The sequence below is a fragment of the Lepisosteus platostomus genome, chromosome 4 (assembly GCF_059453375.1).
Source record: "Lepisosteus platostomus isolate fLepPlt1 chromosome 4, fLepPlt1.hap1, whole genome shotgun sequence".
In the NCBI taxonomy this organism is placed as follows: Eukaryota; Metazoa; Chordata; class Actinopteri; order Semionotiformes; family Lepisosteidae; genus Lepisosteus; species Lepisosteus platostomus.
The window spans coordinates 16,437,760-16,505,656 of record NC_142614.1 but is presented as its reverse complement, the minus strand read 5'-3'; the positions used below and the strand labels follow the sequence as shown (position 1 = coordinate 16,505,656).

At 36.8% G+C, this 67,897-nt stretch overlaps 1 protein-coding gene across 1 annotated transcript; it reads left to right on the top strand.

The window, feature by feature from the left end:
• Positions 1-29,295: 29,295 nt before the first annotated feature.
• Positions 29,296-67,683, top strand: fgf10a (fibroblast growth factor 10a). Its single transcript, XM_088628766.1, has 3 exons — positions 29,296-30,156; positions 63,628-63,731; positions 65,548-67,683. The coding sequence occupies exons 1-3, from the start codon at positions 29,868-29,870 to the stop codon at positions 65,737-65,739; spliced, it is 585 nt and encodes a 194-aa protein (XP_088484892.1). The 5' UTR covers positions 29,296-29,867; the 3' UTR covers positions 65,740-67,683.
• The last annotated feature ends 214 nt before the right edge of the window (positions 67,684-67,897 follow it).

Sequence of the window (67,897 nt, the reverse complement as noted above, 5' to 3'; positions counted from 1 at the left end):
AATAGATGACTAAGAGGAAGCATACAAGGTCCTTACTATCCTAGAGCATTATGAGCACCATAGTTGCGAGTTCATTATTAATAGTTAGTTCTAATCTGGGAGGCTCAAACAAAGAAAAATAATTGACGATTCCAAATGTAAAAAGGAGCATTAGAGAAAACTATTGAGAAACGCAAGTACCTTGCCTAAGCTCTTTTTTTTGCTGAATCAAATGGAATCAACCAAATTGAATGATAAGATTGCATCTGTCAAGAAACACATTTTCACATTTTGTTTCTGCCCCACAGAGTATTTTTCATATGTAAATACTATATACAGTGCACCATTTACAACTCATAGCACTACTCATTACAATTCACTTGGCAAATTTCTTGTGAAGACAGAAGCTTTGCAGCTCTAAAAAAATATAAGGGTTCTTTGTTACATTTAGTAATGTATTTTCTTTTAACCCAGAATTCCCAAAGGGATGGACTCTTGAATTACTTGTAAAATTACAAACATAATTTTGTATAACAAATGTTAATGCTTTCAACTGTTTTTTGTTTTTTAAGCGAGCACTAGTGCAGCTGTTAAATGAATTCCCCAAATCCTAAAATCAAGATTCAAGAGTGACTTTTCTTTCCTAGCAGTCTAAATTGGAAGTTTCTGACATAAGGTATTTTGTCGCTAACTTTTTCGCTGTTATGACAATGATACTCTTCTTTGATCCTGCAAAGCCACAGGGGCATCTGGCTCTCCTTCCACCTTAATGCACAGTTAATTAGCTTAATTAGTCTAAATTACCGATTTTTCCAGGTCTTTAGCCATTGAGGGGTTTGAATTACTCGTAAACCCTGCAGGACTGTGACTCTGACACATGAAGTGTGAGTATCAGTGATGTACATTATTTAAGGACAAAACAAACAACACTCCTGTGCAACCTTACAGTCCAAAGAGAAGCTTGATTTTCTAAAACATGTTCAAGCAAAGTTTTTGATTAACTGCTTAACAGCCAAGTTATATTGCGTTTATGGAAAGCTTGTTTGTTTGTTTTTTTCAAAGCACAAAATCACAAAATATTAATTGAAAGTTAAACATGGAATAATAATAGAGGACATCATGTGTATTCTGTTTATATACAGACTGTCACACATTTACTGTCAAATATGAAATATTTAAAATTGCATAGTACATTTTACTGTAGGTCTTTTTAAAGGTCAAATGAATTCAATAAAGATCTTTGAATGTGGATGTTTACATGTTAGGTTATTTGTGTGTATTGTTTAGCCTTTTCTTTTTCCTAAATGGGACATTTCAGTTTGTAGTTTTGCAGGATTTATAAAATGGTATATGATCAAGGGCTACATTTAAGTGAATTACAACTTAATGTACAAGCACATGGACACATAACATAAAAATACACGTGTAAACTAGCATATACAGTACCTTTGATAGTAATTTGCACTGAGTAGCTACTTGTTCTTTAAGTATTACTCCTCCTCTGTGAGGCCTTTGTACCTATTTTTTCACTACCAAACAATATACTGTAAATGCAATCCAAGAAAAAAATGATTTTTCTATTGAAACCACTGTGCCAAGGGCATTGCACACTTTCTCACAAAATTAAACAATAAAAAAAGCTAAATAGTAAAACACAATGCAGCATACAAACTACTTTAAAATCAGGGAACATGTTAAAAAATTGAATTTGTACATTTAGACCTTAAAGAATCTAGAGTTTCTCCCAACTTGATGCCAACTAGATGGGAACTCTTCCAACTAGATGGCAACTCTTCAGGCATGCAGTACAGCAGCTGAACACTCCAGTCCCAGCTGCCTCATTGGATTCAATGCATTAAACAACCAGCAGGTCGGACTTCAGTGAACTTGTGGAACAGACAGGAATACGGTATATATAAATCCCCCAGAGACACCTAGGCTCTAACCCATAAAGGACTTCAATATAGATGCTTTATAAACCTGTTCAATAAGTCACTGGTAACCAATGCAGGAATGTGAGTACTTGGGTAAATTGTTATGAGAGGCACAGACAGTACTGTATAATTGAATATTTTAGCATCTAGACTCTGTTAAATCTGGAACTTCTTATAGTTTTGGCAAATAGGAGTTACAAAGGTCTTGTCAAGAGGTAATAAGGTGAAGTACACCACTGAGTCCTGTTTGTCAAATGATAACATGCTGTTTAAAATACAGAATAAAAATGTACTATAAATCAGAGGAAATCTCAGGATTCCACAAAGACTCTTCATGTAGACCATACTGGCAGTACAACTGAGTTGCCATAAAAAATAATGATCATAAACAAGTGTTGGATTTTGTTCACTCCAGTCAACCAATCCTCTATTAATGTTCATGTATCATTAATATAGAGTACCTAGCAAAATTATTCCAGCCCTTGCTCGGTTTTCACATTTTGTCATTTTAAAGCACAACACTTCGAAGTAGCAATTAATATTTATTAAATACACAGCCATCTTAACACAAAGAAAAAAATAAAATTCAAATCTTTGCAGTGTCAAACCTAAGTTAATATGCTGTAGATGCACAAAATGACCATAATGACCCACACAATTAGTTGGCTGGTCTCTGTGTGCAATAAAAGTGGTTTACACAATTTCACAATAAATACTGCTATCACTGTAAGGTTCTTCAGTCAGGTAATGATCTTCAAGCTAAGATTTATAATTCTGGAATTTTTGTAATTTCACAAAAGAGTACACCATAGGAAAGTTCTGAATACTTTTGCAAGGGACTGTGTGAGAGAAATGTTATTTTTGTTACCTTTTCTTCAGTACAGTGTTAACACATGGAGACCTAGTAGCTAAAAGCTTAACAATATTTGTTAGAGGTCTCCGTGGTGGTAGGAGCAATAAGTTTTTCCTTTAGTTGACACAGACACTGCCGTTTGTGCTGTTTTGTACACTGCTGGTGGTCAGATTTTGTAAGAAGAGGAGCGTACTTATTGGTATTATAAACATCCTCCAAAGGCTATGCATGTTTGCCATAATCTTATTACCAGAACCACGATTTTTCTTATTTACCCATTAAAAACCATCACTAGATTTGAAAAGCTACCAAATCACCAGTTCCATTCATACAGTAGACCTCTTGAGGAGCCGTGTATAAACAGCCATCTACACATCAACATGTGAGGCACCAAAGTATTTTGTCTTCAAACTTTTATCAGGCATGACTTACCACAGTGCTTACTTTTGGACGTTTCTTTTTTACAGATAGTTCTGATAAGAAAAGAATTCACTGGAGAAGCTATTAAACAATATATGTTGTGCTATATCAAGTGCTTTCTGTAGTTAATGACTACAGAATGTTGTAAATGCAATGTTGATAATATATCTTGATCTATTTTAGTGCTAAGCATTTTTATAGCAGATCTCCTTAAGTTGTTTACAGATCTTTAAAATGATTGCAGTACACATACTGTACAGTGACAAGTGTATTCTGCATATTAAAGGAAATGTCCTGAATTGTAAAGAGATTTATGTAATTGCTCGGAAGCTAATGCGACAGTTTGTTCTGAATGTTCCAAAGCTAAGTATACAGTAATTAGTGGAAAACGGTTGTCACAGCTACCAGTAAATTTCCCATTCTGAAAGGTAGGCTTTTCTTGGTTCTGGTAAACGTATTTCTAGGCCAATTCACAGATTTAATTTCCTGTGTAATAAATCAAAATCATATTCATACCTTTACTTTGCTAAAAATATAATTGAGTTTTAATTAAATAAAAACTTTACCCACTATTCAGTTACAAATTATAAATCTTATGGATAATGATGGCTTTTGGACACAGAAAGCTGCCATCAGGGGAACGGTTGGAATCTGATATTGTTGTGGCTGTAGAGGTTTTTATATAATTCGGACTAAAGCTGATGATCTTGCTCATGATACACAGCCAGCAACCTTACCAAAGTGTGCTTTCTGATAGGAGAATTGTTCCAAACACAATAATGTCAGAAGTGACGATTATTAAGGGGTGTACACAATGAGAAACAAACTCAAACCACTTGACCTTTAACAATGTCTTATAATGGGTTCTGAGATTCAGAACAGGCATCATAGGAGGCTAGGCACTGAGAATTTAATCTCGAACCCAGAGTTTACCACATCCGTTAAGGACACAGACCCCTTCAGACCCCTACAGAAACCAGAATTAGCAATGTCTTAATTGGCACGACCTAAGTGCGTCACTATATACCACTATAACATAACATCAGTTTATTAGCCCTATACAATTTCTTGCATTAGGAATTCATCTTTTCACATACCCCAGCCTGCTCTCCATGAGACACAGACAGGGAGAGAAGCTTGGGGTCAGCGCATAGGGTCAGACATTGTACAGCGCCGCTGGAGCAGTTTGGGTTAAGGGCCTTGCTCAGGGGCCCAATGGAGTAGGATTCCTCTGCCGGCTGCAGGATTTAAACCAGCAACCTTCCAGCCACAGGCGCAGATCCTTAGCCACAGTTATCATGTCTCCCTCCTGCCAGGTTTGCTAATGAATGAACAACTCACCCAAAAGAGGTTCTGCTTTACACATGTTCCACCATAAGATAAGGTTAATTGGAGGAGTGGACATTTTAGAAATAAAAGCTTATCTTTCAAAATAATTTGCGCTTAATGTACGCTTACTGTCTTACTGTCTTACACAGTTCCTTACAGCATTTTCTGCACAGTGTACAGCCTGTGTTCCTATTGCGATGCCCTGTTGTCATCGGGGGCCTTTCAGATCTCCCATATTAGTTAACGGATATAGCAGTCTTGAAGTGCACATCTGCGTGTGGTCTGTTTTTAAATGATTCATTGCGTGTAATTGACTTGCATGAATGCAACAGTATTCAGTAAGACACGAAAAAGTCGTAAATTGCAAAAGTTATAAACCACTTGTCCAAATAGCTAGGGCTAAATTGAGATAGGAAAGTAAAGGGGATTCATGTTATTTTCCAAAGCATTATAATTCAATGTGATTCATCTTATCGACATTATCACTGAACCAAAGGTTTTGCAACTAAACAAAGTGCACAGGAAGCAACAATGCGTTCTGCAAAGGTCAACTTATCTTAGTTGTTTCTTCACCAATGTACAGTATTTTATTCTGGAGTGGAGTTGATCCATAGCTTCATTCTTCATATGTTACCTAAACAATGGACCAGCAAATCACACTGTAAAACACCAGGCCACACTGTATAATCTGACTTCTACTATCATAGTATCAATGATAAAAGTAACCAAATCTGTATGAAACTGAAACAAACAACTAGCTACCTAGACTTTCTGTTTCAAGTAGGTCAAAGTGTCACATCTAACACCCTTTGTGTTGGTGACACTGAAACAATCCACAATGTCATTTGCTCTCATTCATCATCAGAGGTGACATTCATCACCTTGATCAGAATGAACAGGAAATGACACAGTCATATTGCAAAGCTACAGTATGTGCAACAAGAGGGACAAGTCCACTTCCTGAGTAAATTAACATAAGAATTTACATAACATTTACTGATAGTTATTTAATGTTAATATTTTGTTATTATATTACCAGATAACTCTTAAAAGAACTGCTATTTTTTGGTATTATAAAATTATTAGTCCACCCACTTTTGTCGTTGAATTTTCCCCCAGACACACAAACACCATCTAATGACTAGTACTGGTCTAGCTCCTGTGATTTATTCATCTTATCAGATGATGGCCCATTGCAAATGGGTGACCAGCTTTATTACCTTAGCAAAAGAATTGTTTTTCAACCTTTACTGCACAGTTGATTGGTTTTCACACTCAGCAGGCTTGACAGTTGGGGCTGTTCCGAAGCCCTGGGAGAAATACCAGGAGGAACATTTGGAAGTTCAGTGTTGGCCATGTGACCTTGCTCCAAATATCAAGTAGTAAGAACAATGTGTAAGTAGAAAAACAAGCATTGCACACCTCACTTGTCCGTACATTTCTGTTACTGCTTTCTGTAATGCATTGAAACTATCAACTAAATTATCTTTTTAAGTGAAGTGGATAGATTTTAAAACAGGGAAGGCTTGTGTGGGAATGAGTCAGATTGGTGGTTACTGTACTTTTAAGGTTGTATTCTGCCAAACATCTGCTATCTTGGTTCTGAGCTCTTGTTAGAAGAATGAGAGTGTCATTATTGTTGTTTGTGGCAGCTCCAAAATGCTTTAGGGATTATTGTTATTAATTAGTTTGGCTTATGTTAGGTCCCATTTACAGTATACAGTATGGACACGTTACCTTACCAGTCTGAGCAAACTGCCTTGCTTAAGGGTAGCAGCAGTGCCTCACATGGGACTGGAGCCCACAACCTGACAGTGAGTCTAGAGCACTAACATGTCCTCCCAAATTTGAAAACTGGCAGAATGAAGACCTTTCGCGAATGTTAACTATGTACAAAATAGGAGTGATCCATAAAACATAAACCTAATAATCTGTAAGTGTATTTTGGTAACAGAAAGTATGTGTTTTACTACAGGTGCAAGAGAGATTACTTGTACGAACATGGTTTCGGTTGGCACTGCACGAACAATTAAGTTGATATGTACTTTCAGGTGTTATCCAGTTTGTCTAGAATATTATATTGTGACACCTAGCATAAAAGGGTGAATTGGTAAGTGATGTTTTCCTTTGTGTGTATTTCAATGTCAATGTGCCATAGACTGGGGTTTTGGATGGGATCAAGAGTCCCATCATGAGCCTGTGCTTTCAGGACCCAGCCTCTGTCTTAGCCCTTAGTAGGAATAAGCAACAGGGATCTAACCTTAACCAAACATTGAACAACCTCATTGTTTCGAAAAGAACCTTACAGTCACAGAAAACTTCCATACTGTAAGTATTCCATCCATTAAACTTCTAAAAGTATTCCAGCAGTTCCAGGATCGCAATTAAATTATTCTACTTATAATAAATAGCTTTTGGTGTATTTTTTTAAACTCAATATTTTGTTTGTAAGGCATGTGTACACCAATAAAATGTAATATTTTAGCTCTCTAATAACTGGGATGTTGTGCCAAAGTATTAGAATGTTGTTCTTAGTGGGATACAAACTGCAATTACACACAACAATGTGCTAGCTCTTGGCACTCTGCCTGTCCCTTAACAGAGAGAGTCCTTGACCTGAAAAAGGGCCACCTGACAGCAGCAAGTAGTTCACATTATACCTACAAAATTTATAATTACTCATAGGCAGTCTAGCATTCATTTTTCTTTTTAATTAGCTTCCATTTGTCTTTCAATGACAACAGAAGTTGAAATGAGTGACGATCTATTCTTTCAGTTATTAGACTGGTTCATCATTTTCAATGTCGGGCCTTTGGCTTTAATAGGTGATACTGCTGAGTAATTTTTTCCTGCTTTGTTCCTTGGCAGCCATTTAGTTTAAATATTTAATCTAGCCATTGCACATGGGCAGGTTTGTGGTGTTTTATTACCAGGATGCAGCCTCTTTTGTTTCGTGTGAGGTGAGACACTTGTTTGTTGTATAATCTGTCACCACATGACTCTTCTTTCCCTGTTAGATCACATTAAGTGTCACTGTGAAGGTAAGGTTCAACTAGTTAAGGTATTCACACTAGGCACACTACACAGTGTCCTGCCTGAAAAATGTGCCTGCTTAGAAAAATAGTAAAATAATTTCTATTAGCTTTCAGAAATTTATATTTGAATTTAAACTAAGACAACACAAACAGGTGATAACTTCTGTGATTAACAATGGAGTCAGGTGACTTTTGAGTTGCAGCCTGCCTCACATTTTGAACCATTTTGTAATGGCATCTATAGTACTAAAGATCAGGTGTCTGTTGATCATCATAGAGCAAAAGATCTTGAAACCAAGGGAAATTTAGACTTATTAGGTAAATACACAAGTCCAGTTATTTGATTTAGACCTTCTTCTTGATCAGATTGCAGCCTTACAGTCCAGACATTGCTGCTTGGAAACTGGATGATGTCATTAGACGACTGTGACTAGGATTGCTCAGACACTGGGGCAAAATCAGCCATGTTGTCAGAGCTGGGTGGGTCAGATTTGTCAATAGAACCCCAGCTTGCAAAGCTGTGAGTGAGAACTGCACTATCCCTCAGGGAGAAAAACATTTGCAGTCATGTCAAGTGCATGTCTTGTTACACATACAGTATGTAGCATTTCAGAGCAGTATTCAGCTATGAATACTTCTCATGTTTTTTTTTAAATATACGAGAGAGCTGCATAACTAAATGCTGCACTAGTCTGGCAGTAACAACAAACAATGTTTGTTTTGTGAAGGGCTGCATCCCATTTCCTTTCTGTTCTTGCTTATTGTGACTTTGTGTTAGGATTTCAAAGGTAGAAACCAGACTGAACACAAACCGATGTAAAACACACCTGGCTATCAATGGGCCATTTGAAATAATCATACTCACTGTGAATAAAATGCAGTTGGCAGATAATAAACATGCTAATCCCTATCTGTGTTACCAGAGGGGGACCTGCGTGGTATTGAAGCTGAATGAAGTCAATGCTAAATTCTTCTAATAGAAAGACCTGCAGGCCATGTGACCTACATTTCCACTTGATTGTTGCAATGAAATGATTACTTGATGGGCAATTTGCTGATTTAGAATGGAATATTCTGTTTGATTTGAGGTTACATTCATACATCCAAACTATTTTTGAACACTATATGAAGCCTGCTTGGCATTACTGATGAACACATGCTGCTTGCATTACATAAACCAATAGAATACCTAAATGTCTAATTCAATTTGTGTCAACTTAGTTCTGAAGAAGCCTGATACAGACAAGTTAAGTTTAACCATCTCTCTATCTTCCACAATGCAACATTGAATTTCATGGTGCTGTTCTTACTATATCTTTTCCCCTACCATTTCAGTTTTTCCCTTAACAATTTGAGAGCTTAAGAAACAGAACATCAGACCAGTGTTGAAAGTACCTGGTGCAAAGCTTCTGGGGGTCTCTTCTGGTTTATAGAATTCATAGTAGAAACAGCAAAAAAGAGTTACTGTATGCTGAGACAAGTGGATTTTATCAGCTTTGTTTAATTTGACTGACATTTGATTTTGCTTCACTTAGAAAGTCATAATGGCAATTACAGGAAAAATCCACATTCATAATTTTCTGCTCACATTCACATACAGCCCCTGACATATGATTAAGCACACACACACAGTTTTTTCCAAATGAAATCTTGTAACACCAGATTATATTTCAAACAAATCCCACAGTCCGTTGTGTTCACACCACCCTTCTGTTATACTGCGGTACTCATGATAAAAGAAAGGGAGACCTTTTTGTTTTGCTGTACATTGCTTTGCTATGTTGTGTTTTTTTTTTTGAGTGTGCCTTATTGCATGCACCCTGCTTGGGGAGGAGTAGAGGGTGAGCCTGGTACAGTTAAGTTCATTTAATGGTTTGCTAATGGCAGGGAGGCTCAATCCGAGCTGCTACCAAAGGGGATCCCTCTGCTCTTTGATACTAACGAGACCCAGACCTAGAGGCGTGACTGCTGTGATCGTCTTTCTCCACAGGCCCGTGGGGTGAGTATTTTAAAGTGTTTCATAGCTTGAATAAAAAAATCTCAAAGCCTGGAAGATTAACTAGAGTTAGCAAGGTGCAACATTCAGGGTTAGGAGATGCAAGCCCGAAACATTGAATGTTTCTCATCTAAGAAAAAAATCGAATGCCAAAACATACTTTTTATAGCGGGTGCTGAAATATCATGGAGCAAAATGCAAAGGAAAAAAACCTTTATTGAGTATTTAATGACTGCTCTAATTATAGACCTGTTGTGGGTTGTGGCATAAAAGCTAGGGATAATGGTATGTCTGGTTTCTGATGTGGTTAGGTTTCTTTAGCAAAATAATCATAGTCAGGCTTTTTCTTTTTTTTAAGAAAAGCTGCAAACACTGCCACTGAAGCCAGCAAACTTCCAAAGTGGTCTGTCAAAATGGTGTTGTTTTATAACTTTTTTTTCTTTGTGTAATTGAAGAAGTTTTCAGAAAAAAAAAAACATGCTCAATATGTTTTGGCTTCCCTGCGTTCCAAGTACATGTGAAATAATTGTTTCCCGCTTTTCCTGATCATTTCAATATTAAAAATTTCCCTCCAATCCTTACTATCCTTACTGCACAGGATCTAGGTTTCAATTGTTCCTTTGGCCCTAAAACATCGAAGTACAGTATTGGACGACTAACTTTGTCAATTCAAGACCCCCTTCACAGACACATTCTCTTAAGCTATTTTTTACAAATAAAAGTCACATTTGGTATACATCCGACTTTTTCTCCCTTCGATGTGCCAACCACATCAGAAGTCTGAAAGGCTTTTTTGAATTTCATTGAATGTGATCATGAGACATACCTTTGATCCAGTCTGTTTCTAAAATAAGAGTGAAAAAACCTTTGCTTAAACAGGTGAACTTGCTGAAAGGAGTTTCCAGGGTTTCATTTCTGCCATCAGTCCCTCTGTACCCCTCCCCAATAAAAACACACAAAAGTATGGTCATGTGGTTACAGATTTTAAGGGCTTCAAAGGAAAAAAAACAAGTGTTTTTTTTTTTCTGAGTGTTGCATTTAAGAGAAATCCATACTTCAAACTGAAAGGCTCTATTTACTCTGAGTTCTGTTTCATTCATTTTGATCTTAATGAAAGAACCGGAACTACTTTGCTGAATCTATTGTGCTACACCAAGAGACATTAGTCAGAGCTGTAAGACAGAGCTGGAAAACAGCTGTAAGACAGGTTTTGGATGGGAGGCTTTCATGGAAAATGAGGTTACTGTTGGATGACGAGTTAGAAGCACTCTTCTCTCTCAGTCAATGCTGGTGACCTAGCTAAAGATCACAGTCTTGCCAGTCTAAATTTCCCCCCTTAATGCAGGTGGTGAAAAAATTCTACCTTGTCTACCAGATCTAATATGTGGTGAGGATGGTGGTGCTTAAACACTAAATCTGTGATGTAACATAGTGATGTAACACTCTGATAAAAAGTGCTACACAAATAGAAATTATTGTTGTTGTTGTTGTTGTTGTTGTTGTTGTTGTTGTTGTTGTTGTTGTTGTTAACCATTTCTTTAATGTCTCAATGGAGGATTTACCAATTTGAATTTGACGTAAAAGGGCAGATTTCAACTTCAAATAGAAAGATAAATTCCATGCTTAAAAATAAAAAGGAAGGGTAACATCTTGGCTGAAGAGCCTCTTCAGGTGTACAGTAGTGTGCTTTTTTTCTTTCTTTTTTTTAGCCTGGAATTAACCTCACACACTGACTCAGCTCCCAAATCTAATCTACTGTACATAGAGAAAGAGAGATGCTCACTTTTCACTTTTACTATTTTTTGGATTAGGATTCATTACTGAAGGTTTATTTTTTATGTTTTTACAGTACATGGATTGAACTATTTGCTACATTAGGAATCTGTAAAAAAAGCTGTTTTACTATATATAAGGGACCATGCTTTTAGATAAATGCTGTGTCTCATCTCAATGAAGAAGCTATCATGGTTTTGAAGAATCTTTTTTGCACTCATTTGTACTGCTTTTGGCACTGATCTGCCACAAATGACACAGAGAATGCCTTAATAGAGAAGAACCTTTCAACCTGCCACAAGATTAGGAGAGTCATAATTCTCCTGCTTTTTTTGTCAGTACTGTGTGCAAAAACCTTTTCAAACAACCTTGAAAAATGTAAGGTGACTGGCGCAGAGGACTATAGTATGTATACATAAAATTGTTATTCCACTCATGAATCTTGAAAATTGAGTTGATTTGTCTTGTTCTTGCTTAAATGGATCTAAATGTTGCCTGCTGGGTTAAATAATATTAAATTATTAGCATTTTCCCCTTTAATTCAAAAGACATTTAAATGTTTATCAATATTCTAGATTCACCTAAGCAGAACTTGATGCATAATATAGGGTGCCAATTCCAAACCCTTGGGTGGACTGTATATAAAGTAGTTGATTTGAATAATGTTTTTTTTTCTCTTTTTATGCCTGTTAAAGGTTAAATTGGATAAACTTAGTTCTAGGAACTACAGATGGTTCTCATCACTTTATACATGTTTGGATGTAACCTTATTAGTGTGTAAATATTTATAAAATAATTGCATTGTAAGGTTTTCAGCCTATTCAAAGGTTAGTCGTAAAATAAAAAAGTGTATCCTACAGTTTTTAAAGAGGCAATACAAGAGCTCATTTAATTTCATATACATACAGTATATGCGAAATTATGCGCTGTATATACTGATACTGTATACCTCATATGCATATAAAAATGTGTTCATTCTTTTTGCAAATAATGCAGAACAAGGAATAAACAAATTTGTCAAAATAACTTTCATGAATTTTTTTCACGAGGGATAACAACGCTCAAAAATTAAATGTGCTTGAGGATGTTTATTGAATATTTAGATATAATGAGATCTGGTTTAGCCAGCTCCTTGGCCATAGGATAAGGAGGATGGACCCCCCCCCCCTCCCCACAGAGTGAGGAGTGAACCAAGGGGGAACTGTACAGGTGGAAATGGGTTGGAGGAGGAGTGTATGAGAAAAAATGTGAAAGAAAGTATATATACAGTACAGAATATATCTTTTGAGAAATTATGTAGGGATTGACTAAGATTTAGAATAGCTGTAAATGGCTTGGATGTTATCATCCCTCCCAAACCTCAGTTAAGAATTTCCAGGTGTTGTGTAGGAAAAATACTGGTCATTGACCCCTTATTCTTCTCAGTCCCGTCCCTGGTATTGCAGACTCAAACATTACAGTTGGACCCATGTCCATAGTCATCACCTCTGACATTCTCTTTTAGGATTCAGTCTTACAGGTTTATGCATAAATGCAGAATAATCTAGTCAATTCAGAACTTTACTCAGAAATGTACTTATACTGTAATGATGACTATTATGGTGGCAAGATGAATCCACAACATTACATTGATTAAGTCCTGCAACCTGTGATAGTTAAGACAATTAAATCTACCTGTTCTTCTACAGGCTCATCCTGATATAACCACATTCCAACAGGATCATGCATGTCCTCATGCTGCTTGTGTAGCAAGGACTTTCATGTGAGATAAAGTAGGAGTGTTACAGATATGCCATGGATGATCTACCAACCCGATTTGAGCCCCATTGAACATCTGCGGAATGAGATGAGATGACATACTGTATCAAATCTAGGGCTCAGAGACCAGTAAACATGCACATGCCTGTACAGGCTCTACAAGAATAATGGGACAGAAAACACACAAGACACCACCTGCAGCAAAGCACATGGCGCAGATGTACAGCTTGTATTTCTTTTGACCATGATCACACTACCAGCCTGTGATTTTCACATTAGACCCCCTATTGATCAATCCTGTTGATGACAAATGCTAATCAGCATAGTGCATTTACAGTACGTGTATTATGTCTGTTCAATGAAAAATCAGAGCACCTGCTAGAAAAATGATTTTGTCACTCTCCTGATAATAATATTTGAGAATTTGTTGCAGCTGTAAGTGGTATGTTGCTTTTGATGTCTGCTATAGTTACAAGTCAAAAGCCAAATATTTTCCATATTACTACCCATGTCGTCGTTGACCAGACTAGTATCTTCAAGCTTTTGCAAATAATTCTAGAAAAAGGGAGCAGACGTGGTTGAAAATCAACCTGTTCATCCCTTGTTAATCCCTTCCAAATCCCAATTTGGCATTTCAATCCAATTACAGTACTAAACAGAGAGCAAGTACATACAGTACCTACTATTGCAGTTCATTTTCCAATTTAACTTAATATATTATTCTGTAAATTGGGATTGCTGCCAGCATGCCCTGAATTTTTGATTTGTACGATGATTTGCTATTGCTGAAGTATAGCCTCCAGGAAGCTTTCAGGCAGCTATGTTGAATTGGCCATGATTAAATTTGATCCCTGTAATTTAGTTCCTTTGTGTGAGAGCCCTGTAAAAGAACAGAGGTTGGTGGTTTCAGATGGTAGACAGTAATGAGTGAGGCTGCAACTTTGGAAGATGGCAGCAGTTTATCTAATTTCACAGTGTTTTATTTCTGTGTGGATGGGGAGGAGGTGGGGAATGATAGTTTTTCCCATAAAGAGTGTAGTCACGCACTAAATGACTTATTAGTACCTGTTTGATGTATTTTCTAGTAAATTAATTCATCACTTTTTCTTGATATTCCCTGGAAAATTTCAAAGCATAAATCTGACTCATGTGCGTCTTCTTTATTAAACAAGCTACTTTAATTTATATTTAAGTTACAGATAAGGATGGAAGGATCTGTGAGACTCAATATCTGTAGACAAAAGCTTATACAGTATATTTTATTTATTGAGCTTTGCATCTCTTTATTTATTAGATTGCACAGAAATTAGTGACAACCAGGGAAAAGTTAGTAATGCGACCAAGTTCCATGAGGCACCAGCTTATATGATAAAGAAGCAGGTCCATAAATATATAAGCAGGTCCATTGGTTCCTTTACTTATCAAATACAAACCATAAAACATGTACCTGTCTATTCAGCTGCCCACAAATGTGAAGTAAAGATATTTAAGCCTGTAAATGAGAGATAACACATTAATACTATTGTATCTGTCTGTGGTTTTAATTGAAGGAGGCAGACCTAAAGCTGCATTGGACAGACAGATTGAAAATATAAAGTAAATAAGTGGAGGAAAAAAAAAACATGCCCTTCTTTAAATATTTACGAACTTTTATCTCTTTTCCCCCTCAAAGTAATGTAAGCTGTTTAGGCTGAGGAAAAAAAAAGACCACAAAGATACAAAACAAATTCAAACAAACTACTGAGGGATTCATTCTGGAAACCTGATCTCAGAGGTTAAGAGGTGACACTACTGAGAATGACCTTGGTATCCTTTTGTTTGCTTTAGAGGTATCGGATGCTAATAAACTAACAGGGGTACGGACATGCCCTTCCAGACACACTAAAACTGTTTTGATGGAGTCTTCTTAACAGCAGGTAGGCCGCAATACTAGAAAGGTGATGACAGAGCAGGCTGCTTGCCCAGGATAGCAAGGCACCAGGACTTATGTAGCAACACAAGTAAAGCAAAAAAGAGTATAAGAGGCCACCTAGTCTCAAGGGATGTTTTGCCTCCATTCTCTAAACTAGGAAAGGGAAGAAATGCCTAATGTATTATATACAGTACATTAATATATACAGTATATAAATATACATGAAAAGTGCAGCACAAAACGGAAAATGGGATTCCCCAACTAAAACTATAAATATCTACTTAGGAAGGATAGCCCTAATGCTGCTTGTTCTGCTATGAACACTTTATATTTATTAGTTTTGGACATATTGCTACGATGCATGAAGACTTGTAACATTTTTGCATAGCTGTCACAGTAGCCTTCCACAGCTGTGAATAATTCTCTCTTTGACACCATTAACAACACTTTGCATGAAACATATGTTTTGGAAAACATTGAACATTCTACTGTATAAATCAGTAAAATAGAAGAGCAAGCAACTAATTTGACAAGAACCTTAATACTTACATTTCATAAGCAACGTCAGCTAGAGCAGCCCTTATTACTGGTGCAAGATTTGTATATTATTTGCATGCTTTAAGTCATACTTAACATCATCAAAGATTCAAAGACATTACAATCTGTGAAAAAACAGCCTTCGAGCAGATATCTGCACCAGAGTAAAAATATTTCAATATAATGTCTGAGCCTTAGTGCTTGTAGCAACAATGTACTTTTGATTGTGCAGAAATTTTTCTTCTGTGAATTTTTTTTTATAAGTTTTATAAGTCTTTGAACCCCTGGATGTCTTTTAATGTAACTTATTATAGTGATGGGGCTAAAGAAACAACCCTGTTGTCTCTGGATATCTGTCAAAATACAAGCTCTTTCCAAAAGACACCTGGATGTACTGTACTGCGCTATTTAACCTGCCAGAAATCCCTCTCCACTGGGCCAGAGACAGCTTCTGCAAACACCTCCAATCTCCCCCCACTCAGTGCCACCTGCATTTTCTGCAGACACTTTCATTTCTCACACTTCATATCTTTAACAGTAGAATAGGCCTCCTTTACATTCTGATAAAACAGAGTGAATGTCTACACAAAGTAGCTAGGCAGAAAATAAAAGAAAAAATGATAACGGTTTTAGCTGATTTGAGGCCCCACTCTGCCATAATAACTTGGAAGACAAGGATAAGAAAGCTCCTGAAGGACTATTAATATTTGGCTTTTAAATACTTTCATTTTAAACACTCTAAGGAGTTGTGCAAAACCAAAACTTATCTGTAGTCACCATTACACCTGTTTTATCCCTAAATATTCGGGGCTTATTCTCTAAATGCAATTTAGAGCACAAAGGTAAAAAGCTGCTCCAGCTAGTTTTGCTTATGCCCAGTCAACAAATGATGTCAAGGAATTCACAACTAATTTATGAACAATCACATCGCAAATGGCTGCATATACTGTACAGTGCAAATCAATGGCTGAAGCAGATAATATCAGTAGCATTATAATACTAAAGCATTACCTTATGACACCCAATTTATTATGTCAATGTAAGCTTGCAATGCAATCTACAGTATGTTCAGGTTTTCTTCTTTCTGAAATATGTTACACAGATGTCTTTACACATCTGCTTCAGAAAGCAAGGCAAATACTTTTCTCTCACAAGACATCAGAGCTTAACTCCTTTTGAACAAATGTGCACTGTGTAAGTATGCTTTTGGCATATTCTGGGGGTTAGGCATGTATTTTTGCATGAATTTAAACTAAAAAGGTCATAGCAAAGAATAATAAGGGGGAGCAACCCCAAAAGGAACAGAAGAGTCCGTGTTTCTTTTAGATGGATCTCAAATTTTGCTACTAAATTGTCTTAGGAGGGGAATACAAAGAAAATATTTGTAGCAGTCTTTTGCCTAAATCCAGTTTAAAATGTGTGTTTCATGAGTACAGCGTGCTCTTCTGACATTGCTTTCATATCTGCTTTATGAGAAATGAATCATTTCCCTTTACTTGTTTACAAATTGACCACAGTATGCTATTATCAGAGATCTGCAGAAATCGCTGTCTTCTGAAAAAGAATGCCGCAGTCTCCCATGTGGAAAACACCAAATTCCGTGGATATTTCAGAGAAAGTCTCACATTATTTGGTTGAACATGTGAAATTACAATGATCAAAACCTCAAAATTTTAAAAACACAAAAATAATAATCTCAACCACAACTGCTGGATAAAAAGAATATTGTTATTAACAACAATATCAGAAAATGTGATGTTTTCATTGAAATTAGTTCAATGTCAAAATAGTTTGATTATGTGCATGATAATTAAAATAGTGTTAAAAAGCATATACATTACACACCTGAAGTACTGGGAATTAATAATAAATAGCTGGCATTATCATTAATTTATTCACTCAGCTTTCTCTGAAATGCAAACGAATCCAGACATACATTATTAACTAATATGGCACACTTCCTCATTCAATCATTCACAGCAGGATAGTCAGTGTTTTTGTTATAAAGGTTTAGATCGCTTAGCTTTATTGAGTGGGCTTGAAAAGAGTATGAGTGCAGAAGTTCAGCTTTGCCACAACATGAAGTCCATACTAATACTACAGTATACAGTATAAAGTATATACTGTACAATATATCTACATCTACAAACATATATATATGTTTATATATATAGATATATATCTATATATAGATATATATCTATATCTACATCTACAAACCAGCAGCCATATCACCTTGCAACTCACAACTGGCAACCCACTGAAGCTAAGCAGGTGTGAGCCTGGTCAGTACCTGGATGGGAGACCTCCTGGGAAAAACCAAGGTTGCTGCTGGAAGAGGTGTTAGTGGGGCCAGCAGGGGGCGCTCACCCTGTGGTCCATGTGGGTCCTAATGCCCCAGTATAGTGATGGGGACACTATACTGTAAACAGGCGCCGTCCTTCGGATGAGACGTAAAACCGAGGTCCTGACTCTCTGTGGTCATTAAAAATCCCAGGGTGCTTCTCGAAAAGAGTAGGGGTGTAACCCCGGTGTCCTGGCCAAATTTCCAATTGGCCCTTACCAATCATGGCCTCCTAATAATCCCCTTCTATGAATTGGCTACATTACTCTGCTTTCCTCCCCACTGATAGCTGATGTGTGGTGAGCGTTCTGGCGCACTATGGCTGCCGTCGCATCATCCAGGTGGATGCTGCACATTGGTGGAGGGGAGTCCCCATTACCTGTAAAGCGCTTTGAGTGGAGTGTCCAGAAAAGCGCTATATAAGTGTAAGCAATTATTATTATTATTATAAAGCTATTATACAGTTTATCAGATAATATTAGAAAGGAAGGTGTTTGTTGTCTCCTACACTGATAATAAATAATTTGGAAAGATATCAACAGAAATGTTATAAGGCAGTTTTTGAGGACAATTTTCAATATTTTGTGGAGCTGCAATGTTCTGTAATTCTGGACAAACACAAGATGTAATATGTGTAATATGTAATATGTCACTCACAGTATGACAAAAGTACCTTTCACCCTCCAATAATCTGCTTTCTGTCCCTTGTCCTCATGCTATTGTCTTGATTTAAAGAATCAGTTTTAAATTCTTCCTGTGGTTCAGTACGGGGCTACACACTTTGCTTATTTGAGTGTTCCCTTATGGAAGAACATTTTGAATGAACTGTTATAGCCTTTTTGACTAGGGAAACATTTACAGTACCTGTGCAGGATGTTGTCTCTTTAAACAAGAGGTGTCCACACCTGGCTCAGCCCCAACCCAGTAAATCTAGGTACAGTAGGTAACCCTACTGTAAATCATCATTCCCTTGTAAGGTACTGATGCATTTAGCAATGAATTTTTAATAACACATTGTTGAAATTAATTATAGCACACAGTGATAGCTGAATAGAGAGATGGAGATGTGCCTGAAATATTATTTATTAAAAACATTTACTACAATTAGTTTAATATGAGCAATTTGGCATCCAACAATGTGTCATTTGTAAATTCTTCTAAATTAAATGCATTTAAAGCTGACAATAGATTGAAAAGTCAACAAATACAACAATACCTTGAGTATGATTACTATTGCTACACTATGATTTGGCTGCATTAGCTTGAGTTTGATGTTTCAGGACAGCTTTGGTCAATTCAAGTCTTTATTATGAACCTCTTAAGGTGATACAGATGCAGTTCTAATTGTCTTAATGTAAAGTCCTCTTACTTTATTGCATCTTCTATAGTATATTGTATATGCATTTGCTAATTCACCTTTTAATTACAGCTCGTCAGTCACTTATTTTAAGCCCTTGCTCTGTGGGATCCCTGTGTTCTCTAGTTTTTGCTACTGCAAAATTTATAATCACAGCCTAAATTGTTTCAATTCTCTATAACAGGCCTATTTTAAATGAGCTTTTAACGGTGAAGAATTTGAATGGAGTATGTTACTGGTACAAACTCTGCTAACTAATTTAGGGGAGCCAGCAAAAACGTGACCAATTTCTTATAAGTAAAAGGAAAAACCATCACTTACTGTGGGAGGGTATGATACAGCATCATTCCAAGCTGTGTCTGTTCATCATGAACTGGTCACCACTTAAAAGCTTTTTTGTCCAAAACAGGACATAAAATTAGTAAGAGATACTGCATGAAAGAATACTGACATTGTTGAAAATAATATACTTTTAACTAGGCTATTCTGAAAAGAAGGCCTAAGTGCAGAAAACAGTTTAAACCAGCAGGCAGATCAGCTATAGGCACCAATTAAGATAAGATCACTTTATTAGCCATATACAATTTCTTGCATTAGGAATTTGTCTTTTTCACACACCCCAGCTTGCTCTCCATGGGATATAGACACACAGACAGAAAGAAGCTTAGGGTGGAGCGCAGGGTCAGCCATTGTGCAGCACCCCTGGAGCAGCTGGGGGTAGGGGCCTTATTCAGGGGCCCAACGGAGTAGGTTTTCTCTGCCATCCACAGAACTTGAACCAGCAACCTTCCAGCCACACATGCAGATCCTTAGTCACAGAGCCACCGCCCTACCCCAATTATTACTGGAGATTAAAGGTCTGATTGGAACAAAAACCAAAAGACACAGGGGCCCCTAAGGACTAGGACTGAAAACTACTGATTAAGGGTATGAATACATTTGGGGACTACTATAAGGTTAAACATTTACCTAAAAGACTGTATTGTAACATCTTTTACCTTTACTCTGAAGTTGTACAGTATTTAGCAGTTGGTAAATTTAAGCAATAAAAACTAATCAAGATTGCAACAACAATAATAGCAACTAAAACAATAAACATATTTTTGTGACACAAGTAGACTCAGCTTGAAACATGGCAGTTAGACAAGTAAGGTAATTACAGTCTTCGAAAAGCAGCATTCTGAATTACATTTTATATTTTGTACTGTCATTTACTACACTTGCTTTTTACCACCTTACTGAGTGCAGATATTATACTATGTGACATGTATACTGTAAATTAACTTTTAAACAGAAAAAAAACAGTGATTTCAGACAGATACAAAAGGTCTTTCTTCTTCGGGGAAAAGTCAAAGCCTGCTTTCTCTATCCAGAACTTAGGTTTCTCAACATAAGCATCATCTATCACAGCTGACAAATTTATCAATGAGTACATCTTAAATGTTTATAATAATTAAACTTGGCGGTGCCTGAAAAATTGAAGGAGGTACAATCTCTAACCAAGTAAGCTGATACTATGAGAAACATTGGCAACACATGAGGGAACAATCGAAAACTGTCTGAAGCATTATACATTTGACAACCAGATAAATGTGCCATTCTACTTGGGAGCAGAAGCAGTATTCAACCCTCTTGTCATTTCAGTCACTTGGTGGGAAGATTTACAGAACCTGTCTGTAAGCAAGACGTAATAACTGTTGTTTGCAATTAAGGAGCTCCTACTTTTACAAAAGTCTGCATACAGTATGTCAGAGTACTATTACCATTGTTTGTTGGTATCACAGAGGAAATAATTAAAAGTCATGCATTAAAACATGGTTCTTATCTATTCACTGCTCTTCAATAAAACATTAGGATACACCCATCCACATTATACACAATAAATGTTAAATCAAACAATTATGCATCATGCTCCCAGGTCCACTCATGAACAGAATTCTTTCCTTTCTCATCCCTTGTTGCAGCAAATATCTCTAAGAAGGCATGCGCTGACATGTTTGGTAGGCAGCTGTCCAGTGTCTTTGCCTATTCTGTGTGCTTATTTTGTACTGTATATCACAGTATTAGCTAGGACTGAGCATGCAACCAAGCAAAGTGAATGTCATAGCAGGAAACTCCAGGATTCTCAAAGTATGCATGTACTGTGCAGTATGTGCATGCTTGTACCATATGTACTGTATGTGGAAACTAGCACTTACTTGACAAGAAATAAATGAATGCATTCTATGAAGGAGAGGGAGGCATTTTCTAAGCTACTTACTTTACAGTATAGCAATCAGTCCCACTGTATTTTTACTGTACATATACCCCTGTCTCCCCAGCTTTCATGACACTATTCAAGAAGGATTTACAGCACACCAGCCCCTACAACAACATTGCAGCTGATCAGGCAAGCTAAGCTTTAAAAATCTTGCTCAGAAGGCAAGTGGTACATTCAAGGAGGTGGCCTAAAGTCACTTCTGCAAAACAATGAATGCAATGCTTCTTAAACAGCTACTCACACTTCTCCATTGAATTGCAGAGTTTTCCTGACTGCTGCAATTTGACATTTTACATACTGTATTGCATCAAAAATATATTTGAAAAATGTAAGAAAAATACTTATCATTTATTAATCAGCAATCATGTCTCTACCTCACTTCAAATGTATATTTTATAGAGAGCCTTTCTTCAGAAAGGCTTTTACTTAATTGGTTCTGTGTCTGCTCCTTGCACCTTCTTCTGCATTCTAAACCCTTTATTTTGATTGTGCTGATTTTGTTACCTCTTCCCCCTGTTAGATTTTTTTCTTACTATAAAGTGCTTTGGGAAGTAACTTTTAAAGGTGCTACATATAAAATCTAAAATAAAACATAAATATATGCATATAATAAAATAATTTCTGAAATAGGCTCAGAGTAAAAAAAAACAGTAGTAAAATGATGTTTGGTGTACAGTATGTTAATAGGATTCCTTACAATGTTGCCAAGTTCTGCTCCAACTTGTCCTTTACAGTACAATAACCAATTTGTGAATTATTTTCTGCACAAAAACTATACATTTATAAGCTTTTCTTCAGCTTTAACATTAAGCTTTGCTCTGAAGTTGTACTGTATATAGTGTTTCAGTTAGTAGTAGTAAGCCGTTCTCTACATTAACTAAGCCTCATTCAAGATGGAAACAACAACAGCAATAAGAAGAAATAAACATCAAAGTTCATGAGACAAAAATGCTCTTAATCAAAAGGCCATGATATTTAATTGAAAAAAGATCAAAATCTTTAGTTGCTTTCAGTGAGTCAACCATCTTGGCCTGCAACCAAGACTTACATTGCACATTCTTTTTGCAAAAAGCTTTTTTTATTTTTCTCAGGTGCACTGTACACCACATTTGAATATTTTAAGACAGATTACAGTAGGAATGCCACTTGCAAGAAATAAATTCACCTGGGATGAAAGACCTGAAAATAAAATCAGGCCAGTGTTGTAAGTGGACGAGTAGGTGGTGCTCTTCCCTCTGGAACAGAATGAACACTATTGAGAGTGGGGACACAGTGCCTTAAGAGGTGCTGTCTTTCTAATGAGATGTTCAGATCCTGAAGCCCTGGGTGCATTAAGATCACTTTATTGGCCATATACAATTTCTTGTATTAGGAATTTGTCTTTTCACATACCCCAACTTGCTGTCCATGAGACACACACTCACAGGGAGAGAAGCCTGGGGTCAGAGCACAGTGTCAGCCATTTACACAGCATCCCTGGAGCAGCTGGGGTTAAGGGCCTTGCTCAGGGGCCCAACAGAGGAGGATTTGCCAACAGCAGGATACAAACCGGCAACCTTCCAGCCACAGGCATAGATCCTTAGCCACAGAGCTACTGCAACACCCTTGGTTTCCTTGCTAAACTCCACTGGCCCTTAACATGATCAGGATATTACTCAAAAGGCTCTGTTATTGGACTTTCAGCATATTAACTGAATATGTTGAATATCCTTAATCAAACTAATGATTTCATTAATGTGACATTTTTAATTATTCATACTAATAAAAAGATGCAGTTCTCACATTAAAGCGTTTTATAGACTAATTAAAATGTCAGACTGAAGACAATTCACAAAGGAAAATTTAGTAAATTAGTCATTAAATTTGGAATTTAAGCAAATCACCATTTGAACAAAATCAAGTGGACCCTGAGGTCTTGAAGAACTGAATTAGGTAGTCCTAGTAGAGACCTTTCCATAAAAAAATGGTGTAAAGTTAAAACGTAAGTAGTTGGAAATGTATTATTTTTGTCTAATTTCACCACTAAAAAATAAAGTCATAATTTACAGAAATCAAAATGTGGCTTGTGATTTCATTCATATTAATCTGATGGGCTTACAAAAGCTAATGCTTTTATGTCACCAGTTTGAATAAAATAGGTGCTTGGCTAAGCAAATATGTATATATATATGTCTGACAATAATACGTGCTCAGGAGGGAGTGAGGAGAGGTTAAAATCTTGAAAAAATATTACACATTTTGATGCAAAGCAGCAACAAATCAAAATACAGTTTTACATTTTTATTATGTTTTTGCAGGTGAAGTATGCTTTAATTTCAAACAATGATTGCAAACTTTTCTAATTTGTCATTTCATGCCTTATATATTTACATAAGGTAGCTTTGATCTCATTAGACCTTTAAGAAAGTCCAGTCTCATTCTGTATGTTTCTTTGGTGAGGGGGATTCCTTATTTTTAAAGGCTAATTTCCTTTGCAGTTTTAAACTTGTAAATCACAATTCAGTTAATCCTGTGAAAAACGCTTGAGAATGACAAAGAGAGGGAAAAAAATGGAAACCTCCGGTCTGAATTCTTAGCCTGAAACAATTCTTTTCAACCTGAACAGTGGAACAACTAATAAAGGAGTCTATTAAGCTCTGATTATTGCTACTAAAAAGCCAGGTAGAATTTCACCCCCTTTGAAGTAACAGAAAATGATTCAGCCCTCATTACTGAGATAAAATCTACATTCATACACGCATGTTAGTGATTCAAATCTATTGGGACAGATTGAATTCCGCTAAATAGTGCTTCTTTGCTAGGGAGATGTTTCTCAGGTTCGGCCAGTAGGTGAGTGAACAATGAGAATCACTGGAGGACATTCTGAGTCTGGCTTTGGCTGAAAACTAAAGCACTAAAGCTTATAAAGAAAGGACAGGCATCAAGCCGAGTGAAGGATAAAGGATTCTTGCACACAATAAACATCTTACATGAAAAAATAACAATAAGATACTTGCATTGTAGCAACCTTATAGAATGTTGAAAGGTCTATAGATGTTCAGGGAGAGTCAAAAGCAGGTAGAGATTATATTAAAATGTTAATGCTGTCCTTGTGAGCAGTACCTTATTGAAGACTATACTGTATATTCCTTCAAAGAATCCAAAGCTCACAGAAATCTTAGGGGTCTATCTTGCAGAAGGACTTATTAGTCTTTGAGAAGAGTCTCAAATAGATATCATAGTGACTGATTTCTAGGTCTGTGAATTGTTGCAGACTTTCTGAACAAGAACAATTGGCCAGTTCTAACAAGTGTTACCCAGTTTTCTGAAGTCATATCCTGACGCTATGGATCATTGAAGTTACCAAGATATACTGATATACTGATTTGTACTGTACCTTAAAATATCTTTCTTTTAATTATCAAATATTATGTACCTTGCATTTTTCTTGTCCAATCATTTAGCCCCAAACATTGACACTTAAAACCTTGTAACATAATTTACTGTCCTGCTACCCCTACTTGGCCTTATCTTGTGGCCTCATGAGTAAAACAATACTTTTTGTCACCTACGGTTCCTAACGGTGAAACATTGTCTCTATATCTTACATACTGTAATCATAGTTTTTCTGATATGGTTTTCAAAGAAACTCTTCTCTATTTTCAACAGCTGTATGCAGTTTGTTTTCTGCTCTGTTGGTGTGTCTTGAATTTATATCGGTGAGAAAGATGCATTAACTCGGAGAGCTTGAATGACCGTTCACTCTGAGCAAAAGTGCAGAGAGGCACTAAGAGCCACAGTATTTGTTTGAAACACAGAACTTTGGCAGAGGTTACTCAACAATGTGTCCCAGCCTGCACTGAAGAAGGGGGAGGTATGGACTGGCCCGGTTTTGATGACAGACACTGTATTGCAATGGCCCATCGAAACAAAATATTGGTTCTCCAAGTTGTAGTGCTGAGTAACAAGATAGCTAAGGCATTAAGATGTCCAGCGAATTGTTTTCTTGTGTGACGAAAACTACTTTACTTAAGGTTTTCTTTCCAACATCTGAACTTCATTAGGATTACTGAAAAAAAAATAAAGCTTTTACAAATACTAAGTGAAATCTGCAAAATTAAATAGCAGGTTGTCTCTTAATCAAATTTGTGGGTGCACTGCAATAGTGCATGTGAACAGACCAAAAAGCACAAGCCCTAAAAATTATTCAAAACGATTTTTCAAAGAAACAAAAACCTAAGGTAATCAACTGCTGCAGCGTGGATCAATTGACCCTATTTTTTGTGCACTTTCTTGCTCCTGCCAAATCGCTTTTACTGCAGTGGGCAGGCAAACACAACAAAAGGAAGCTAATGATAACATCATTCCTTTCCTGAAGCAGAAGATTAGACACTAAGCCAACAGAGCAGGCTAGACCTGAGAGCCATGGGTGGAGAGAAGACAGATAGGCAGGAGAGAGGCTGACAGCTGAAAAAAAGAAGTGCATTTTAACTGTAAATAGAAGATGGGCCTAGAACATGTTACGTAAGATAGGATTCATCTAAAGAAGAATGATGTCTCATTTATCTCCAAGATAAATTTCATGACCCTGTTATAAACATTTACCACACTAGGGGGACCTAGTGAAGTTTCTAAATGCTTCAGTCTTCAACCCTGTACAGTATTTCTCCTGAGGCAGAGTATTTTATAAAAGTGAAAAGCTTATGACCTTTTCAGAAATTTAACACTGACTTAATCCAATCTTCTAAGATATATGTTTCAATGAATGGCACAGTTTTGGCATTGTTACTGTGGCTAGAAGCTGTTTCATATTTTATTATCAAGCTAACAAAATTCTCCGGAGGTAACTTTCTCTTCATTGTCCAAAGAGAAACAAAAACAATTACCTCATGTATAGGAGCATACAGGTTTAGGAAAATGCAAGATTCATTTATTGAAATATATACACACATAAAACAGCAATTCTTGTAAAAATCATTAATTTTTTTAAGCTAATGTTACATTAAGTGATTCAAATCTAAAATAATGACTTCACTCTTCTTCAAAGTGTGCTAAGGGTCATTATTTGCTCAGAAGAAAAGGTTATGCTTAATTCTTTTCTTAGACCACATAGTAGAAATGTTGTCGTACTACTACCAGTCTGTTTAATTAATAAAGATAACCAGCATCAAACTTCTGAAGAAAAATTCCCAACAATTTATTGTTTGTGACTATGGGTTTGTTGTCTCCAATTATTTTAAATAAGTTGCATATGTGGAATACTAAACTTAACTTTAAATTAGATATCTTGTCAATAAATTATCTATTTATCGTAACTAGAGTTAAACTAGTTTAATTTCATTGTACATAAAATTAAGTTTGTGAAAGTCAGTTTTCACATGTGTAATTCCTAAATCAAATCATATCCATACTGTAAGTGCATTCAGCTTCAGAAAGTAATCTACAAATCTACTAAATATGTTTAATAAGAAATCATAGAACTGAATTTTCTTATATTTTTCATTTGAAAACTTGTGTGGCTTTTAAGTGCATCTGTGCAACATAATGAAGTCAGTATTGTTTCCAGTTTCTCTGTGGTTCATAATAACTGTCTCTCAGGGTCAGTTAAGCTACCAGGGACATGGCTCAAACAGATGCTGACTTTTCTTCTTTTCCATCAATTTCTACTGTTGGTTGATTTTTTTAAGCTCGCCCACTGTTGCATCTGCCTTCTGAGGAACTGTTAGAACTCTAGTTATATACAGTATATAGTTCCAGCCATAAACATTCCAGCCATCATAGTTCACATTGATGGTTGTTAGTTGTTGGATATTACAGAATCAACACCAGATGTATCTCTCTGAAGAAGATCAAAGAAGAATGATTGAAACTTAATGCAACAATACTTGCCGTAGTTTAAGAAGAAAAAGTAGACAGAATAACTTAAGGATCAATTTCTGATTAATATTTGTCTCAGTTACTGGTAATCTAGTGATTGAGTAGAATCTATTTTAGGCACTTGCCGACAGTTAACATACTGTTGTGGTGCATTCTGGCACAAAAAAAGTGAAACAGAATAATCACGCTTTAATTTCCCAAGTGAGTAGTCCATTTGGTTCTTTCAGCATTATCTGTTATATACATACTCATTGATCATTTTTTGCGTCATGGTTTATGTTTAAAATATAGTAGATGTATTTTCTTGTTTGCTTCTTACTCTGTTTCATCAAAATTTGTAAACTTTTGAATATTCGTTCCCTGGGTTTCACTTTGTGTGGTGTCTTAAAAATGATATATTTTATATTAATTTGGCTGGGGTTTGAGAGAGGGAATTTTGTTACTGTAACAGAAGGATCATAAACTTTTCAACCCCATTTTTTCACCCATATGAATTCTACTCCCTTTCCAGTCTGGTTTATCTGGAGGATGAACTGGCAGTAAATAAATGCAATATTTTGAGTCTGTTTTCATGCGGTTATATTGACAATCTTCACCTGCTTTTAGCATTATTAAGGTCATTCTAGGGTTTAGGATAACATGAAATAAATACAAAAATTTCAGTAGATGATGATTTTGTTAGAGAAAAAATCTGACTTCATACTATACCTTGGTGGATTGTCATTTAAAAACTAGCAATGGTCTGATTTACAGGACTAGGAGAAGCTGTTCTCATGCCATGAAATATAACCCACAGCTCTGGCAGAGAATCAGTCAAAACACAAAAAATATTTATTTGTCTACAAAAAAAAAAGAAAAGCTGTTTAGAAACAGGTTGTGAGAGAAGCAGTGGAGATATGGTTTGAGAATAAAATGTGAAAAGGAAATTAAACAATTCAGACACTGGATTCTAAGACCAAGATTTTATGATGAGATCTTTCAAAACACGGAAAGGTCCCTTTTCGCTCTCATGTTAAAGCATTATTTGGCAAATAGCTCGTTAACATTTGCAAATTGTTTGTGTATGTCTGTTTTCTTTCTAGAAATCTGGGGGGGGAGGGGAGTGGTAGAGGATGTTATTGGTGGGTCTGGGGGCTTGGATACTGTTGTGGAAACAGAAAGTAAATATATGTATATTAGGAGATGGGATGTGAGGCTGTTGGTAGTGGCTAACTTTAGCTTTCAAATTCTCGCTAATTAGGAAAAGAAAGAAAATATTTTTTTGTTTGTTTGTTTTACAGACAGTAATTTATCTGGTCCGGCTAGCCTGCTGTACGATACTGCATTCCGTGCACAGAGGGCGTAAATAAGGGAACCCTCTCTCTCCATATCGAAAAGGCAGAAGAGACGAAAACAGGATTAAAAACCGAAGAGGGTGGAAGGAGCCACTAAGTAAGGACACGAAGCAATGTGCTCAAGGTGGCTCTAAAAACAGTTCAATGCCAAAAAAGTGGCCACTGGGAAGTCTGTCCAACAAAGAGGCTCCCTAGAGGGAGCTGGATGCGGTGCGAGAGACAGAGAGATTAGCAAAGCCATGAGTACACAGCCCATTCTGTTGGCCAGCCTTTAGTGGAGGAAAAAAAAAGAAAAACTGAGAGCAATTAGCCAGGGCTGAAAGTCTGCCTCAAAAAGGGGTAGCAGTTGGGAATCTTCTGAACTTCCCCTCCCCTCCTACCTCCCCCCCACCACCCGCTCCAACCCCACCCCCCTCCCTTAAGGAATTTTGCAACTCTGCTGCCTGGTTTCAGATGTCTTCTTTTGCTCTGACCCAAGGGACCGACTGACTACCACCTCCAACTACCTCTGTAGGCACATCCCACCTCGGCAGAATAATCACTGACATTATTCACCAGTCTCTGACCTGTTTACTGCTAAGCAAGTTGGTGGTGGTTGGTGTGTGTGTGTGTGGGGGGGTGGGTGGGGGGGAGAGAGAGAGAAAAAACACGCTCACTCAACACACACACACATCTTCAAAGCCAACTGTTTTTCATAGACTGCCAATTAGCTAAAGAGATTACATCTGGTCCCTGTGCTGAATAAATAAGGTGAAAAGAGTGACACGAATCAGACACTTCGGAGAGGAGATCGGCTGTGTTCAAGAAGCCCCTAAGTGCTTCAGCTGTGGGGGGGGGGAGAAGCGTCATTCACAGAGGGAACTCCCGACAATATAAAACCCACAGACTTCAGAGGGATTACACTTACGGATTTTTCTTTGCTTTCCTTTTATTTATTTTTTGGGGTCCAAGAGAAAATTTATTGTGAAAACTTTCTGTTTCAAGCAAGGAGCCTTCAAGGGGGGGGAATTCAGGCTGCACGCTGGAGGTGGTTTGAGTTATGGATGTTGGTGCACTCCGTTCGACAGAAAGAGGAGCTAGAGAGGGGATAACAAGCGACGGGACCTCCACTTGCCTCCTTCCACTTCTCCCCAGTATTCCAGTATGTTTCTTTATGTGAGACTTTTTCCAGTCCCAAGAGCTTCAGTACAATGTGGAAATGGATACTGACAAAGGGTGCCTTAGCCTTTTCACACCTGTCCTGTGTCTCCCTGCTTGTCTTGATCTACACTGTGTCTATCACCTGCAATGACATCGGCAAAGACATGCATTCAGCAGGGGTCACCAACTCTTCTGTGGTTGTTGGGAGACATGTGCGCAGCTACAATCACCTCCAAGGAGACGTTCGCAAGAGGAAGCTCTTTTCCTTCCAGAAGTTCTTTCTCAGGATTGATAAAAATGGCAAAGTTAATGGGACGAAGAGCAAGGATGATCCCTACAGTAAGTAACTTATCCTAACAAATCTCTTCCAGATGTAGGTGAGAGAATGAGACTAAATATTTCCACCCAAATGTCCTGAAAAATGATTAATGTAATGTTTTAACACTGCAAGAAACTATTTACAACTGTAGATAATACCCTGTTACCTCTTATGTTTGGTGTCCCTCATTTGCGATAGAAAAGACAGTGAAATAATTTATCACAACGGAAGCTGGAGAGCTTGTGAATTTGCCGTTCTGTCTCTTCCATTTTCTATTACAGCAGTAAGCTCTGATAATGTAGAGAAAGCCTTGTAGTTTCTCTGTGCTCTCATCAATAGAGTGCCTTTGTGATATTTTTTTTACATTCGCATGTTTTAATCAGTGGCTAGTTACGTATGAAAGACGGAATCTGAAAACAATTATGCTGTGCCATTTCAGTGGTTTTTCTAAAAACTTTAAACATTAATTTCTTTAGAAGAGAAGAGGGTCTCTTGTGGTTCAGATATTATTTATTTCTGCACTTCATGCTGGTTTGAAATGATCAGAGAGTCTGAAGAAGCTAGGCTGTAATGCACCATGACCACTATTTGTCTTCATTTTCCCTTCCCCACTGTAACTGTATATTAGTGTTCATGCTGCCAGTAGCACACATGGTGTTTTCTAATGGTTTTTACTATTAGTTCTGCTGCTAAAAAATAGACTCCCCATCATACCAAAGTACTGCTCCCTCATACCAGGGTTCTGCTCTTTGAAATCAGTGTTGCTCTTTTGTACCAGAGATCAGCTCTTTTACACCAGAGTGGTGCTCTTTAATATTAGTGTACTGATCTTTTAAACCAGAGGACTGCTCTGTTATACCAGAATACTGCTATTTGAAATCAGAGTGCTGCTCTTTTATATAAATGCACCGATCTTTTATACCAGAGTAGTGTTCCATTATACCAGAATACAGCTCTTTTATAACAGAGTACTGTTCCATTATATCCGAGTACCGCTCTTTTATACCAGGGTATTATTCTGTTATACCAGAGTGCTGCTCTTTTATGCCAGAGTACTGGTGTCTTATACCAGAGTACTGCTCTTTTACAGCAGAGTACTGTTGCGTTACAGCAGAGTACAACATTCTCTGTAGAATAAACATTTCTCAACTTGAGACCCACCTGGCTGCTGTTCTTCTTCCATCAAGACTTTGGTTACACCTCATGCACACATTTCTGCTCGTTAATTAAAAACTATCTTGTGAGCTACACGTGGTAGAAATTGTACTTCAATAGGGAAGTATTGAAATGTTGTTTAGCTGTACTGGATATGGATTTAAGAAGCTTGAAGAAGGACCTGTATCTTCTCTTTCTTTCTTTTGTAATGTTAAGCAAAAAGTAATCAAAATTGATTAGGTTAATTCGTTTTCGTAAGTGGATTTGCAGTCCTCTTAAATTACCCTTGTCTATAAAATGAAAAGTGCACTAAAACTTTAGAAGTGCTCAGGCAATGGTTGATACATTCTAAATAGTAAGTGTGTATTTTAGAATGTGCAACAAAGAAGTGCTTTCTTATTTATAGTGTGTTACATAATATAGCAAGAATAAAAAGTAAATATCGTTCACAGTAATCTTTATATTAAATTTGAGCTTTCAGATTGAAACCTGAAGTTTATAATTTAAATACAAAATGAGTTCTCCACGAAAAATATAAAATGTTGTGTGCCCCAATTCTGAATTAATCAAAGGATATCATCACATTTTATGATAAAGTGTGCATATGAAAAAATATCCTTGTTTGTGATTTGTTGTAAACGTGCAAAAGTATCAACCTATTTTTCTACTTGTTTTCTACTCTCTCTATATATAGACTAAAGATGAATGATTTGCATTATGTACTGAATAAATTGGTGGTAATACATTTTGTTTCTGTGAGAGGCAACTAAAGGGTTAAGATGCATACTAAATAATATGAAATAATACATTTCAACCAGTATATTAAATCTGAAAAAATTAAATTGGCAAAAACGCAAGTAAGCAGGAAGGTCTCCTTCAGTAGACTTTGACTTGCTCAGGGGCATACAGTATGTTAGGCAAATGAGTTTTTATCTGACATAATAGCCTTGTAACAGATGCATTCCGTGCAGAACAGATAATCCCTCTTATGTTTATGGTATCTGTAGGAGCAAGAGTGTAAAACCATAGATCTTAGTGCAGGTTGGTACAATGGTCACATGCTGCTCTGTTCATGTAGTGAACGCTAGATGGTGTCCATTTGTATTTTTCTACATATAACTTAAGGTATTTTTCTGTGACAACGTACCGATACCCTGGTCTCACATTTGATGGAGATACAGTATGTAAAGGTTTTTTACCTACTGCCAGGCTTTAAGGTGAACAGTATTTACTGGCACCAGCATCCTTTTAGATAGTAATGTAACAAAAAAGGCTTTAACAGCAACTTGACATCCTTTCGCACCAATTCTGCAACGAAATACCACTATAACTACCCATTATAACGACCTGAAGACAAACTCATCAAATTAATCATAGTCCCACTGTCTGCAACGGATATCTCTGGTGAAATCATACTATTTTTACACCTTAATTTTATCCAATACATACAGTAGGAATAACTTTATTTGTATTTCAACTTATTGCAATAATATGTGAACACCACCTATACCATAGGCTATGTTCTGGTGAAATATTCTGAATTGCAGATGTAGAAGCACAGACTGAGAAATACCTGATAACTATTGCTCCTCAATCTTCCTTTCCATTAACCAGAGTACTTTGGATGATGGGAGAGACCAAACTGCCTCTTCTGAAAATATGCAAAGTATTTTCATGAGAATTCTGTCTGTTAGCTACCCAAATATCTCTCCACTGCAAATACAGCACATGTGTATGTTAGTAAGAGCATTTCCAAATAAAACTACTTAACGTGGCAGGTCCAAAATGATCTTAGCAACTATTTAAGGCTAGCTGTCTTCTTTTTGAAAACATTACATTGCAAAGTTGACATTTTGGATCCAACAGAATCAGGCATGGGAAGTTCGCCGATATTCATCTCGCAATCATTAAAACTGACAGAAGCGAAGAGTTCAGATAACAGGAGCTGAAGATGGGGGAGGCAAAGAGGAAGTGAATGCGGAACATCTTAAGCTTCTTTGTGGAACAAATATCTAGTTTTACACCAAAGCATTCACAATCTCTTTTCCTAAAGGAATGCAGGAATAAATATTTATGTGTCCTAGGGTTTTACTTTATTTACAGTTTGCATATCAAGCTTTTAATGTGTTTTAACTTGCATGCCTTTGTTTTGCAACATTGGCGTTTTTCCTTTACACATCCAGATTATCTAGTGTAATGAACTGCACTGCTATACAAGTTCGCATATTTGTGCCAGCCACATCTGTTTCAATTTAGAATACCCACACTTAGTGTTCCTAACCAAATGTAAAGAGACCACTTACTTCCTATTCACTTTTAAGGTAGTAGAATATGGTACCTTGAGCCATGTTTATGAGGAATCTTGATGGCAAAAGAACATTTCATATACAGTCATTTAAACCTCTAATAAAAAAAAAGTTTTGCATTGTGCCCACTATTCTGAAAACCCCATCTGTTGTAGAAACCCATTGTTAAATAAATAAGGACAGCCTTAATCCCGAGACTTGCATGGTAGGTTAAATAGATTCTCAGTTGGAGTTTTAGGATTTCAGAGTTAAATTCTGTGACTTGAATACTCTTGCCCCCAATATGCACCACAACCACCACCCAAGTCATGTTAGAGGGGAAACTAACCAAAGTATTACTCTCTTTCATTAAATGGGACAATTTTTCCAATTATGCTGTCAAGAGGCACTGGATCCCATTAAATAATCATAAATCAACAAACTTAATTCAGAAGATCTGATTTCTGGCAAAATCTTTCAGCAGGTCTCCATGAGTATTATTTAAATTGCCATTTTTTGGTGCTATAATTTTTTGTTGCTACAGTACGTGCCTTAAATGAACTTTTGTTGTCTCTCAAAATACTTTCTACTACTGTAGGTAATGATGATGATGATAATGGTGATTTCTATAGCGACTTTCATAGAAAGACATCTCAAAGCAAAGATTAACATAGAAATAAAAAATTAGCTGCAGTTATACAGTATTAAAAATAAGGAATGCTTTTTCTAAAACTGTTAAAAGCCTTGTCACTCAGTATACGGTATACGGTTTACCAAACAAGAATCTAAGGAGCTGAGCTGTGTGAAGTGGAATAGCCCAGTAGTATAATAAATGTGGAGAAGGATTATAACATGTACCCTAAAAAGAGACACAGGGAGGATGCCATATTGGAATCCTAACAGGACTTAGGTGTTTGTAGAACTTAGGTCTGGTTAAAATTCTAATTGTTGAACATACTGATGCCTGTCGATGGTAATTTTAGAGACACCAGCAAGCAGTGCTTTACAGTGATCCAATCTGATGAAAACAAAAGAAGGAAACAACATCTCTGTATCTGACTGGAACAAGAGAGTTTTAAACGAACAGTATTTTACAAGTAAAAAAAGAACATTTCTGCTGATCTAACATCTAAACATCGGTAGCCATGCTATTGATGCTAAAGTCATTCAAGCATTCATTTTAAGCAGTTTGTCTGCCACAAACAGTTTAAAAGCTTACAGATTGTGTGTGCAATTTGTGAGAAAAATTACTATTTACTATCACTAACACTTTACATACACAATGCCTGAAAAGACATTTCTAGCATGCAAGTTGAGGTTTTTTGTGAGCTTCCTTGGTGCAGTAAACCTCTAGTAGGCTATGTTCTGACAATGTAAGTGCCACTTCATTTCAGAGCACTCTAACTCTGCTGCAAAACTGAAAGGAATGTTAAACAGTCAGCAGTGGTAGTTCACTGGCAGTCAACCTCATCTCTCACTGGTCATGTTCAGCTCTGATTCCAGTTTGGTTAAGGTTTATATGGAGGAGAGCCTGAGGTTAAAAAACAGCTAGTACACCGAATAGAATCCAAACGAATGGGTGAACTCTTGCTACAGTACAAAACAGTAGAGAATCCAGTTAGAGGAAAATCCCCTCAGAATAAAAATAATAATCTGGATGCTGGATGTACATATATATAGGACAAGAGATTATTTTCAGAACCTTTTATTATATTTCACGTTAAACCTCTTGTTAAGCATTATTAAGACATTAACTCAGTTGGGTCTATAGCTAGTTATTCTTCTTACAATTCAGAAAAAGAGATGGTTGTTCCAATCAATTCTAAAACAACATTCACTTCTCAGCAATGATTAAATCCTCTTTTTTCCCATCTTTTCTTTTCCTTCTTAAAACATTTGCAAGGGGGGAGTAAGTGCTTTACTAAGACTTTTAAGAGTCTGTGTGTGTTTGTAATCAGAACACAGCCTGGAAGTTAGCATAGGCCTCATATGTGGGGTCATTAAGATATTGTCTTAATGCTATGCAATTACATGGGAAAAAGCCACTATAATGGCCACAGGGTAGCCTGCCCACCAAATTGTAGACTATTATGGTCTTTAACCTCTGAACCTCTGTAATACCTCTGTATGGGAGCAATATGTTTCGGGTGGGAGTGCATGGGTAGGTGGAGGAAATCTGATAGCCAATTGCTAATCAAAGGGGTATTTAATCAAACTTGTTTGGCTTAATAAAAGAAAATTCTTATTTAAGCTGAAGGCCGATGAAAATTGAAAATAAACTATAGCCAGTGTAGAATGTGACAGGGTGACTGGTTTCTGAAGAATGGAACTACGCTACCCCCCAGACCTTTTGTGGCCTGCACTGTGAGGCGCACTGATAACCCAGACCCCCACCACCAACACACACAAACCACCTCCGTTTTAAGCCCTTGGGGCTCATTAGGCCCCAGGAGGTGCTGTTGCATTGGCAAATCCCTCTGGACAGCTGCACCCCATCCTGTCCCTATATAGTACTGCTGCTGAAGATGCCCGGCTGGAGTCCAAACTAATGATTCCAAAGTTATGAGGCACATCCTGTGCTCTGGGCAGGGGGGAAAGAACCCAATAGGGATGTACAGGCCCAGAAAGCAAAAGTAGTTTTCTTGTTTATTACTCCTTGGCCAGTGCTGGATGCTAGCAATTTTTCTTTTGATTAATAAATTCCAAGGCCACATACATAAGCAGAATTCAGATCAACATTGTTTACAAAATGTTTAGTTTTTCTCAATTGCTTTGTAAACTTCAAGCTTGAATTGTATGGTCTTTGGCCATGCTCTGCTCTTGACAATCAAACATTACATTCTTTTCTCTCCTGAATATTGCTACTATTACAATATTATACTTGTTTTTCTTAGTTATTCAATTTATTTGTTTCCTTTTATCTATAGTAAGCACAATGCTTGGTAAATTGCAATGTATCCAGACATGCCCATATTTAATTTTTCTAAAAAAAGATTGGAAATGTGGAAGGTCAATTTCCCCAATGTGGAATGGAATCAGGAAGTCTAAGATTAGCAGATGGTGACAGTGGAGATGTACTATACAGGTGAAAAATAACATTGTTGTAGGTGAAATATGATGAATGCTGTGTTTATTCTTATTATCATGAACTAATCATTGAATCAGACTTGACATTCCCTAACCTAAACACTGTACATGCTGTTCGCATGGCTCATTGCCATCATGTCGTCATTATTGTATTTCACCTACTCTTTTTCCAGAGCACATTGTCTCACATATACAGTACCGTTTCTTCTGACATCAAGTTATATTCTCATTCGACTTATATTTCAGTGTACAGAACAAGGTGCTGAGCCTTGCTGTTGAAGCTGATACGCTTGCTTCTTTCAAGTAATGGCTAGATGAGATTCTTGGAAGTGTTACCTACAGTACTAACTGCTAAACAAACTAACTGATGGGAGGCTAGATTATTTAACATTTTTATGTGATTATGCACTTTAAAACCTTTGATGAAGCCATACAAAATTGAACTGAAGTATCTCTTGTGCACAGTGCTGTCAAGATTTCTTGATTAACACACTTTAAGTGAAAATTTTAGAGGCATGATTTTTATTGTTTCCATTATCATTCTTAAAACACACAGAATGGCCCTTTCAAAGTGTTCAAAATGAATGATACACTTGTATGCTTTTAGTGCTGCAGATGTTAATGAGGTTTAGACATATCACAGGTCCAGTAAAGCCTGCAGTATAAATTTGAGGATTAAGGTTCTGACTTGAAATTGTTCTGATTAATGATTGACCTGCTATGCTTAACATCTCTAGCAAAAATAACCCTTACATTTTAAGCAGTCTAATAATTCAAAATTAAGACATAATCGCTTGGAAAAGACCATAACAAAAGAACCAGAAGTTAAATGCAAATTAAAATGTGTCTTTACAGAAAATATAGATTTTTCTGCAGTAAGCATTTGGGACAAATCAAATTAAATATAACCACAGAAATACAGTATAAGTGCTATTTTCGGTTACCTCTATATTGTCATGCGTTAAATCTAATTCCCCCAAATGTAATCATTTGGTGGAGTGATTGAGTGAACTAATTAAATGCATCTGTAAAACTATCCAAAGCATTTGTAATGAAGTGTATATGTATACTGTATGTACAGTACCAACAGTGAAATGGTCTGTTTTATGAAACTTTTTTCCATTGTAGCCTTTAACTGAATTGGATTACTCTAAGGAGAAATATTATTGTTCCAGCACCACTTAAAGTCTGAGTAAAAACAACCTTTTCATCTACTGAGACAATTACCCCCAATCAATGCAAAAGTAAGTTTGCTGTGCAGAAAACCTCAATACAGTAAATGAGGGGAATCATCTGAAAACACCTGACTGTTAGTGTTCCCAGGTAAAAAAAAACAGACCAAAGAAATTGGTGCATTGTCTGGTTTTCTTCAGAGTTCAGCCTCTTTTTTACATTTCAGTTTTTCTATGTGGTGGGGTGTCTGAATATGTGAAAGAGCCTTCTACATGCTGTCTGAAACCTAATACTCCTCACTTTGTCTCATTCCTTTTGAGGTCCCATCTGCACAAGATCATGGCTGCCTTTGTCATGTTGTTTTCAAAAGCTTACCGTTTTTCTGCTTCACACAAGACTCTGTGTGAAAAATGTTTACAGTGGAATTCTGACCTCCAAACTTCAGCAAAATATTTCAGATGTCACCACAAATGCAAGGGGAAGGTTTTCTGTGCTCGGCACTGTAGCTCTATGAGGTTGAACATGGTTAATTGGAAAAGTATCTTAGGACTTAATATATTTTAATAATAATTATAATGATGATGAGTGTAAGTCATAATTATGAGTAATTAAAAGTATGAAAATAAAAAAATGGTGAACGTTTGCTTCAATATAGAAATTGTTGGTATGTGTTTGCACATCTCAAATGCTAGACGTAAAAACTTCTAGCAATTTCATATTTATTTGTTTTTTTTAACAAAAAGGTAAAAGTTAATTCCATAAAGAGAAGTTAACCAAAAATATATATTTTGAAGGTTAAGCCTATTGTGGTGAGATTGTAATATGAATTTCTGTGCACAACTGCATCATACACACTTACAATAATTAAAATTTCCCATAATTACATAATTAATGCATTTACCAAAAGAGATGTTAAAAATCACACATACCACAGAGAAAACATACAAAAACCAGGATGAATATAACAAGTTCCTAATCATTATGATTGTGTAGATAACATGAAATGTCTTACATCTTCTGCAAAGGTAAGAAGAGGTACTGTATAAGAGAATCTTAAAACGCCTTAATAGTGTCATACACATTTGACTGAAAGTATTTAGCAGAACACTTTCACGGGTTCAGGGTTCAATTGTTTGCTAGATGAAAGGGTCAGAGTTCAGAAGGTTCACAATCATGTTGTCAAATTCACGTTCTGCACATTAAAAGGGGTAATAGCTATTGCTACCTTTTCCTCTCTCACCCACTATCAGATCTATTTAATAAGCTTCCTTTCACGAAGTGTCAGGGACAAATGTGAAAATAACCTCTGCAATTTAAGGTTGCAATACTTAATGATGAAAAAGAGTTGTTAAATTGTATTATAAGTATTTACTAAAGGCCACATTGTTATTTTGTTATTCAGAACACATTATTGTTATTCATGCACATTACACTTAATTAAGGAAAATTACAACAAGTTCCTAAACTAAATACACATTCCCTCACATGGTGAAAACTGGCAGAATATCCTTATGTTCTCTATGGTGGAGAATCAAGGCTTTCTGTGTTACAATTTTGAAAACATATCTTCTGAACATTGTGTCATTGCTTTAAAATCTTATCGAAAGTTTCCCACAATCTCCCCTTTTTAAAACAGTAAGGAAAATGTTGCATCTGTGAAATGCTTCTGATGGCTACGTTGTTTTCCTTTTTAAGGGAAACACATTTACCAAGTCATCAGGATTTACAATTGTTCAGAACTTTTTGACATTACAACAAAAGGGAGTCCAAGAAAATGTTTTCTCCTTTGAGTTGGTTTTATGGATCAGTAATATATTTAATGTGTCTCCCTTTCTTGGTTTGCACACTGAATGATGGGTTACTGAAACAGATACTAAAGAAAAGCACTCAATTGAAAAAATGTGTGCGATTGTCAGAAAAAGAATTACTGTTAGCAGCTGAATCAAGTACTACTGTAAAAAAAGAAAAGTGAGATAAAGATGTCCAGGAGGCAATACCGTCTTCAGTTTATGACTTTAATTATTTTATCTCTGCTCAATGTTAAATTACACAGGTTGTGAGTGATTTAATATAAATTATTTAATATAGGCTTCCATTCCAGCTTGTTTTTGTTTTTCCATGTACATCTTTGCCAGCAGTGTGGAGTAATACCTAAAGTGGGGCTCTGGGTTTCAGGATCAGAACAGGGGGGTTGTTCATGACACAAATCCTGGGTTTGATGCTGCTGTTGTAGTTTTGAGCAAGGTCCTCCACTCAAATTGTTCCCACACATATCCTGCTGCTTAAGTGGGTCTCCAGGACATCATTTGTGAGTTGATGTACCTGGTAAATTATCTGTTGTTTTAAACAACCACAAACCTAGGATTTTTTATTCTTGTTGACACAGGGCATAAAACTTAAAACAATTTTTGATTAAAGATTAAGAGAGCACGATAAGAGCTTTTGCAATCTATTTGGTTCAATCTTTCAATCTGATTTTACAAATAAACAGAAAGCTATAGGATGAGCTGCACAATGTGGAGATTTCTGGTTTGAATCCAGCCTGTGTAACTGTCCCAGCGAGAACTAACATAAGATTAGGCGAGAGGAGGCTTTTTCAGCCCATGTAGTTTATTCTGCTGCAAGTAGATAATTGATCCCAGGATCCAATCCATCGGTTTTCTGAAAGAAGTCAGGGAATCAGCTTCAACAGCATGGCTGTGTAAGTTGTTTCAAACTCTCATTGTGGGGAAGCAACTCCTGTACCCAGTTTTAAGTTCCCTAGCTTGACTTTGTCAATGCCTTTGAGGATTTTGAATGCATGGTTTAGCCCCCCTGTCTAGAGCAGATGAGAGCCTGTAGGGCTGTGAGCTATTAATAACTGGAAGAGTGGTCGGAGATCTGGTTCACCATTAAGTCCTAAACATACCTATTCTAGTTTGCAGTGTGAAACAAATTAAGCAACCTGGTCATACCATGGAGAGGAACAGGGTGGCAATTGTCATTCTTTTGCCTATTGCTGTTTGGAAGCAGCAGTATCTGCTGTTTCCTACAAAGTATATGGAAAATAACTGGCAGATCCTGATCCTGATCTTCAAAGAGATCTCAGATAAATTTCCTTATATCTATAATGGAGTGCCAGATCTAAATATGTAATTAGAAATATATACTGTATAAAACTCTTCTTCACAGTTTTTGTCTTGTCTTTAATAGCAATATATTTGATGTTTCTGACTGCCCCCACAATGACAAAAGCTGAAAAGCAACGTAAAGGTCGCCATCCTTATGGGGGGTTGCAAAAAAAACAGAACAACCCCCCCAAAAAAAAACAATTAGACATTCTAAATTTTAAAATGGCAGCTACATCTTTCTTCTAACGCAATTTGTGCACCCAAAAAGAAATACATGTATATTGTTTACATGTCCCCTCTCTTTCCGTATCTTGCAATATTGTGCGACTGCAGTTTTCTGTTTTTGCTCTATAGCGTCTTCCAACTGAGATTTTGAAGCACTGTATTTACAAGGGGAAGGTGATAACCAGCAAAGGATCTACATTCTCTACAATGGACTCCTCCTTGCCCTTTGTCACCCTGGATAACAAGCTGTAAGAGTCCTAAGTAGCTGATTTCACAAGGGGGGAGTCTGCCAGCTTGATAAACACTGTGCTGAGCAGACAACAGCTGAAGCAGAACTTGCGGAACAGAAATAAGAGGATGGGCAACAAGTAACTAATCCTTTAAAGCCCAGAGAAATTGACAAAACTATTACAGCTCCTGACATTTTCCCGTTTTACTAGATGGCTTGACAGAGGCACCTAAGAGGCAATGGGGATGACGCAGCACTCTTGTGCTCCATCAGTGAGCATTAAACCAGTGCTGGAAACAAGACAGAAGCCAGACTAAACCCAATAACCTTTCTCCATGGGTAGAAAATGCTATGCTATGCTAAATGGATTTGGTTTATCCAGACCTAGTGTTCTTAGAGGCATCGTGTTGAATCGTCTTCTAACATGAAAACATGACAACTACTTATTTTGGTAGTAAGCAGCAACATCTAGCAGCAACTAATATAAACTGGGGGAGAAAGTACTTATGTTATGCAACAGGTTGTTTTCTGTATTTTGCATTTTATTTTTTAACTGCACACAACAGTAAAGGGAGGGTGAACGACAGAGTCTAATGCAAAGTTATTTTAATAACATTTGACATTGTGGTGCAGGGTATCTTTAGGGTTGTATGTGCAGGACTCTCCACTTGTCCTGTAACTCCTTGCTAGTCACCAGACTTTCAGTTATGTCAGTGGGAGGATATCTTTTGGTTGGTGACAACTCTTCTACCAAGCATTTCAGACTTTGCACCATGACTGTGATGGGAGAATGTGCAGGTCTGAAAAAGCACCTATCCTTTCTCCTTACCCCAGGGAATTCCATCAGAGTGAGCTGTGATGGAAGGCAAACTAGCATAGATTTCCACTGGACAGATGGAAATGAAAAAAAAAAAAGATCCAACAATCTTTCTCTTATTTCTCCTTCATGCAACTGGCAAACTGAGCAGCCAGGCTCACGGCCTCAACCTTCAAATCAGTGAGCTCCTCCTGGCTGTGTGCTGTGAGAACCACTCACCTGCGTTACTCTTAGCCTGCAGTGTCAGGATTAGCAACAATCTGATGACCCATTCCTCACTCAAGCACAATGTGTCACTCTCACAGGGGGCACTGTTGGAAAAGCTACATGCAATTCTGCCATTCTTAGAAACATCTCAATCTATGTTAAAAGCATGGCTTTATACTGTAGGTACAGCAAGGGAAAAACATATTTTTTAGCTTAATTCAGTGTGTGTTGAGAAGAAGCATAATAAGAACAAACTCATCTGTGGTTTGTAATAATCAGGAGTGGGCGATAGTCCAATACAGCAATGGAATGACGTAGTGGGAAGGCTATAGGGTGAGAACGGACTTCTCGTGTTTACTCACCACCTGGTCAATTCCTGCTCTTTCCTTTGGTTTTCACTTCTCGCTTCTCTTCCTCCATCTCACAGCTGCTTCTTGTCTGTAGTGTCTGTGTGTCTCAGGAAGGTGCTCCTCCATTCACAACTTCCCCGTCTGCCTCTTTTAGTCCAAATACAGCTCGTGCAATCGAGGCCATATGGTCAAATGTGGCAGCCTTCTCGTTGTGTAAACTTCTGCACAGATTCCTCTCTGTTTTAATGGTTTAATTTTATTTGGTTCGCTTTTTCTCTCTTTTGTTTCACGGTGAAATGTGTTTTATTTGGATCATTGTTTGTGTTAGTTCATCCACAAATCACCCCCCCCCCCCCCAACTCCCCAGGCTATTTAATTGTGTCTCATTGAAACTATTTTGTTTCAATGAAGCTAAACGGGTTAAATATTTTAGTGGTGGATGTCTGACTTAAAGCTGAAACTGGAAGTGTCTGGGTTCATACACAGCATCTGCTGTAATTGTGTTTTCATTGACCTTCTTCCCTTTTTGCTTTTTTCATAGGTTCTTTTATGGTTCTTGTGGGAATTTGTAACCACACATACAATAAAAGAGACATATGAAGAGCTCTAACTAAAAGAAAAGGTTGACATGAATATTCTTCCTTTACAGTTTGGCCACAATGTCTTTACGGGCTCTTTCTGTTCAAAGCTTTACTAAGAGAAACTGAAAACACTTTTGCATTAGATTGGACATCTGGGATTTTTTTAATGCCAGTAGCCTAGAGTATAAATTTAATTTTGTGCTTGTGACAAGCTATTGTTTCATTTTTTATTTTTTACATTTAAATAGGAGTGGTGGCTTTAGGAGTGGTGGCTTTTAGCAGTGACTTATTCTGAGAATTTTCTCTTCTTGTCCAAGTAGTACTGTTTCTTTTTTTATCCATATAATTTGATTCTTTGATTAATTGGCCATGGCAGAGTCAACAAATATTTTTTAACAGACACAGCATTTGATGGAGTTTGATTTCCACTCAACCTAGGTTTAAACCTAGGACTAAATTTTCAAGAATTTGATGCCACCACCCTGGTGTGACGGAAAAGATGCACATGCATACTCCTTGCTAAAATCAAGATTTCAAAATAGGAATTTAACAGAAGCATATTTACGATCTACTGTCATAAATTAATATGAACAGTGTAATAATCCAAGGTAAATCATACCTTATAAAACTAGAACCTTAAATCATAACTGGTATTATTACACCAGAAATGCATATTATTCCATACATTCATCTTTCATTCATTCAACAATAGATATACAGTCCAAAAACTTTTAATTATATAAATGAAGAATAAAAACAAAATAATTTCCTTTTGCGAAATGAAATACATTTGGCTGGTTTCCTACACAGACCTTAAACGTTATATCTAAGCGCTAGTTATCCTGCCATTCCAGTACAATGTCATCACTCTGGACTTTACTCAAAGCCTTCTGAGGTTGGGAATGCAAGTGTTGGACTGCATTGCTTCTTGTTTTCTTCCCTTCAGGTTGACATATCTGCAGCACTTAAGCGTCACAAGGGAAGGTCGATTCCTAAGTGGAGAGCCTTCTGTTTTTCTGAGGAGTTTGTCCTTTGACATGCTTTGCCTCTTGTCACTCGAAAAGATCTTCCTTTTCAGCGCTCCTGATGTGCTGCCAGCGGAGGTGAATAAACATTGCCCCCCCCCCACCTCGCTGTATTGATTCTGCCACCCTTCGCATTGACCTCAGAGAATGTTTTTTTATTCCTCCCCCCCCCCCCCACCAGACCCTGTTCTCCTTTTGAAGAAGAGCTGGCACCTACAGCTCGTATGTCACAAGGCACTAAAAATGTCAGAGTGCCACAGCAGGCCTGGAGTTCAATTGTTATTATCCCCTGTCTACGAAGGAAACAGTCTAATCTTCTGAAAAGTAATGAAAGCCAGGCTCAATAGCAGCTGGAGAGCTTTAGAAGGCCGACCTTTTTAACCAGGTCCTGCCTTTTTTCCGCGCCTCTTAGCGTTAAACAGCCAGCGACGAATGAGTCCTGGTGCGGCACCGTTGCAGGAAGAAATTCAGGCAACTCTTTAAGTTCCTGTATGCAGCATTCTCATTATTATTTCTGCTCTTGTCTCCTAAGTTTAAAAGTTCAAACCGGGTTTCAGAAGTTTGAGAGACCAGATGTACATCTAACCTTTTGCCCTCGTTATTTTAATTGGCTTGTGTTTTAGACAATTTAGAACAAGGAAAAATTGACTTGGTCTGGCAGTTTTTTTCCTTGTTTATTTATTTTTCTTGATCCGCACAGCATTCAGGGTAGTTATAGCTGCTGTAATTATAACATGTTATACTGTGTGTTACAGTAGTTATAACCTTTATGTTATACGCAATAGCAATTATAACTGCAAACAAAAACAGTTTTAAGATTTTTTTAGCGACACTAAGAAATCCCATTGATCTGCATAAATTTATTAAGCGTTTATTAAAAAAAACAGGCAAGAGAATCAATATACAGTATTAGGCACATAATGTATTAGTTGAATAGTACTAGTTGAATACTATAAATTACCCCCATAAAATATTCACAGGCACTTTGTAGATCATCTAATATTTTTCAAACACGGCACTTATTTTCATAGGAAAATTAAATAGCCTTATCATATTAAAATGAGCTCCCCAATAACATGAACATTTTCCTCAGTACTTCCACTCACGTGGTGTAAATAATTCTTTATGTGTTTAACATTTCACATCTGTCACTCGACTGATCACTTAAATCTTAGTTTTATATGTCGGCAAAGATGGATTCCATAGAAACACTGTTTTGCATTTCCTGTTGTGTGAGTCAAAAATATATAGAAGACCTCTTATTTAGTTTGTTTTACATTGTTGGCTTAATCATGGTCACCAGAAACATCAGGGGTACCAGCATTTCAGAATTCTTTTTCTGTGATTGTACTAGCACCATACAGACTTTTACCACAAGAAGAAAGGGAGCAGCCGAGATATTGACAAATCAATTTAGTACAGTGTCAGTTACTGATGTATCCACACTTTCTTGGACTGGGTTATCAGCTCTAAAACTTACCATATGCAAGAATTTCTTCTCCTTTCACCCAACCAGCAGCTGTTTTTCTCATTTCTTTTCACTGTGTATAGCTACGTATTTATGGCTATAGCTAGTTCTGTACACGCAATATTACATTTAAAACTATTAAAATATACATGTATATTACCAATATACATGAGTCGGTCACTGAAAAGAACTGAGTATAGGCCTTTCATTAGTTAATCTGAATTTCTGTGAAAGTGGTGAAGTAAAGTCATTCATAAAATTGTATGCCTTTAAAAGAGTAATAAGTGCCAACGACATCAGAAAGCAATTAACTCATCAGAAGACAAAAAACAAGATGTCTGAATTCATCTACATTTATCATGGCTTTTTGAAAACCAAAAAAGGAGTATAAATTAAAAGCAAACATGAATGAAGCCAAATATCTTCAATTCATGTGGAATTAATTCATGTGGAATTCATTCATCATGAATTTGACTTCTAATGAATTTGAAGCTCTTTCATAGTCACTAAAAAATACAGTCAATGCCTTAATTTAAAATAATTCTGTTGATAAATGCAGGTGGGTGGATTTTTGTCTGTGAGATAAATTATATTTCCTGTTGTATGAAAGAGAATAAAAATAGAATATTTCTTTGTAAGTCAGTATGAATAAGGAAAAACTGGATGTTATCCATTCTCTGTCCTATAGGAAATTTTCAACATTATACAATACAGAGATTGAACACACATTTTAATTTACCTCCTGGCAAATAATTTGTATCAGTTTAACAACTTTTTCCTCCATGTTATGACAGCTACAGACATTTTGCTGTGTGTTATGTGAACAACATATACTGCACAGTATTGCACATTCTTAAAGTAATATGTCCCTGTAATTGGCAATTATGAACTTATGATTTCTTTACTGTTGTGTGAATTTACAGGACGCAATAAAAATTACCTTATGTGATATGCGTTTCCTGTCAAACCGATTTTGGGTTTTGCAGCAGTCACACACCAAACCCCACAGGTATGTTTCTGGTAATAGTTACCCTAAATCACATTTTCCCTAGAATATATATTGCTAAGAGGTTATGATTATAAACAGATTAGGATTCTGAGGTTTTTTTAACCCTGTGTTTAGACACTGACAGGTTTATATTCCATTTTAAAAAGCTAAAAAAAGGAACTGAAAAACTACACAAGAAATTCAAATTGGCAAGCCAGACTAATCTCTAATTCAGGTTTAGCATGAGGAAATAAACATAGAAGTGAATTTAATACATTAATTACTTATGAAATTCTGCATACCCGTCTTAGATTAAACTAATTTAAAACTCTAAAACCAGTGTGACATTTCTTGGAAGTTATCTTCTTGGAACACAAGCTTCTACCCAATCATTTTTTTCCCAGATGGAGTAATGTAATTGATTGGAAAACTGGTGCTTATTCCCAACCATTATTTCATCTATTTTGTGAAGATGACCAAAACCAGACATCACAAATGTCCTGCGCATTTGCTGTCTGTGGCTTGGTACCCCTTTTCTCTTACTGTTTTAAATGAATTCCACATGTGGAGTATTAAGACCATGAAAAAAATAGGCAATCAATAACTGGTGTGCTTTGGGAATTTTCTGAGATTATCGATAACAGTTTATACGGTCAGATACCAGGGATCACAAAGTCTGGTTGTGTTATTAATCGGCAGTTTACTTTGGATCTAAGTTTTTCTAATACTTATAAATCACAGATGGTAAGCTGCTATATTGTTAAAAAAACTGTTTAAGTAAACACTCTATGATGCTTGTTGTCACAACGGCTTAATAGCTTAGTCTGGTTTTTATCAATGACAGTTTAATGTAATGTGTAGGTCTTTCACTGCCAAGGGAACATGTTAGTGTGGTTTTATGATGAATCATTGAAAAACTGGGTACAGTCCTTAATTAGAATAAGAGATGCCAGAGCTGTCCACATCAAGAGGTGCAGCACACTCAACAACCAATCCGGAAAACAACACTGTCATTAAAACAGCAGAAAAGCTGACTGGGCCACATACCCTGAAGGTTCTTTCTCTAATTGTCTTTATGGTTCTGAAGCCTCCTATTGTCTTTTACTTGCTACCCAGCTTGAATTCTTCCCACAATTTTCTCCAACAATTCCAACAAATTCATTTACAGATCTGTAGATTTCACAGCAGATACATCAAAACTGTAATGAGGATGTAAAGTAAACCAAAAGTTTAAAAAATGAAAGTTTTAAGAAATTAAAATCAAAAGTAATTATATGAATGTGCATACATTTATGTGCACATACAGTATATTGTGCAAACCTGTTTTTTTTAACTAGGTTTAATGCATTGAAATTTAAGAAGATTCCAAATATCTATAAATTCAAGCCAAGGATATATCATGCCCTGAAGCAAACTGAAAAGAAATTTCTGAGCATATTTATACTTCTGGGACTGTATTCCAAATATATAACATAACATAGTTTTTCTCTCTGAATACAACTTGGAAAATTGGAAGTAGGGCAATCTGAATATTATTTAATGAACAAAATGTAGTTTTTTACCTCACTGACCTCACTGTTCTGTATGTAATGCAATCACTCCTATACAAGCCCTTTACTGTACATCAGTATTTGAGTGCTTAATTGTCCAATTAGCCATGTATCTTTTGTGAAATCTATTTTGTTTGTTCTGTTGGATGCATTTCAAAATAAAGGTACAAACATTTTAGTACATGAACGACGATTACTTTTACAAACTAAAATTGTCCAATGTTTCACAGCAGGTTCCCGAAACAGCTGAGTGGTCAGTAGTTGTTAGTCTCCTCGCTACCTCAGAGGAGGACCAAAAACAGGAACCACTCAGCTAGTTGAACAACATATTATATCAATTAAGAATGAAAACAAGGATGAACACAACTGAGCTGATTATATACTGTAGCCCTTGCCACAAACCTTCACAGAGTATGTACAGAAATAATCAAAATCAAACCAATGACCCCTTGATATCTATTAATCCAGGTCCTGCAAAAACAGTTTTAACTACAGATATATCAATTCATCAAAATGCAAACACCATTTGTATAAGTAACAATTACATAATTACTTAATGATAGTATTTAATTCTCCACATGTGACATTCTAACTGACACATTACAAAGAAGCAAAGGCACAGTGCTGTTTACCAAATGCACTGAGGGAACACATTAAAAACAATAGCTAAATCATTTTAAAAATAAAAAAATCTATGCATTTAGCAGAATACATTAACTTGGATAAAATGCACAACAACTGTTGTTTTGAAGTCTTGAAACAGCAGAACTGAGACTGAAGGTAAAGCCTATAGAACAAGTAAAAATTCCTAATTGTAAGTAATTTAAGTGTCAGTATCTAAGTATTAAATAAGTATCGGCCAAAAAAAGTTTAACTTTAATTAACTTCAAACAGTTAATTACTCAATGATATTGGTCAATTTTCCACATGTGAAACTGATTTCACTGATGGGCAACAAAAACACAGATCTACTCAGTAAATCAATGGGTGTAACTTATAAATGGCCTCAGCTGATACAATCTAACCCCTTCATTAGAAGTAAAATACATTGCATGATCTGCATTAAAACTGATCCAGTTGAGCCAGTAACCAGCTGGTTTAATTCATTACAAGATATGCAAAAATGAAATCCTGGAGATACATTGGCCAGGACCAGGACTGACAAGCCAAAAACCCATACTGTACCACACAACAGATACTGTAGGCTGCAACTGGAACACCAGCACAGGAGGCTGGCTGAGGGTGGAGCCTGGGAATCCCCTGACTCGGACAGACTGGGACCATTGTTCCTCGAAGAACCAGATGAATCTTATTATTCAACAAGTAGCAATTAGGAAGAGATGTTTTAAGTAGGATAACTCAATCAATGGTTTCTCGTGCCTAATGTTCTTGTGCCCTAAGGGAAGATTTTGACAGATTCACCACTTTCACATTTTATATCCCTTACATAACCCTTACATTGGCAGGGATGGTTATTTAGTATAGCATATGCATAACAGATCTTTGAGATTTAGATATTTTTTAAATTGTTTTCTCACAATATCCATATTTAGCAAGTATATATGGAAAAGATAGATGCTGTATAATTCAATTGGTTTTCTTAATACTTAATTTAACCACATACTGTAGATTATTGAGAACAAACCCTCATTTACAATAATGACCTGGAGATCCATTTGTACTGTGCATTGGGGCATTTACTGGGTCAGTTTGAGTGAAACACTTTGCAGAAGAGTGCAGCAGCAGCCCTGTATTCAAAATTTATACTCACAGTCATCTAGAGCCATAACTCCTTCTGGACTTCCCTTTGTTTATTATTCTCACACCCCTCCTGCCACCCCATCTATACCCTTGCAGCAGCTCCCTGGCTCATTCCTCACAAACGTGAGTGGGGTTCAGACAGGCTGCTAAGCAGCTTTGGTCTCAGCTGGGCAGGTTTCTCCAAATAACCTCAAATACATTTGTCCCTCCATCCCATTCATTAGGATGTATCTGCCGAAATTACTCTACTGCCTGTTTATTCGAATTGCAGATTAATCAGTGTCCCTCTACCAGACAGTTTTTTTTGTTTGCCTTTCAGTTTCTCTGTTTCTAACTACTGATGGTATTAAATAGGTACAATTATCAGACTGTTGATATGTCCACTTAAAAGTTTCCATGAGTAACCAGATATCAAAATGCCATCATGGCTGACTGCAGCACCTGTGTTTTAAGGCAGGGATCAGGACCTGGCTTAAGGACTAGATTAAAGCAAAGAATTAGAGCTACCTAAAAAGAAAGCTTCATGTGATTTCTATGGTAATGTACTTCATTGGAGATCAGATTATGTGTTATGTAGTGATCTCAGGCATGCATTGAGAAAAAAAAAACAAAGAATAACTGTATTACCTTTGAAAATGAGTAAACCATTGCTAATTTGCATGCAGCTATTTCAAAATCATGCCGTGTCCAACAAAGTTTGTTTCTTTATGTCGTAACAACAGTTAACACACAGCGGAATAGAATCTATTTTTTTAATTAAAAAAAAGAGGCTTAGAGACTGATGGGCTGGTTTCACCAATATTATGCCGCATGTAAGGCTGTCATCTAGTTTGTTTCTCCATTAGAAGTTTTGCTCTTTGTGTGATATTGAAATGTGAGCTTCGAGACAAAATGTTGCAAATATCACAGTAAATATGGATGATAAGATTATTATACAAAACATTTACCAGAGAAGGTTCAGCAAAAAAATATATATATATTTTCTAAATGATCAGGGAGCAATCCGTATGTTAAGATAAAGTATGAGATATTTAATCTCTGACCTTGATCTTTGTCACAGTCAAAAAGCCTCATGTCCCAAGCTGTATTGGCTGCCGGCATTATTATCTTTAGGCTTTTGTTGCTCAGATTTGAAGTGAAACCTGTGCTTTCAGAGCTTCAGAACAATTAGCAGGCTCTGCAGAAATGTGCTGTGCAGCTGTTGATATCCTATTCTTTACTTCAGCAAATTGTGCATGAAATAGGCATTGCAATCAAAACCAAAAGCAGGAATTGCAATTTATTAAAAGTAAAGGCATGAAAATCATTCATTCACTACATTGTTGTTGAGCTTCAAAACGTTATGCACTGTGTTGCCTCTTTTGCTTGGGAGCTCCCCTTGTCCTTCCTGCATTCATTGTGTGTGCATGTGTGTGTGAGAGAGAGAGAGAAAGAACAAGCTTGTGTGCTTAAGAAGCGCTCATGAAAATTTATAGCACTGGACCAGATGAGGCATGGGTATTTCTGGTGGAAATGTGACTTCAGGCCATTCCCAGACTCACTGCTGGTAAGTCTAATGAACAGAAACAAGGGACTGGTAAAACAAAGTGCAGTGAATCATCAAAGGTAATAAAAACAAGATCAGACCAAAAGCTGCATCTGGGAGAGAAAAAAATTAAGGAGCTGGCAGGAATGTGTACTAATTATAGTACTGTTAATACATTGCACGTGTTGATCAGGAGAGATGGTGTGACTTGAGGCAGGCAGTGGCTTATCCAGTAGCCCTGGATATTATCCATCGCAGATCCTACTTTCTGCCTCCCACTGTTTTATGCTTTTCTAATGCAACACGTTCCCATGTCAGACCCTTTAGTCTAGATGACCATCCACATTGTTGAGTGCTGGCTTTGACATTTACGGGGAGGCTAAGTCCATTTTCTCCTGCTGTCTTTCTCTATTTTAATATTAGCGGCAGCAATTGTAGTGGTAGCACCCTTATTTTCAGTGGATTCAGCGCGCTCTGTTCGTAGGCTGGTTCTTGATAGACAGACACACAGAAGCAGCAATACAGTGCAAAACAGTACTTGTTGGAAAATAAAAACCTAGGTCTGTTCTGAGCACCTGAGCTGCTGAAAGGCCACAAACAAAAACAGCAAACAGCCAAAATTCAAATCACAAATCCCTGTAGCAAGATCCAGTCCTTAACACCCTGTTCATTAACCTGGCGTCAGTCCTTTTCCAACACTCGTTAACTTGCTCTGCTTTCTCTTCTTCAGCTCCATCATCCTTGCAGTCTTTCAGAGCTCTTTCCCTCTTGTAAGGGTCTGCTCTCTTCCACTGATAGCTGATTCCAGAGCTTTCGGTTTGTTCTTATTCTCAGTCTTTCATGCAGCACATCGATGATGGTCTGCAGCCTTTTTCCAGGTAGCAGTAACATTTGTTATATTTTTAATGCCTCTGAGTATGTATAGTCATTGACACATATAGTATACAGTACTAAGGGTAATGTACAGCGTAAGTATGTAAACATTTGGATTTCTGTGTATTGGAGGAAAGAGCAGTAGGAACAACTTTGACAAAACGCTTTAGTTTCTTTGTATTTATTTCAATTAATGCTACAGTTCTAGACCATAACTTTTGCACAAAAACAATCTCCCATATTGCTGTACAAGGTACTTTCTCAGTTACATCAAAGGACATTCAGTTAATAGACATTGTATGTTTAAGCGATAATACTTAGCCCATCAGGCATTACCACTGATTACCCAGTGGTTTTACGGCATTAGAGGAGCTTATGTGCCACAAGGCAGTAATCCTTCAAAAACTCCCTTGTGCAGGACTATTATTATGATTAGAAGATTAAATGTAGTCTTTTAAGTTATAGTTTTTATTTTTAACCTTGTTTATTTTTTAAAAATCTTTTATCATGTGTCAGTGTTTTTCCGTTAGACAATCAAAGTCATAATGCCAGGATGGCTTCAGTTCTGCTGTGGATTTCAGAGACTTGGTAACTGTGAAACCTAACAAAAAAGGTGATACAACAGGTTCACATGGAGGATACGCAAAATATACAGCAGCACAGAGAGCAAACTAACGAGAATGCATAGCTGTGGGTTGAATATGACTTAATAACAATGTTTGGTAAATTAATATATTAAGTGCCACATGCTTTGAGTTGTAATGTAAAAGTAAGCCAGTGAGTTATTCTTGATACATGTTGCTTCAGAGGTAATTTGTATTTTATATACAGTAGCTGCCAGCTTTAAAATCTCATAAGTTGTTTGGTGATATTTGAATGGTATCGAATTCAATTGCAAACATGTGCCTTCAACCCTGTTTTGCTTTTTGAAAATGCAATGTTATCATTCATATCGTCTTCTGTTCCAGTGTGAGTTTCTATTGTTTGTCACAGAGTTGCACTGATAGAATGCTGTTCTTATCTGATAGCATTAAAGTGATTTTTGTAAAGTTTACACAGCTTACTGCAATACTCCTGACCCAGGTGCCTGATGGTTTTTCTTCCAACTCTCATTTTCTCAATCAAACCCTTCCCTGAACAACCAACTCGATCATTAGAAAAAAAAATTGTTTCCTCATCTACTGAAGTGGGATTTATTATATATGATTTTTTTCCTTGCTGGAGATCCCTAGCTGCTTCAAAGCTGACAACAATTAAAAAGCTCCAATTCACTAATTATTAGTTGAATTAAGGGTTCAATTAAGTCACTGAGAGTTCAGCCTCAATGAAAACCAGAAATTACAGGGGTCAAGTGGGTGAAGGTCTGGGAAAAAGCAGTATAACTCTTTCCCCTGGGCTTTACTACAACCTTAAAATAAACGTATATAAAGAGAGGGTTTTACAAAGACAATAACACAGCATTTGAAAAAAGCGAGAAAAAAGAGATCAAACAAGTGTAGAAAAAAAATGGCATTATGTCCAGTGTCAATTTTAAGCTTTCTTGAAAAATAAATATGCATTCTATATTTCTATTCTATAGATCAGACTGTCCAGAGAATAATGTAAATTTAGAGGCAATTTGCAGGTCAAACAATTTAGACACACGATCTAATACTGGGTACTATCCTTAGGCTTTAATGGAAAAGTGAAATAGTGGAATGTCACTTTCTCTGGTATATAATGGAAAAAAGTGGTATAGCTCTTTCTCTGAGATTTAACACCTAAAGGGTAGCCCAGGTAAGAGATACTGATGCCTGGCCTTGGATATGGCTGTCAGGTGTTCGGGTTTTCAAACACCAGGAAAAGGTAAGGTTCAGGCCGAGAGCTCATTTAAACCCTTTTAATGTAACACACTGAATCATGTTCACACCATTCTTCACATTGCATAATCTCATCACCTGAGGAGCACCCATTAGTTAATTAATAAGCAGCAGCTTCCAATGAAGCATCTTTACAGTTTCTCATTACCTCAAGAAGAGCAGTCGCTTCTTGCTGTGCATTTGAATTGTTCTCCTCGTCCAGAACACTTCTGCCCAGCCTTTGCTGTGATGAAAATTCAACAGGAAAGCAAGAAAGCCTGGAAGAGTGAAGCCAAAGGCCAGTGGAGAATTGTTGCATTTGTTGCATTTTTTGTCTAATATAATTAGTTTCTTATTGTTTTCTTCTAGAAACTTACAGAACAGGGCTCAATTTCCATTACATGTTTTTTTCTGACCCAGAGGACTGTGATGTTTTTAGTCTTTATCTCAAAATTCAGGATATATTTGTAAAATGAAGAGCAGAAATCGCAAATTAATGTTTTCTGCCTTGATTGTGTAGTGCCAAAAAATTCCTTCCACTGTAAAGTTTCTAATTTAAGGTTATGTACAATAGTGCAGAATATGTGTCCCTTTCTATGGGCCAAAAATCAAAATCCTAGAGCATAAGTAGGAGATATGATGGTAGAAAATTAAAACTTAAGAAAATCTGATCTGGAGACAACTGTGTAACCATTAAACTTTGCAAATCAGTGGCCTTATCAATAGGAAACAGTTGATATCAGTAAATCTTATCTCTCAATGATATAGACCAGAAAAAACATTGGTGCTGCTTTTGAAGTTCTATTGAAAGGGTCAAAGCTGTTATCTTTGTGTAAGTATACAGAAACAACTGCATTTTGGACTGAAAAGCTACTTGCATTCTTCTTTTTTGTTTAAATGGACATCATTGAATGAGTGTGTCACAGCCAAAGTGTATTTATCCATACAAAAGTATTATGTACATAATATACATTACTATGGAAATAATTTATTTTAGAATAAGCAGTTTACCAAGATGCCTAAAAAAGAGGTTTTGAAATACTGAACAATGGTCATTCCTCCCCAACTACTGTAACTACCAAGGCTCTTTTGAACGCTTAGCCCATGGATGCTTTAATATTTATATTTTTTCCATTTTTGAGGGTTATGCTATTCAGTTATCCTTTTCTATGTTAAAATAATAGGCATTAATTAATTGAAGCAAAGCTCCACCCATCCGCTGTGAGTAGCAGTAAAGCCCCTGTTGTAAATTGGAAACTAAAGCCTCCTTCCTGTTTGTCTTTCTTAGTCTGTCCTCCTCCCAGCTCATCAGCCCTGCAGTGGTTCCCCACTATGTTGGGGGGCTGGGACTGTCTAGCAACTATCTAGCAGAGGGCTGGCTCATGGGCACTAAATCAGACTTCTGGCTCAGGTTGTTATCATAGTACTTAACATCTGAGAACAGCTAAAGAATCAGGTCTTTTTATTTTGATTGTAATCAATGCTGTTCTCCACAGAAAACACACTGTCCTAATAAAACCATATCCAGACTTAAACATTGACCATATGCTAACTTATTTTTGTTATTTTTAGTGGGCTCCTTTTGAAATGTTACTATTTGATTTTTGGATTTTGGTGTTTACATGAAGATCAGGTTGGGGAAGGGGTGTCAGGAAAAATGTTACACAAAACATGGTTGACATTTAATCAAAGATTAGAAACAACCAGAAAGGGATGGCAGTGAGTGGACACTTCTATCAGGTATTTCCTTTGTTGCATGGCATTTAAAACAATGCCAGACTTCATAATATATTGTAACGCATATGGCCGACATTACAGGTTGTGCAAGCCGGCTTGACGTGACATCACCGCCCTTCCCTGTGGATAGCAGGGACCTCAGCCGTTGGGCTGAGGGGAGATTTCCCTTTAGCTCAAGTGGCTGGGTCCCTGTTGAGTGATGCTGGAGGCCCGGGTTTGAATCCCTAGCGATGGGGAGTCAACCTGAGGTGGCAGTGGCGAGGGCGCGTACCCACTTGAACCTGAGAGCACTACAATATCATAATCTTGGAAATGGTTAATCAAAATTATTTTTTTTGTGTGACACTGTGGATGTTAAGCTGCACCACATCAATTTAAGCTAAAGATAAATCATTTTATTTAAACTAACATATGTTGCAATATTTTTTGCTTTATTTTTGCTTTTCAAGTTAGGATATTTTATGACAGGATAAATCTTACTCTTGCTTGTCCAGTTATCCTCTTGAAAGCCATTATAGGTTAATATATCGAAGGCCTATATATCCTAAGTGATTTATACTTTAAAACAAGGGGTTATACAGTACATTTAACTTATCCCAAACTGTAAAAAAAAGGTTTTTAAGCATTAAAAGGCTTCTGTATGGGTGCTTTTAAAATACTCAAGGATTTACTAGAAAGCCCTTTTAGTCTCAAAAAGGTCTGTTGTTATTTGCCTGTAATACAGCAAATGCCACTTCTTTTTTTGAGAGCTTGAATCATCCCTTATTTTTGAGATTGAGATTTTTGACATGTCAGTAAAACTGTAAGGTTTTCCAGAAAGGCTGAAAAAGAATTTTTGTAGTAGCATTTCAAGAACAGAATCTAAGAAGCTAATTTAAGTAAGAAAAACATACTTGGACTCCCAAATATCAAAAATCATTCCTAAATGATGTAAGAACAGAGGCAGTGAGGCCTGTTGATGTCTTCTACAGAGGTTTCAGAGTCAACAGCCAAGTGAATACAAAATAATTTGATTCTTTTTTTAATTCCTGTGCTCATTTTGGGAACATATAGTGCCAGAAATTGGAGCCCCTTCTTCTCAAATAAGCAATTCTGAATCAGATCTTATGATCTGAGGGAAAAAAAGTTAAATGTGTACTGTACACGCATGATGGAAAACATGACTACCAAAGAAAAAGGGAGGTTAGCGCTGTGTTTCTGTCCAGCAGAAAAAAAAGGTACAGAAACTTAAAACCAACCAGACTTTGATGAAATTTTAAAAAAGGAAATTCTTTTAACTACTATAAGAAAATCCAAGTCTCTGAAGTCCGTTATTAATTCCCCAGCCGTATTACACCTTGTTACAGCACGATTACTCAGCAGAAACAAAACGCCTCCTTAGTGAAACATGTGGCTCTTAATTTTTGCCAGGCCTGAGAACAAAAGCTTCAAATGTGCTCCAGCAACGTACTGTACATGTATACCTGTAAATGAAACTATGTATTTCAGAAATCAGAAAAGCCTGCCGAATAGTTCAGTATAGGTAGCAGGGTTTGGGAAAAAAGACTACTATTTTCCATAGTTCAACACAATAGATCTGGAAAATATTTCTTGATATTTTGAGGTGCAAAGGTGTATGAAACATTGTTCTTAATTCACTGAATTTTCTTCAGGTAATTTTGTTTGAGTCTCTGCTAGTCTTCAATGATCAGTGCCTTTATGAGAAAAGTCTGTTTAGAGGAAGCAGTTGAATCCTGCAGAACATCCACTAACTTTTGGACATGCAATATCAAGCCTTAGAAAATTGCAAAACTCTGGGAACTTACCAGTCTGTTTTGGGCAGTGTTGTGGGTCCTAACGTAGTTTATCTTGTCATTACACTTCTGATCATTCAAAATCCATAGTGTTGAAAACAACACATTGCTTTTCTCGAAACAAAGAAAATCAGATCTCTGCATAGATTAATCATGGTGCAGGAAAAAGGCAAAAAACGTTTTTGTGTCCCTTATGGCTTCTTTCTTTGTTAGGCAACCAGTATCTCCTAGATTTAGTCATGGATTAAGTCAAAACTTTAATCCTCCTGTGAACAGCAATTTTCAAACATCTCGATTGATGGCAACTTTTTGTTGGCCAGAGGGCATCGAGCAAACAAACAGCTGTCACCAAGCAGGGGGGTTTGAAACTTGGGATTGGAGGCCAATCTACTCTTTTGATGCCCACAAGACTGGGAAGCACTCCTCCACATCCTTCATGCTTGTTATGCTTTTTTCCAACAAGATGCAGGCTGTTGTATTCTTCAGTCTTCTAAGTAGCATATCCTGGAAATACTGTTTAGACACATTTAGGATTAGATATATCCTATGGACATGTAATAATGTTATGTTTAAAATTATTTTCAATAATTATGTACCGGAGAAATAGTGCATAGAGTCTTTTCTTTTCATTATTATTGAATATGCAGTAATGTTATTAGCTGTCCTATGTTGGGGTCACTCATACAAAATCATTTTAGGATTCCTGCAATGCATTATACAAATCTGCCAGGTTTTCTCTCAAAGTTCTTGTTGTTTTGTGAATCCCATTAGAATGTGTACGTATTTTTTATGCATGTAAGCAAGCAGCACAGATGTATCATATTGCGTCATTGTAAAAGATTGTCACAACATGGTCTTTAAAGAAAATCAATGCGAGTGTAAGAATTTCTTTTAACAGACATCACTCACTTGTTGGTGCTGAAGAGTTAATTAAAAGTGACCTTGAATGCTACATAATGAGTATAGCTCCTGAAGAGAACAGAGTGGAGCTTCTACTGAACATTTAAACCAAAAAGCCTTCCAGCAAGAGGCCAGCAGAGACCAGATCAAAGGTGCCAGTCACTGTCATTAAAAAACCAATGCCAGGTCAACAGAAATGACAGTTTTTAATAGGTAATCTGTTCATTTTATGACTATTGAGTCTGTAAAGTAATTGAAAAGGCATGTCAATCAAAAGACCATACCTTTTAACCAGAAGACCGTCTCATGTCAGTTCCCAGGCCAATTACATACTATGGAGGAGAAGCAAGCACTTTTTGACAGGATGATTTGAAACCAGACAGGCCTATTGACACTAAGTATAAATATGCTTCAAAATAAGGACTGATGATGGTGAGTGGAATGGACAATACTTACTGATCATGTGTGACAAATAAGGAGAGCACCTCACAAAATAATATGTATCTATAAACTCTCATTAACAATAATAAAAACTCTTTTAAACTACCTACTTAAAACTCATTAAATAAGAACTCTCATTCTCTCGGGTTTTCATGATATGGAACAGGAAAAACTAAACAAAGGCAAAGTCAAACATACTGTACTTGGTATTGCTGACTGGAAAAAAAATAAATGTATCACTTAAGAGTTCAGGATAGATATTGCTTGTTTACCATTTTAAGCATCTTAGAGAATCAGGGAAATGATTAACCTGCTACTGTCTCGTGCTTGTAAAAGTCAGGTTTAGCCACGATGCAGGTTGTGTGCATCAACAGATTTGTCACCTTAGTCTCTAATTCTCAAAACATATGCTAATGTGGGCTTTGTCATCCTGCCAAGAAAATAACCTTAATTTTCAACCCATGGAAAGGCCACCAACAGAGCTGTTTTGCAGTGTCAATTTGGATTGAGGAGTGCAGACTGTTTCAAGATTAACTCTACAAAGACCACCAGCACACATTTCATTAAATAACTCATCCAAGAGACCTAATCACGTTCAGGCTGGGGATTCAGTGTTAAATAATGCCAGTCAATAGATATGATGGGTTTTCTGTTGCTGCATCAACATTTTACGAGACCCTGGAGTCATAAATTCTTCTTGAGCTGAATTATCAATATGAATTTTAATAACAGTGAAGTCTAAGGGTGATATTTTTTATTTGGCTGAGGCTTTTGTCCAAAGATACTGGTACAGTATTTGCAATAATTTACAGTCTACAGATGGATATTTTACTGGAGAAGTTCATATGAAGTACCTTGCTCAAGGGTACAACAGCGAAGTCTCATCTGGGATTTGAACCTGCATCATTCTAATAATGAGTTTGGAAGTTTAAAAAAATTCCAAAATATCCATCATTTTCTTTCATTTTGCTTTATATCCAAGAACAGATTTTCTGGTATGAATAAGTTATTCTTGAGGAGCACTCTCAAAGGATCTGAGCATGGGACTCTACGTTAGGTTATATTTAAGTTGTATTTACAGTACATTAAGGTATCTACTGTAGATAAGTGCATAAGGTTTATAATGTCTTATAGGCACATCTTGGTGCTTTACCACCAAATAACACAAGTAAAACATGAACAAGATGTTTGCTGTTGAATATATGTCTCTTGCTTCCTTTAAGACAATCAGCAGTTTGAGGTTGATGGAAATGTGACCATGCTGCTATTACAAGAAAGAGATGGCTCTACAGCTCATGCATTCACACATATTTTTAACATCTACAGTGAAAATGAGTCAAGTGGGCCTGAGGAATTCATTTTGTTTTCTTTCTTTGAAAGGAAGAACTCTTATGGTGCTTTAAATGGGCTTAGCAGAGTTAAAAGTCAGCCGTGCAGACCAAAATTAAAGCGTTAAATGTCATGCCAACAGAAATATCCCCTTTTGTGTGTATTGTAAAATAAAACTAACAGACATTACTCAACAGATCCTCTTCTCAGATGTGTGGCCCCAGCCCATGAAGTGTCAGAATCATGTTTGTTCGACTTCACAGTTAGATGGAAGTTTGTTGCAATTTAAGCCTTTTGTTACAATTAATGCCTTTCAACTCCCGGAGCAGACGGGGAAACGGTACTGAAGTAGTGAATATGAGAGAGAGAGAGAAAGAACTGCTGTTGGTTTAAATACCACATCAAAGCTTTCAAAAGCAAATTTGTGGAACAGGTGCTTTTAGCGACCCTGCACCGTATCTTATTTTCAAATCACAGGCTTCAGCAACAACAGCTCGTCTCTGATATTTTCTAGAGAAAGAGTTCTGTTCTCACATTCATCCCAATCAGGTGGTCCTCTGTGTGCTTTTCATGCAATCCTTTTGTTGTCCCAAGTCCTGGCATCTTTGATCATTAAGGACTCTGTAATCTCCCACCATCTTTCAGTCATCTCGTTTCAACTCTCCTGCTTTTATTTATTCCTGTTCTTGAACCCCAGGCATGGGAGGGGGGGAGTTATTGACTTACATCTCCAGTGATACAAGGAACTTGATATCTTAGGAAGGAACCCTCAGTTCCTGGAAAAAAGCTGGTGCTAATCCTCTGTCATGTTGTACTTAAGCATATTACTTTATTGTACAGTATGTGTCACTGCTTTACAAGTGTTCCAAATAAGAACAAAAAAGCTAAGCTAGAATTTTGGCTCTCAAACTGCCCATGAAATTTCATTGACGAGGAAAATTGCTTTGTCAATGCCCCATATTTAAACTTAACATTTCCACTTTAAAGTCTTAGGTTCATAGTTTGTTTAACTGTGTGTTATATGCATGCATATGTACTCTTTCTGTATATACACACATATGCTTATTGTCTCCCATAGATTGTTTGGCCCACAGGACTGTAGATGAAATTGCTCTATTTACAAGATGTGTGGCAAGGTGAAAGGTGCAACAGCTAACAGATCTCAGTTTCCCAAATGGATTAGTGAAACTCCAGTGATTTTGAAGTCAGTCTTAATTAGAGAATAGGACCTAGAGGCTTTGACCCTACCAGAAGCCTAAGTTGAAGGCCAAGAGTTTGTGTGCAGAGTAATGTAACCCACATGTTCTTGCAGGAAGCAGCTGCCACTCTCTCCCAGCTCCCCCTACTACACCCCTCCACCCCTGATGCCAAACACACACTCACACTTTATTTAGCCCAGTAAAACACGTTGCTGTGAATATTATCCAGGAAAAGCCTGGAGCCTTTAGCCCTGAAGATGAAGACGATCAGTCAAGGAAACTGTGACCATGTTAAAGGCAGACACCTTTAGTAATGAAATCTCTGATCAAAGAATTGTGCCAGATCCGCTCAGCCCCCATCCCCCAGCACACACTCTTTCTTAAGGACTATAAAATTACACTGGGCAGCAGGATGTGGCAACTGTACAGCCCAGGCGTGAGAAAGCAGAGACCAAATGCGTCAGTGAAGGAGTGAATAAACACTATGGCATTCAATAAACCCAGAGGGCAGTCACGGGCCACCATGTTGTTTGTAAGCCAATATCTTTAATGGCCGCAGATAAACAAGCACATTGAGTGAGAATACAAGCACACCACTTCCTTCTCTTCTGTTTGGCCTACTTAATCTCCTAATTCCCTAACACCAACCCTTGATATTGGGTTATTGTAATTAAGTGAAAGCAGTGAGCTGCTGCTTGAAGCCATAATTGGTTCAAGATACATTCAGATAATAAGGAGGGCAAATATCACTGCCAGTTCCTCTGCTGTGCCAAAAACCAAACAATCCTTTCAAACCAAAAGATCGCCAGTAGCTTTCACACAGGCTTGCAGCAGCTGAGAAAGAGATTGTCTCACAGTGGTGGTTTTCCCACATTACGAACAGCAAGCTGACAGTTCTGCCACACTCACCACAGGAAAGGGGGGCTGCGTATGGATTTTTTCTGATTCAAAGAGGAGCAAATGGCCTGGCACACCTTAATACTGCTGACAGTCAAGGGGGATTAAAGTATTGGTATTCAGCAGAGCTGAACCTGTCAACAAATGAGATGCCGTTTGGACTGAATCAACAATACATTGCGTTCCACGTTGTGCTTATCGAAAAATCCCTAGAGAACAAGGAAGTCTACATTAAGTGATCACAGCCACTGTTACAGAGTTTGTGTCATTTCCCATGGTTCACTTACAATGACTTTCACCAAATGCTGTCTTTTTGAAGATCTAAGAATTCACTGCCCAAGGCGTACAGGGATCGCCTTGTCAGAAATCACAAAGAGCTCAGAGCTCTTGGTTTAAATATCAAACAGTACGACTTGTCATCATCTGATCACTTGCATACTGCTGAATATTGCTTATTTTTCAGTATGTCATAGTATAATGCAATTGTAGCACATAAGGCCTTTGATTAAATAATTAAAGCTTTGGACAAAGGGAAAATATGACATCCCGAAGAAAGGAAATCTTAGACACGTGAAAGAAAAAGGAAAAAAATCAGATATCACATTACCTTGCGTTCTGTCACAGAGATAGTCTATAATCTAGTGTTCTTAGGTTTTACAAGACGGCATGAAACAAGAAACCACTGTCTTTCTCTATAACAATCTGTTGGACAGAGTTTCACCACAGTTATTTTTCTATGAGTGCATGAAGTAAGAAAGAACAAACACATTTACTTAAAAGATACCCACCTAAATTCTAGATGTTTTCCTGAAAAAAATCTCCTTAGAGCATTTTTACTTCCAAGAGCCCTATTATGAAGGGTAAATATTTGTATCCCCTCCTAAAAAGGTAATTACTTCAAAACATAACAGTAGTAACTAATCGGATATTTGCTTCTTTTGTTTTCAGATATACTGGAGATAAAATCTGTGGAGGTTGGAATCGTTGCAATCAGGGGATTGCACAGCAACTATTACTTAGCAATAAACAAGAAAGGAAAAGTGTATGGAGCTGTAAGTATGCAATGCAATGTGTGTCATTGTGCATCAATGTAACACTCTACATGTCCTGTAATATGTCTAATGCAATTCGCAACACACTCCTTATTCTTTAGCATATTCTTTATAAAGTTAAAAGTCTTTTGATCTGGATCACTATTTTCCCTTTTAAACTATTATTATTAATAATATTACTATTACTATATAATTAGCTTGCCAGCATATTGCTTATTCTTGTTCTGTTAATGTTCTTTGATTGAAGCCAGCTCTGGTTCCAATCTGTAGATCACTGATCTGAAACTGTAGGCTCATTTCAGGTTGGCGAATGAGCCCCTTTTCAATTTTTTTCCTGCCCTTATAAAACAACTCTGTGAGGTTATATCGAACAGTTCCACCCCATTGCACTTGAATAATCCACCATCTCAAAACGAGCTTCAAACGACAGGCCGCTGTCTTCAGCTAGTGTGCCCTAAAAAGAATGCCTTCGGTAGGCAAAGAAGAAAAGAACCATTCCCATATCCAGCTCATGTTGGTTCTCCTCTCTTTCAGCATTAGGGAATACTATACATATTGCTGTCTTGTTTTAAAAGCTCTTGGGAAAAGTATTGGCGCTTTTCGCTCAAATAGTCTCAAAAACATCTGTCAGATATTTTTTTGTTTGGAAGTTCTTTTGAAAAAAGCTTTAGACGTAAAACATTCTGATGTTTTTTTTCCTTCTCTCTACCCCATCGCACTTTTTTTCGAACTGAAAAAATAAAATCAAAACAGGACGTCTTTAAATATGTCTTTGATCTTACTTTTGTAAGATTCATATAGATTTTCATTTAAGAAGTAGCTACTGCAAATTAATAGAGAAAAATTGTTGTAGCACAAAATTGGGACTGTAATGATATTAATTTCTATGACCTTATAGACTAAATCAATATTAAAGTTCAATATTAATAAACTCAAAGTATTTCTCCTGTTAAACTCCACCTAATTTTATTAAACTATTCTAACACCCATCATATACACTGGCATGGTCTATATGATGATGCTATACTGTTAAGTGGTAGTACATTTTTATGTAATCTACATCTTACACAGTGACTGACATAATTTTAAAACATCCTGTTACTGAGTATGCTACTGGAGCTGTTTTTGAACTTTTTGAGTTGGACTGTTTATTGCTAAAAAAGTTAAATTGACTGGTCTTACTATAGCTATATATATATTATAGCTACTATCTTGCTATTTTACCATCTAACAGTAAAGTATGTACAGTACTACTTAAGCCTTTGCAATTAATTTTAATTAGTAATGAGCAAATGTTAATACTCACTGTTGAAATAATATGCAATGGAGCTAATGACCAAGAACTTAAGGTCTTAAAGGCAAATAAATACTGGACGAACACAGTATGTTCTTTGTTATCATGTCGAGGTAATAATACAGTAAATGTTTCACTTGGATTTTACCAAAGGCTACTTGTTAAGCGAGGTGTGGTTCTTCAGCATAGGCCTGTCTTCCATGTCAAAGTCTTTGAATAATGTGTCATATCATCACAGCATTCATAGGCACACAGAACTAGTGAAGTATGGAAACAGCTTGTGACTTCAGCAAGTAATACAGTATATTTTCACGCTGTCATACCGGAGACTGACAACTGAACAGTTGTGTCCTTGAGCCACTGCCCATGTTTTCTTACTGTACCTGTAAATGTAGTAATTGCATGGAATTGCAAGGAGTTATTATCAGCTTCACCTTTCCGTTGTTTATTCGAGCATCTTTGTTAAAAGAAAGATGACAACAACATTTTTCACGTCTGATTTCTCCACTGTCTGTCTTTTAGAGTGAATTTGGCGTTGACTGCAAACTGAAGGAGCGAATCGAGGAGAACGGTTACAACACATATGCTTCTTCAGAGTGGAAGCACAAGAAGAAGCAAATGTTTGTGGGGCTTAGTGCGAACGGCACACCGCTGCGAGGAAAGAAAACACGAAGGAAAAACACTGCAACACACTTTCTCCCCATCGTGGTGTAGCAGCTGGGAGATGGAAAAAGGGTATCACTGCACTGAAGAAAAGATGGACCTGAAAAGTTTGCAAATGGACAGCAAAAAAGGCACTATTTGAAGACAAGAAATAGCCTAACCTGACTGCTTTGACGGCAGAAATTGCTTGTTGTGCTATATATTAATATATATATATATTAAGTTAACAAGACTGCGTAACCCTTATATCATTGCATTTGGCACAGGAGGAAACACTGAACATTTTCTGTGCCAAATATTTTATTCTGCATCTGGACCAAAGGAAAATGAAAGAAAGATGGAACCTGAACAGATTGTGAACATAATCCATTCCACCTAACAACTTTGAAGGACAGGCCGCTGCTTAATTGTGGAATTTTTTTGTGTGTGATCTTTGGGGGCAGTTATTTATGGAATACTAACTCATATCAAAAGACTTTAAATGCATGCTCAAGCTTAATGATCCAACGAACACCCAGACACGCAAGCTTTTTCTGGAAGCGCTTGGGTCAGACAAAAGAGCAGCAAGCTTGAGAAGTGGCTGGATGAAAGAAGGGATAGGATTTAGTGAAACAAACAAAAATGTTTGAAACTACTCTAACAAAATGAATGCTCCACTAAGATTACATTTTTTCTATTCCTTTCTTTCGTAAATTATTTATTTTATGTGATATTTTAAAAAAAAACTTAAGTCTTCAACTGGAGATGCTTTCCTGCAGCAGGAGAAAATGACCACTTCATCTATTACTTCCCCCAGACTCAGAGAATTGGAAAGTTTGCATATTAAACCCAAGGCATGATGTTTAAGTAATAATATCATGATGTTAAAAGAGCAAACAATCAAAGAAACCAAAGATTTTGTGCATTATGGGCTTATTTTATCAGATACAAAGCACAAGAGTCATTAGAACTAATTCTTTGACAGAAAATTATGAAGAACAGGCACTTGCTTTCAAGTGAAGCTAAGCATCTCAAGTTTCGCAGTCACAGAGTTAAGTTTTTTTCTTTCTTTGCTTTTCATCTGCATATAGGCAGATGGGGAATCCTAGAGCATTAAGATACAAACTTATTTTGTTAGAGTCCATCAGAGAGTTCAATGAAAGAACAAAAAACGGATACATACTCACTTTGTATTCCATCAAGCTACCACAGCGAAGGCCTAGTTTTCAAAACTTGGTAAATCATTATGAAGATATTTCCTTCAAAATCTTAAAATGAAAAAAGCATACTACACACTAACACTGCAACTCACAGAGTACAGCCTATAAGGAAATACACATTTATGTTCTGAAACATTAGAGAAATGAACTGGTATACTTTAAAACTAGGTACCAAGTTTGAAAACTCAGGACTTTCTTCTTTTCTGAGTGTCACGTAGTAGATTTAATATTATTTTGATATTATTATATAAAATGATAACTCTATGAGATTATATTGATCCTGCCATCTTTCTTCAGAATTGTTGTTTTGAAAGTCTGTTTTATTTTTATTGTTTGGAGACTGTATTTTTTGGTACAGAACTGAGTTCTTTTGGAGAGTCAGATATATTTAAGTTGAACTTCTTGGATTGCTGGTTTTGGTTGATTTCTTATAAGTTATTGTTATGTTTTGCCAGCTCTTCCCTCTGTTGTTCTGTCAGCTCATATAGGACCTATACAATATTGCTACCCAATGGTAACTAGGATGTTGAATTCTTTCTACTTTGATTCTTAAATAAAGGTCAATGTTCCCCTTCGTTGCATACACACTTAATTTAGAGATAGGTTGATTAGTTACTGTATACAACATAAACATCTGAACTGCATTTTAAAGATCCTCCTACCCTCCCTATTACTAGAATATACTTGTGTTTAAAAAATTTTCTTTCATGTTGGGGAGGGGAGCCTGTCTGTATACTACATTATGTAATGTACCCCTGTGTTTAATTAAAACCAGACAAGTCATCTGTTTCATTTATTATTGTTTCTGGGTTTTGTTTCTTATTTAACTTAAACATTTAGATTTCTCAATTCCACAGTGAGAATTCTTCCTGAGTAAATTTGTACTTGAGCTGCACCATTTTTATCTAAAAAAAGGGAAAAAAAAGAAGATTTTCATCAAGAACAATGCACATGTATCTTCATGTTGGTACAGTATGCAATATCATGATATAATTAAGAACATTGCATTT

Coding starts and splice junctions, on each gene's coding strand:
- fgf10a (XM_088628766.1), top strand. CDS start 29,868: ATGTGGAAATGGATACTGACAAAGGGTGCCTTAGCCTTTTCACACCTG. Junction 30,157..63,627: donor GAGCAAGGATGATCCCTACA/GTAAGTAACTTA, acceptor TTTTGTTTTCAG/ATATACTGGAGATAAAATCT. Junction 63,732..65,547: donor AAGGAAAAGTGTATGGAGCT/GTAAGTATGCAA, acceptor TCTGTCTTTTAG/AGTGAATTTGGCGTTGACTG.